General features: G+C 39.0%; 10 protein-coding genes and 1 pseudogene across 12 annotated transcripts in view; 4 read left to right on the top strand and 7 right to left on the bottom strand.

Moving 5' to 3' along the window:
* Positions 1-9875: 9875 nt before the first annotated feature.
* Positions 9876-12101, top strand: LOC121769772 (probable methyltransferase TCM_000336). The gene is made up of 4 exons (XM_042166529.1): positions 9876-10018; positions 10110-10514; positions 11209-11481; positions 11611-12101. The coding sequence occupies exons 1-4, from the start codon at positions 9944-9946 to the stop codon at positions 11953-11955; spliced, it is 1098 nt and encodes a 365-aa protein (XP_042022463.1). The 5' UTR covers positions 9876-9943; the 3' UTR covers positions 11956-12101.
* Positions 12102-13564: 1463 nt separating this feature from the next.
* Positions 13565-14224, bottom strand: LOC121770311. Its single transcript, XM_042167061.1, has one exon. The coding sequence runs from the start codon at positions 14222-14224 to the stop codon at positions 13565-13567; it is 660 nt and encodes a 219-aa protein (XP_042022995.1).
* Positions 14225-27116: 12892 nt separating this feature from the next.
* Positions 27117-29006, top strand: LOC121771251 (lipid phosphate phosphatase epsilon 2, chloroplastic-like). Its single transcript, XM_042168031.1, has 4 exons — positions 27117-27503; positions 28170-28395; positions 28538-28611; positions 28700-29006. Exons 1-4 carry the CDS (start codon positions 27207-27209, stop codon positions 28922-28924), a joined length of 822 nt encoding a protein of 273 aa, XP_042023965.1. The 5' UTR covers positions 27117-27206; the 3' UTR covers positions 28925-29006.
* A 30-nt stretch (positions 29007-29036) lies between these two features.
* On the bottom strand, positions 29037-31614 carry LOC121771250 (putative pentatricopeptide repeat-containing protein At3g47840). Its single transcript, XM_042168030.1, has one exon. The coding sequence runs from the start codon at positions 31461-31463 to the stop codon at positions 29340-29342; it is 2124 nt and encodes a 707-aa protein (XP_042023964.1). The 5' UTR covers positions 31464-31614; the 3' UTR covers positions 29037-29339.
* Positions 31615-32143: 529 nt separating this feature from the next.
* Positions 32144-34045, bottom strand: LOC121772611 (mannan endo-1,4-beta-mannosidase 7). Its single transcript, XM_042169783.1, has 4 exons — positions 33666-34045; positions 33355-33549; positions 32927-33252; positions 32144-32841 (listed from the first exon to the last, which is right to left on the bottom strand). Exons 1-4 carry the CDS (start codon positions 33978-33980, stop codon positions 32439-32441), a joined length of 1239 nt encoding a protein of 412 aa, XP_042025717.1. The 5' UTR covers positions 33981-34045; the 3' UTR covers positions 32144-32438.
* Positions 34046-34665: 620 nt separating this feature from the next.
* Positions 34666-38590, bottom strand: LOC121771822 (GTPase ERA-like, chloroplastic). The gene is made up of 8 exons (XM_042168715.1): positions 37927-38590; positions 37630-37770; positions 37438-37551; positions 37011-37136; positions 36698-36796; positions 36495-36596; positions 35210-35290; positions 34666-35127 (listed from the first exon to the last, which is right to left on the bottom strand). Exons 1-8 carry the CDS (start codon positions 38452-38454, stop codon positions 35041-35043), a joined length of 1278 nt encoding a protein of 425 aa, XP_042024649.1. The 5' UTR covers positions 38455-38590; the 3' UTR covers positions 34666-35040.
* An 82-nt stretch (positions 38591-38672) lies between these two features.
* LOC121771824 (26S proteasome non-ATPase regulatory subunit 11 homolog) lies at positions 38673-40838 on the top strand. Its single transcript, XM_042168716.1, has 2 exons — positions 38673-38820; positions 39370-40838. The coding sequence occupies exon 2, from the start codon at positions 39394-39396 to the stop codon at positions 40660-40662; it is 1269 nt and encodes a 422-aa protein (XP_042024650.1). The 5' UTR covers positions 38673-38820; positions 39370-39393; the 3' UTR covers positions 40663-40838.
* Positions 40839-45152: 4314 nt separating this feature from the next.
* On the top strand, positions 45153-52140 carry LOC121770310 (annotated as a pseudogene).
* LOC121771441 (gamma carbonic anhydrase 1, mitochondrial-like) lies at positions 51945-54979 on the bottom strand. Its single transcript, XM_042168227.1, has 5 exons — positions 54733-54979; positions 53800-53943; positions 52945-53070; positions 52704-52855; positions 51945-52423 (listed from the first exon to the last, which is right to left on the bottom strand). Exons 1-5 carry the CDS (start codon positions 54845-54847, stop codon positions 52208-52210), a joined length of 753 nt encoding a protein of 250 aa, XP_042024161.1. The 5' UTR covers positions 54848-54979; the 3' UTR covers positions 51945-52207.
* A 10852-nt stretch (positions 54980-65831) lies between these two features.
* On the bottom strand, positions 65832-68171 carry LOC121772394 (soluble inorganic pyrophosphatase 4-like). 3 transcript variants are annotated; one of them, XM_042169481.1, is made up of 9 exons: positions 68037-68171; positions 67416-67530; positions 67205-67233; positions 66976-67041; positions 66624-66731; positions 66480-66545; positions 66290-66410; positions 66125-66206; positions 65832-66020 (listed from the first exon to the last, which is right to left on the bottom strand). In XM_042169481.1, exons 2-9 carry the CDS (start codon positions 67525-67527, stop codon positions 65978-65980), a joined length of 627 nt encoding a protein of 208 aa, XP_042025415.1. In that variant the 5' UTR covers positions 67528-67530; positions 68037-68171; the 3' UTR covers positions 65832-65977. The 3 variants fall into 3 exon arrangements, with proteins under 3 accessions (XP_042025415.1, XP_042025414.1, XP_042025416.1); XM_042169480.1 differs by having other exon boundaries at positions 67912-68051; XM_042169482.1 differs by lacking the exon at positions 68037-68171 and adding an exon at positions 67813-67915.
* A 703-nt stretch (positions 68172-68874) lies between these two features.
* Positions 68875-69531, bottom strand: part of LOC121769953 (protein BONZAI 3) — a 5165-nt gene continuing 4508 nt past the window's right edge. Inside the window, exons 14-16 of the mRNA XM_042166733.1 lie at positions 69461-69531; positions 69276-69372; positions 68875-69191 (exon numbers count right to left, since the gene is read on the bottom strand). The exon at positions 69461-69531 is cut by the window's right edge and continues 43 nt beyond it. Of these exons, the coding sequence (XP_042022667.1) occupies positions 69085-69191; positions 69276-69372; positions 69461-69531 (275 nt within the window). The 3' untranslated portion in view covers positions 68875-69084. The remainder of the gene's footprint in view (positions 69192-69275; positions 69373-69460) is intronic.

The raw sequence follows: 69531 nt of genomic DNA, 5'->3' as shown, positions 1-69531 counted from the left end.
TTGAACTCTTTTCTTGGGATTCCAACCCTAGCTATAAATACTATTTTGTAAGATGATAAAACTAATTTCATACATTGGTTAAAGGGTAAAATTCATGTGTTTGCAGGGTCTAACGCATATTTTAAGCCAGGTGTGTAGAAGGAAAGCCAGATCCAGGAAAGAAGAGGACAATTACATGGTCCAAGGAACTGGCGAATAAGTGAGCAATTTGGAGGGAAAACGACTAGACGGAGGAGATAACGAAGCTGAAGGGTAGAATGCAGATTTCTATGAAGGCTTCTAGAAGATCAACTCTGCACCTATATAAGGAGGAGAGCATGCAAAAAAACTTCAGAGGGTGGAGGACTTGTGACCAGATTGTGGCTCGTAGCTCACTCACTTTTACACACTTAGGGGGAAATGTTCGGGAGATCGTTGGGTAGTTTTCGGGTTACTTTGTGCTATTTCGTAGTTGGGCAACACCGTCCTCACAGAGGGCGAAGAAATAATTTAATCGCTTTCATTTTAATTTTCATCGTGAATTTCACCGAGCTTCGCTGTTCGAAGCTCGGCTTTGTTTTCTGTTGAATTTCTGTAGGTTTATGAAGTTTCTATTTCCGTATTTGAGTTACTGTTAATTTCGAGCAAGGATGCAATTGGTTTTAAGTTTGTCGAGGTACTTTGATTTTCGCACCATTCTACTGAGTTTGCGCAGAATTGTTGAAGGCTTGTGTTGATCGGGATAGATCGGTTGAATCAGGAGTTATGGAGTTGAATTTGTTGATTGATGGGTTCGGAATGCTTGGATTCGGAGTGGATTAAGCATCCGACGTTTGGATCTGAAACAGGGTGATCGGAGTTGATGCCGGATTTTCATGTTTTCATTTCATTCCGTCTAGCGTATGTAGATTTGTTTTATTTCCGGCTAATTGCAAGTTTCCGACGTCCACACTTTTACATTCTGTTTGAATCTTGGTTTGTGCTCTGTTTTCTACATGTTCGTATTTGATACAGGTAATGAGATGTGCGACAGTGTTGGTTAATCATTTAGTTGTTATTTGCAGCTTTAATACCGTACTTTCTGTTTGCGAAAAATAGTCTCCACCGTTTTCCTGCTTTCTGTCTAGTCAAATTAGGAAGTTGATTGTTCAGTCTAAGAAGTTAGTTTAATGTCTCGCAGTTATGAGAAAGTTTAATGTCAGCATGATGTTTTCAGTTTCCTAGGTCCGGTGTTTACTTCGTTCCTAGGTCTAGTAGTAGTTACACCTCAACCCAAATTTGCGTGGCAGCAGCCGCTTTCTAATCCAGAATCTTCTAAATGTTTTCTGACACATCCATCTTCGTGGGATCGACCCCTTGCTTCTCTATACTAGTCTATAGTATAACTGGTTGAGGGATCTTTGAAACGCGAGAGTTGTGTGTCCAACGACCGAGTCTTCTATATTCCCCTGAGTTCCTAGACCGAGTGATCTAGTGGGTTCATTGGACTTAGTAGCTCGACCTAGAACAGTAGAACACCCACACACTCTACTCCCGCACACTCTACTCCCGCTCCTTGACCTGGGAACCTGGCGTTTCAAAATCACACTTTATGGGAAAGCGTACGGTTGCTGACCTCATGCCTGCAATCGCCTGCTGCAACCGTTCCCATCTAATACCTATTTTCCCTCCTTATTCTTTATTTCTCAAACTAAACACACTCTCTCACTCTAAAAAATCCTCAAAATCTTCTCTCGCATTAACCCTAATCGGAAATTTTTCTTCCAAGTTTTTGTGTGATTTTCAGAATCAGATCATGGAGAACAAACCAAGTGCAGGGAGCCCCTCCGCATCTGCCGGCGCGGCGACGTTCATGGCAGAATTAATGCAGAAGTTCGGCGGTTCAGAAGAAGCGATGAAAGCCTTCGCTATGTTCACGACGATGATGGAAGGGGCAAAACCTGCCGCGTCGACAACCACCGCACCACCACCGCCGCCGATTCCGGAGGATTCGACAGCCCAACCTTTTGACGTACAAGCTGCAGCCGAACCGTCTACCAGCGCACCCGTGAAAGACGCCACGGTAGGTGTCGAGAAGGGACATGAGGCAGATCTGGGTGCGGGGTTGGAGCAGAGGACGGGTATTGAGGGGGAAGCCCTAGTTACCGTTGAAGGTGTGTCGGAGGGGGAAACCCCTGTTTTACCTGTGAGAATTTCAGAGGGGGGGACCCCTGTTTTTTCTGAAAGAGTTGTTGAGGGGGAGACCCCTGTGAAGATGGTGGGCGGTGAAGCCCAAGAGGAGAAACTTTTAGAGGAGGGGGAATCCCCTATTTACATTGAGGGGACAACTCCTGGATTGTCTGAGGAGGCGGTGGCCCCCGTTATTGAAGAATCATTGGAGCCCGTTGATGGTGGGGTGAATCTGGTGGTAGATCTGACAGAAGTCCCGGAAGAGACGGGTTCACCGATAGATACACGGGAAGCTAGGCGGCAGGCTCGACGAAGCCTGTTGGAGGAGATTGATGATACAGCCCAACCTACTGAAAGAGAAGTACTGGATCCAGCGGCTATGGAAATAGGGAAGGCAGATTCTCGTGGATCTAGCAATAAGGAGGAGCGCCGCCAGGCAGCGGAGAGGAAAGGGAAGGGTAAACATGCAGCTACTTCCTTGGTTAAGAAATCGAAGAAGCCCGCTGAGGGCAAGTCTGTCGAAACCTCACTTTCTGCACCCGCGAAAGTACCGTACGCGGAGGAGCCACTTAACCCTGCTGGGTCCAGTGACTCTGAAGAGGTCGAGATAGAAGAGCCAGAGAAGTGTTTAAATTTTGAGCCTGCAGAAGTCTGGATCACCAAAGGACTGCTAGACGCAATGAAAAAGTTCGATGATCCCAAGCGAGCGGCAACATACAAGGAACGGTGTAGCACGGGTAAGCTTGCAAAATCTGGAAAGCGATATTTGGGGGAAGAATTGGAAGAAATAGACTCCGACGAGGAGTTTCGTCAATACATCAGCACGATCGGGTTTGACTGGCTCTTGAAGCATAGTGGGGCTGAGGTGCCAGCTGCGTTGGCCCGAGTGTTCTTTTCCATGTTTCACCTGAAGTCCACCACAGATCTAGACGCGGATTCCATTACTTTCCGCCTTTTTACTGAAGAACATGACATGAGTCTTAGAGAATGGTCCCTCCGGATGGGCTTGTTCATGCGTGCTGAGGATGACTATGGCATATGGAATGAGAGGATGGTAGGAGCCCCAAGGAACACACCCGGGTTCACACCACAGTCCGCTTGGGAGTTCGTCACGCACCCGAAGGTTGGACAGTTTAAGACTAGTTACTCAAAGGCGTTCAATATCGACAACCGGATCCTGAGGTTTGCTCAGACATTTATCAGTTACAACTTGATAGGGACCGCAAACTCAGCCTTGACCACAGTCGACTTATACTTCACATGGTGCATGGCCAAATGAGTGAAAGTGCATCTGGGCTATTGGTTAGCCCAGGCCTGCCATCAGATGGCCGCAAACCCTTCCCGACATATGTACACCTGTCATCTCTTAGGTGCCTACCTCCAGCGAAACTCTATAATGAAGATTGCCAAATCTGCGCCGGAGATAGTAATGTGCGAGCCTCCAGAGCTTTTCAGTGTGGATTATTTCTTCAACAAAGGCTTGTTATACATGTCGGGGAATGATGTGTGCTTCTACGAGGTCGGCAGGTTGGAGCCCCAGGTGAAGCCCGAGCAGTGCAGAATTGAAGCAGTCGCCAGTGTTGGGTACGAGGAGATGAAAACGGACGTGGGAATAATGCACAAGGAACTGGGTGCAGTTCGACAGGAAATGAGTGTAATGCATACGGAGCTCAGTGCTATTCGGAAGGAAATGACTGAGATGCGGAAAGAGTTTGGCGGAGTCAGGGAGGAGATGCAGGCCCTCAAGGGGCGCGTCACTGTCTTGGTGGGAAAGTCATCTACACAGAACGATCGTATAGCGGAAGCCGTCAGCTTAATGATGATGATGACAAAGTGGCTGAGGGAGAAATTTCCCGAGCCTCAAATGACATTGCCTGCTAGACCTAGCAGTGTGCCCACGCAGTCAGGGCAAGGAAGTTCTGCCCTCCAGTTGCCCCACCAGCCTCCAAGCCCTTGACAACCCCGTCCGCATTAAAGCCCGTGTCAGTAAGAAAACCAGTGTCTACGAGAAGTGCGAAAGAGGAGGATAAGCCGGAGTCACCGGCGAGGAAGAAAGCAAAAGTCACCCGATCCTACGTTCCACCGCAGCTTGGCTCCCGCGGGAGCCAAGCCCCTAATTGAGTTCCCCCTTTGACCAAGTAACTTTACTTTCGGTTTTTCTTATGTTTTGTGTTAGTTCTTTTTCCAAGCATGCCTTGTGATATCTGGTAGTCTGCATTTTTTTATGTCTTCTCCCACTTAGCTCGTTGCACGGACTAAGTGTGAGAAGTTTGTGTTGTTCTTGATATGTTTTGTTTTTTGTCTGTTGTCATTTCTGCCACTTAGCCCGTTGCTCGGTCTAAGTGTGAGAAGTTTGTTTTTGTTAAGTGCTTCTGTGTTTTGTTGGGATCTGTTATTACTTCCTTGTTTCCCCCCTTCACTAGGATAGCTTGGGGACAAGCTTGAGTGAAGTGGGAGGGGGAGTGAGTAGTACAGTTTGTGCCTAAGTTTGATAGTTTTTTAGGTTTAAGTGTTTATGTGTGTCGCATGAGCTAGTGAATATAATACTGCAAGATCCCCTTAGTAAGAGCAATTGATGATAGGATGCATGTCAACTTTGAGGCTTTTTTTCCTTAATAAGCTGAAGTCAGTTTGAATGAAGTAAGGACGATAGAGGATGCTCTAGATAACCTAGTTGTGAAACCCTTCTATAAAAGTGAGTTATAAGCCTATACACTTTGAGCTAACTTGTATAAAAAGGGTATCGCCACTTGATGCTTAGAGAGTAGAGTCAGAAGGAGAAAATAAAAAAATAAGAAGAAGAGGAAATAAAAAAATATAGGTTCTGGAGGTATAAGCTGGACGAAGTCCAGGAAAATGAGGTATAAGCTGGACGAAGTCCAGGAAAAAAGAGGTATAAGCTGGACGAAGTCCAGGGAAAAATTTAAAAAATATATATCCTAAGGGCAAGGAGCAATAGTACCCTGACCCAGGAAATAAAAAGAGACGATAAGAAGGAGAAACTCTCATAACCCGATGCATCAGTGGTATAACTTGGACTTAAGAGTGATTCGATCCTAACATCCCTGGTGAGGAATGAGTGATCGAGTGAATCCAACAATTGGGGAGTCAAAGGACTATCTTGACGAACTGACAGACCAATTAGGTAGAAGAGGAAAAGGGGAGGATTTGGAGACTGTAGAAGAATCAGATAGATCTTAAGCTTGTGGGGACGGTTGCCTAAAAGTTGAAGCCAGGTCATGCCTTTGTTTTTTTTTCTTCGTGTTTTTCCTTAAGTGTTTATTTTCACTTTGTTAGTCTCGTAGTGTGACTAGGTCTAGGAGTTTGTGTTTTTTGCTTTTGTAGAGTCGGTCTGAGGACAATCATGCATTGAAATTCGCCTAATTTCTTTTTCTTGTCTTTATACTTGAGGACAATTATGGTTAAAGTGTGAGCAGTTTGATAAGACTAATTTCATGCATTGGTTAAAGGGTAAAATTCATGTGTTTGCGGGGTCTAACGCATATTTTAAGCCAGGTGTGTAGAAGGTTTTTGCCAGATCCAGGAAAGAAGATGACAATTACATGGTCCAAGGAACTGGCGAATAAGTGAGCAATTTGGAGGGAAAACGACTAGACGGAGGAGATAACGAAGCTGAAGGGTAGAATGGAGATTTCTACGAAGGTTTCTAGAAGATCAACTCCGCACCTATATAAGGAGGAGAGCATGCAAAAAAAACTTTGGAGGGTGGAGGACTTGTGACCAGATTGTGGCTCGTAGCTAACTCACTTTTACACACTTGGGGGGAAATGTTCGGGAGATCGTAGGGTAGTTTTCGGGTTACTTTGTGCTATTTCGTAGTTGGGAACACCGTCCTCACAGAGGGCGAAGAAACAATTTAATCGCTTTCATTTTAAATTCCGTCGTGAATTTCACCGAGCTTCGCTGTTCGAAGCTCGACTTTGTTTTCCGTTGAATTTCTGTTGGTTTATAAAGTTTCTGTTTCCGTTAGGGCTGGCAAATCGTGCGGATTGGGTCGTTATCGGGTCAACCTGATAATGACCCAACCCAATAAGGCCTAACCTGAACCCGACCTGTTAAGGAAACTATAAATCCGAACACGAACCCGACCTGCTACCTTCAAATCCGAACACGACCCGCACCCAACACAAACCCGTTATCGACACGATATAATATGGGTTGACACGACACGATAACAACCCGAACCTGATATTACATGATTAAAACCTAATATTACATGATTAAACCTTAATTTTTAACCTAATTTACCCAATTAAAATTTGTTTTATACTATTTAAACCTAATTTATAAGAAATTAAAAAATTAAAGTAATATATATATTTTTAAATAATAATAAAAATAATAATATTATTTCTTAATGGGTTACATGTATCCGACCCGCATCCGACCCGAACCCAACCTAAAATTATCGGGTTCTTAATGGGTCAACCCGATAAGGACACGAATCCAATAAGACTTGACCCCAACCCAATAATTTCATGCGGATTCGTGTCAGATTATCATGTCGTGTCGAAAATTGCCAGCCCTAGTTTCCGTATTTGAGTTACTGTTAATTTCGAGCATGGATGTAATTGGTTTTAAGTTTGTCGAGGCACTTTGATTTTCGCGCCGTTCTACTGAGTTTGCGCAAAATTGTTGAAGGCTTGTGTTGATCGGGATAGATCGGTTGAATCATGAGTTATGGAGTTGAATTTGTTGATTGATGGGTTCGGAATGCTTGGATCCGGAGTGGATTAAGCATCCGACATTTGGATCTGAAACAGGGTGATCGGAGTTGATGCCGGATTTTCGTGTTTTCATTTCATTCCGTCTAGCGTATGTAGATCTGTTTTATTTCCGGCTAATTGCAAGTTTCTGACGTCCACACTTTTACATTATGTTTGAATCTGGGTTTGTGCTCTGTTTTCTACATGTTCGCATTTGATACATGTAATGAGATGTGCGACAGTGTTGGTTAATCCTTTAGTTGTTGTTTGCAGCTTTAATACCGTACTTTCTGCTTACAGAAAATAGTCTCCACCGTTTTCCTGCTTTCTGTCTAGTCAAATTAGGAAGTTGATTGCTCAGTCTAAGAAGTTAGTTTAATGTCTCGCAGTTATGAGAAAGTTTAATGTCGGCATGATGTTTTCCGTTTCCTAGGTCCGGTGTTTACTTCGTTCCTAGGTCTAGTAGTAGTTACACCTCAACCCAAATTTGCGTGGCAGCAGCCGCTTTCTAATCCAGAATCTTCTAAATGCTTTCTTACGCATCCATTTTCGTGGGATCGACCCCTTGCTTCTCTATACTAGTCTGTAGTATAACGGGTTGAGGGATCTTTGAAACGCGAGAGTTGTGTGTCCAACGACCGAGTCTTCTATATTCCCCTGAGTTCCTAGACCGAGTGATCTAGTGGGTTCATTGGACTTAGTAGCTCGACCTAGAAGTCGAACTCGAGACCTCCAAGATGGCGCGGTATCCTTGCCACCCTACTCAATCACTTGAGCTAGGGGGCTTGGATATCTAATATTTTTTTTGTTATTACTGGAGAGTTTACTTATTTTGTTATTAAAGATCATATATGGATGATTATAAACAGAAACATCTACCAAAGACAATATATGGATTATTATAAACAGAGGCATCTAATAATCTTGTATGCATGTCAAATCCATCAAAGATGATAATCCTTCCTACAAGTAGAGGGATTTAATTTGGCGACCATTTTAATTAGTTGTTTTGCAACTCTAATCGAATCAAACCCTCTATTCAAATGGAAGATGACGTGTCATGAATTCCATACAATTATTCTTTTAATCTTATTCGTGGCTTAACATTTTTTTCCAATATTTCATCATTACATCTCATCATTAGTTACATGCTCTTCCAAATAATCATTACCATTTACACACTTGAACCGATTCTTTCTTGCACTATATATATAGTACTTGCCTCTTTTTTGCACTATATAGTTAACATGCATAAAAAATTTAACTATGCTTTTTTTTGTTTAGAGGGTCATTAATATGTTCGTTGATTATGACACTTCAGTCATTAATTCTCTATTATGCGTTTTCATTTCCTAAAAGAATTGTTTAGTGTTCTTTCTTGGGCTATATATGACATGCCTGGTGCCAAATAGATCCACATGGGGTCAAGTTAGCTACATCAATTTTAAATTTAGGCTGGGAATATTTTCCTTGGAAAATAGCAAATTCCGACTAAAGTTTATAATTTTTTCGAACATTATCCATTATAATAAATGCATGTCTAGCTCTTGAAGATTTTTTTTGTCTAGTATACACCTTTTTCTGAACGTAAAAAATTTCAATATTAAAGAAATATTGCTCGCTAATATCATAACTATGGTAAAATTTTGGATTTTCCATGAAGTTAAAACTTGGGCATAATAATCATGAAATTTGATCGAGTTTGGAGGCGAAGAATGGTAGTTAAAATAGTGTTAGTGGATAATGAGATCCACATTATTATTAGTGTTTAAAGATGGGATGTAGTGATATTAAATGGTAAATAAATTAATGTATATGGGTAATGAGTTTAGAGAACTTTCAAAAAATGAAAATGTGATATTTTTATGGGACGGACAAAAAATGTAAGTGTCCTTATTATATGGGACGGAGGGAATATTTTTAAAGGATTTCACAGCATATACTATTTGGACATTTTCAAGTTCAAGACTTTTGTAAAATGAGCTGTTGAGACATGAATAATATTTACCTTTGTAGATAACAAGAGACGATCAAATGGGAACACCAAAACCCTGATCGGATCCAATCACTAAAGAAAACAAAATAAATATAATGAAACAATTTATATTAAATACGAATAAATTTTTATAAAAAAAAACGTTAGAATCAGTAACGGCCACATATGATTTATTTTGTTGGAAATTTCAAATGCAAATAAAGTTTATAGTATATGAATTTTTTACAATCAAATTCTATGTTTATGAGAAAATCATATAATTTGTAGTATCAATAACTAGGGGTGTGATCAATTTCTAATTTCTTAAGTTGCTAACTCTGCCAACTCATAAACGCAGTGTATTAAAAATTGTCAACACAATGACATTAAAATGTCAGTACATAATTTTGTTGATATTTCAATATACTGTGTTGACATTATGTGTCGATATTTTAATGTCATGGTACTGAAATTTTTAACACACTGCGTTGATGAGTTAGCAGCGTTAGCAACTTAAAAAGTTAGCAATATAACGCACCTTAAATAACCAATAGTCCTATATAAAAATATTTACTAATAATTTACAAAGTAAAATTACTATACACCGATAATCTCAAAGCATGTATACAAATTAAAAGAGTGATAGTCTCGGTTTAACAATCTTTTTCCAAATGGCAAAGATAAGTCTAATATTCCTCCCACTATAAGTAACTCTTTGATAAATCTTGTAAAATTTATTCACCTACAGACCACAACTCTTCAACAAAATAATGCAGTCATCCACAAGTACAACTCTAGTAAAATTTCCCTTTTTCTTTGAAATGGCAACGAAATATGTCAACCATAGCTCCCACTAAAGATATACACATGGATAAACCTTTTAATAAAACAAGTATCCTAATTAAAAAAAATTGATGATTTAGCTTTAACAATTTTTTCCTTAGTTTTGAAGTGGCAATGACAAGTATTTCATCCCACTATAAAACCCAACTCACATGTCACATCATCATCAACATCATCTCGTTTATGCTACGTACACTTTAATTATTTCCTATAAATTCTTCTCATCATTCAAAAACCTCTCAATTTCACCATGGATCTTGAAAAGGCTTTCCACATGAAGGGTGGCCTCGACGAAACCAGCTATCCCAAAAATTCTGCATTGCAGGTCTCTCTCTTTCTATGATTTTTTTTATTTTTATTTTTATTTTATGGTTATTAAATCAAATTATTTAGCAATTGATTATTTGATTAAGCAGAAAAAGGGGGCTGAAACGGTGAAGCATATAACCCTAGAAAGCATAGAGAAATTGATCATGGAAACAAGGCCCAAGAGCATGGGGATTGCGGATATGGGCTGCTCTTCAGGGCCCAACACGCTGTCAAACGTTAAGGAGATCGTCGCCGCCGTGGAGGAGACCTGCCGGAAAATCGGGGAGGCGGCGCCGGAGTTTCGCTTCTACCTCAACGATCTGCCTACTAACGATTTCAACACAATTTTCCAGGCCTTGCCGGAATTCTACCGGGAGCTCAACGCCGGGAAGGAACACGGGGGACGCCCGGTTTATGTCGCCGGCTTTCCCGGCACGTTCTACGGCAGGATCTTCCCTGACAACTGCTTGCATTTGGTCTATTCCTCCTATAGTCTCCACTGGCTCTCCAGGGTTAGTTGTTCGCTTTTTATTTTCGGACAAGTTGTCAGAAAAAAACATCAAGTTTGGTCATAGTTAATTTCAATATTACAGTAGCTAATTTTATTATAATTTTGATTTTTTTTTTCAATTGTCGCATTGATTTAGATTTTGTGAAAAACTATGTACTCCCTCCGTCTCGTCAAGTGATGGAATTTTTTTGGACACGTGATTTAAGAAAATGATATATTGAATTAAAGTTGACATAATAAAGTATGAGAGGAAAAAAAGTAAGAGAATGCGAATAAAGTAAGAGAAGGTTAAAGTTTTGTTTTTAGCTAAAAAATGAAATTGATCAATTGTGATGGGAAAATCCAAAATGGAAAGTTGATAACTTGTGATAGGACGGTCAGAGTATAATTTTAGAAGCCAAAATTCATAATACATATATCTATCTCAAAAATTATTGGTTTTAGTGTGAAAAGTACTGTTGTAGAATTAAATTAGAGTAAAGTATTTTGGCTCTAAATCATTAGTAAATAGTTTTACCTCTAATTTGAATCAATGGGACAATGGAGAAAATGTTACATTTAGGATATAATTGGTTATTTTTTAAAGTTGCGAGATTAATTAGAATTTGATCAACCGTTTATGATTTTTGTTGCAATTTATCCTTTATTTAATCAATTGGAATAGAGTGTCACATTGATTATATGGTTGGATTCAGGTTCCTTTAGGAATTTATGACGAGCAAAACATGTCGATGAATAGAAAGAGTATTTATATATCTACAAGGAGCGAAAATGGAGTGTGTGAAGCATATTACAAGCAATTTCAAGAGGACTTTTCATTGTACCTTAAATCGAGGTGTGAAGAGGTTGTGAATGGTGGGAAAATGGTGCTAATATTGCTGGGGAGAGAGGGGCCTTGTCATGTGGATAGGGGCATTTCTTTGTTATGGGAACTTCTCTACCAATCTCTAGCCACCCTCGTTGACCAGGTAATTAATTAAAATGCAAGCTCTATATATTGTACAATGTCAACACATTGTAAAAATTCAAGTTGTGTATATATCTGTATATGTATATGTATATGTATATGTATATGTATATTCATGATCACGGTGTAGGGTGAAGTTGAGGTGGAGAGATTGGAATCTTATGAGGTGAACTTCTATGCACCATCAATGGAAGAGTTGGAAGATGAAGTTAGGAAACAAGGGGGTTTCAAGATTGAGGTGATTCACAAGTTCCAAATGGATAGAGATGCTGCAGCATCAAATTCAATTAGCTATGGAAATGCAATGGCAAAGGCAGTCAGATCCATACAAGAACCAATGATTGCTCATCACTTCGGACATGGAATCTTGGACAAGTTATTCCAACTTTTTGGGAAATTAGTGGACCAAGAGACGGCCAAGGATCATGTAACCTCTACTTCTATTGTCTTAGTTCTCACTAACTTGTACAATTAATTGCCTGCATGTGTGATTTAACGTTGCCTTCACATATGTATTTGTTTCATTGTACACACATCCATGTGTGCTTGAGGTAGTAATATAGTACTATTCGAGTGTAATAAAATATCTCATACTTTGATTATATCTAATCATTTCACAGAGTTGTTATCTACCAATTGAAAAATAAGTTCGTTAAATTACATGCACGGGAGTTATTTTATCTGAGCACATATGATCCTTAATTAAGAATTTTATACATATATATTAATACTAATAAGTAATGGTGTTATCAATGTATATACACATTTTTGCAATTCTTCCTTTCTTCAAAAAAGAGCGCACAACTAACATTATTGAGCAGAAAAAGAGGAATTTATATTTAGAAAGGGGCACTTGATTTTGAATTTATACTCCCTCTGTTTCATAGTAATCGAGTCATTTTGTCATTTTGGTACATAACATAGTAGTAGAGTTATTTCCTTTTTAGTAAAAGTCAACACATTTCTCCACACCTACTTTACTCTCTCTTCATCTCTCTACCTTTTCCATTTTTCACTTTATTCTTCCTTTACTTAACTCACCTAACACAATTTTCTTAATCTCCGTGCCGAAAAGAAACGTCTCCATTAGTATGGAACGGGGGGAGTATAATCTTCTATTTCTGTTTCTGCAGGGCCAAAGGTTTGACAAATTTTTGGTGTGTCTCACTTTATATTTTTAAGCTTATTTTAGTGCTTGGTGATAAGTTAAATTAATTGTGAAAAGACCCCAATCTTTTATCAAAGTGGAATGCTAATGATGATGCTTCACAAATTGAACGAGGAAAATGAAAAACAATGGAAAAAGAGGGGCAGAAAAGAAGGCAACAAAGTTGAATTCAGGAAGAATCTAATCTCTATTTTCCAAAAGTTAAAGCCACTTTTGCTCAAAGATAATGCGGTAAATCAGTAATTATACTATCTTTTTACTTGTATTATTACATGTGGAATCATTTCTTTTCGAAATGGTTATCAAAATAACGATAATGAGCCTTTATCAGTTTGTTACAATTCATTGCAGAAACGACTTTCTGTTATAATTTTGTTTTTCTAAATGATGATTAGCCACTCATTATCAGATGTTACACCTTACAATACCTATTTTTTAAATTTTAATTTTTAAATTTTAATACTATATAAATTAATTTTGGTCCACAAATTGAATGTAAGGGGGGAGAATTTTAACATTAATCATTATGGCTAGAGGTAGTGATAAAATACAAACTTTAAATATTATATAAATTTTAAATTATGATCTGTACCGTTAGAAAATGTCAACAATGAATAATAGCAACAGAAAATGTCAACACAGTTTCAACATAATGTTAACACAACATCAGCCGTTGACACTATATGGATATTTTTTGTTGCTGTTATTTTGTCATCTGTTGACATTTTCTAACTGTCCAGATCATAGTTAAAAGTTTGCATTTTGATTGCATTCCTATTTTATTGTTAGATACTCCATGTTTTAACAATTTTAAGATAATCAAAAAATTATTGATACTCATGAGTGAGTATTTAAAAATCACAATGTACTATAAAATTAGGGGAAAAATAAGATAATTAACTTGTTAATTACTAAATCAGTTGCATCCATGAAGCACAATGGTGAGTTTCTCATCTTGATGAAACTTAATCTGCTTAGCAATAAATGCTTCAATCGCTCTCTGAAAATCCTCATTACTCAATTTATCCACCACCGCCGCCGCCGCCTTCTTCTCCTCCACTCTCCTCCGCAATTCCGTCTCCGACCGCCGCAGCTGCCTCTCGCAATTACCACCGCTTCTCTCTCTCCTGAAATTCGCCGATCGGCTCCTCCGGTGAGCCCTAACTCTAGTGACCTCGAAAATCGTCTGCTTGTCCTCGTACACGATCTCCTCCGATCCGGAGAAATCGGCGCCGCTGGTGACGAAATCCTGGCCGAAATCAACGTGGATTTCGCGATGATCGTGAAATCCGTGGTGCAGGAAGAGGCTGCGCGATTTGTAAAAGAGGATCAGGACGATTGCATTGCTGAGGAAGAAGATGAAGAGATGGCTGACGACGATGTTCACGAGCCACCGGATATACTCGCCGGAGATCCTGACGGCGAAGGGAAGCCGAGTTAATGTCCAGGTCAGCAGGATCAATACGGTTAAGATCTCGGCAATGCGGAACAGCTTTTTAATTTGACCGACGCCGCAAATTATAGCCGGAAAACCGTTGGATTTGACGGAATTACCCTCAAAATTAAAGGCCTCCATCATAGTGTGTATATATGTCTATATTTTTAGGCGGATCAGAGTGTGTTTGGTGATTATCAGAATAGGCATTGGCAGATAAGTTAAATTGAGGAGAAAAAGAGGATGGATTTTTGTAGAAACGAATCACATTGCGAGTGCTGGTAGCGATGCCATTTTTATAGAGTTTTTTTTCTATATATGTATTTTTTTTTTGGGTAGTGTTGAGACAAATATTGAATAGATTAATTATGGGCGAACCCACATTTCCATTATGATTGGTATGATTAAAGAAGTAATTATGACATTTCGGTGCAATTCAGATCATGATCATATCTCAATCACGATACTAAGCTAGAATTGCTATATGTGGGGGGCGGATGTAAAAAAATATTACTACTAGTAATTTTTTAATAAATGTCTTAGTGTAAGAGAAAATGCTTAAAATACGAAAAAGTTTCATGAGAGCGAACAACGTTTTTACCTATAAAAAATCAACAACAAAGGAAGGAAAAGAAAAAACTCCCTTAAAGTCCTATAAACTGATGTTCATTTTGAATAAAATCAAAAACTAAAGCAAGAACACTTTCTTTTTTGTTTGCCTCAATCAAGATGACTCATTATTAAAAATAGAAACACGTTTATCTCTATTTTATTCTTCTTCTTTTACTTTATTCTCTGCATTAATACACAAAATAAAATTGTACTCCCTCTGTCCCAATAAATATGAAACGTTTGCTTTTCGGCACGGAATTTATGGAGTTTTGTTTTGTGAGTTAAAAGCGAGAGAGTAAACTAAGAGAGAAGGAAAAGTAGAGACAAAGTTATTTCTATTTTAGGAAACATTTCATTTTTAATGGGACAACTCAAAAAGGAAAATATTTTATTTTTAATGGGACAGAGGGAGTATAAAATTTTGTGCTGCTCAAAGAATGGGTTATTTTACTCTTTTTACTTGGAACGGGGGGAGTAAGAGCATCCACAATGGCGCCTAGCGCACCGCCTAGCTGAGCCCCGGCGCTAGGCGGTGCGCTCGGCGAACCACTGTAACCGCCGAGCCGGTTTCTGAAAAAAAAATCGCCTAGCGCTAGGCGATGTTTGGGCGCTGGGCGATCCGCTCGGCGCCATTGCAGGCTCCGGATCGCCGAGCGCATCGCCCTGCGGATTTTTTATTTTTTATTTTTTAATTTTTGAAACACTATTTATACGCGCTTTGCACTTCATTTTCATTCGCACCACTTGTTTTAACGAGTTTTCTCTCTATCTTAATTTCTGTACAAGAGCAACAACGCTAAATGAGTAACGCGGGTGGTAGTGGGGGGATGCTGAGGAGTACGAACGTCGAATGGCCGAAGCGTTGGAGGCCTATACGACCCGCGAGATAAACCAATGGATGCAAAGAGCCTTGCAGCCGGCGGTACCTCGACCTCGCCCAGTTGTCCACCGCCGAGAAGTGATTGATCGTGATCACGTAGCTACACATCAGCGCATATACGAAGACTACTTCGCAGAGGAGCCGCAGTTCAACGCCAACCTTTTTAGGCGACGCTTTAGGATGAGCAGGGCCCTATTTATGCGTATTGTTAATTCTTTGGAGCATCGATATCTGTATTTCCGCTTCAGGCACAATGCGGCTGGCAAACCCGGCCACACACCTATTCAAAAGTGCACTGCGGCAATCCGGCAGTTGGCCTACGGAGGCTCGGCAGACATGTGGGACGAGTACCTCCACATCGGTGAGACGACTGCCCTGGAATGTATGAAGTTTTTCTGTCAGGGCTGATTGAAATATTCAGTAATCAGTGCCTTCGAAGCCCTACCCCCGAAGACTGCCAGGATCTGATGCAGATGCACGGGGAGAAGCATTCCCGGGAATGTTAGGCGGCATAGATTGTATGCATTGGGAGTGGAAGAACTGTCCCGCTTCCTGAAAGGGGTTCTACACGACCGGCTACAAGGGAAAGAATCCCACGATGATCCTCGAAGTCGTAGCTGATTACCGGCTGTGGATTTGGTATGCGTATTTTGGGGTAGCCGGTTCGAACAACGACCTCAATGTCCTCAACTCGTCGCCCCTTTTCAACGAGCAGTGCCAGGGCGTCGGTCCGGCCATCAGTTTTGTCGCCAACGGCAACCGACATGATATGAGCTACTACTTGGCGCATGGGATATACCCTAGGTGGCCCGTCTTTGTGAAGACGATCCGATCCGCATCAGATGAGAGGAAGGCCTACTTTGATGCACGACATGAGTCGGCGCGCAAGGACGTGGAGGTGGCATTTGGTGTGCTCCAGTCTCGATGGGCGGCAGTTAGGCGTCCAACGCGTTTGTGGCATGTCGAATGCATTGCTGATATAATGTACGCCTGTATTATCATGCACAACATGATTGTCGACGACGAAGGTGTACAACTGACTAGTTTGGTCAACGACGATAATGAAGCCGGTTCAAGCCACGGCGTGGCCGCCCCCAACGTACGGAGTGGGGTACCTCACGATGAAGCCGACCTCCTCCAAGCACATGCCGACATGCGCCAAACGGATGCTCATATTCGACTCCAAAAGGATTTAATTGAAGAGTTATGGGCGCGAAGGACTGCATGGAGTTAGTTTTTTTTTTTAATTATGTAATTTTTTTAAATGTATTTTTTTTAATTTAAATAAAATTATTGCAGTTTCCCGTATCTGTGGCGTAAATTTAATTCCGTATTTTGTGTGATTGATAATTATTTGTTTTATATAATTTTGAGTAATGTGGCTAGGCTATTGCTGGGCTATTTGCTTGTCTTGATGATGTGGCAGGAGGATTTTTAGTGCTGATGATGTGGCAGGAGGAGTTTGTAGCTAGGATATGGCTGAGCGAAAATCATCGTGGATGGTCTAATACTTATTCGTCCCAAAAACTATATCAGATTAGATGGTTGCACGTTTAAAAATAAACTATAATTGATAAATATAGTTCGAGTGGGTAAAAGATACTGAGGGTTCCATTACTATGTAACAAAATTTGGGTTTTTAAGTGATAAGCAGATTAAAGCTTAATTATTTATTAAAAAAAATATTTGTATATCGAGTACATTAATAATCTACATTTCGTCAAAAACATTTATAGTATTAAAGTCGGTTCAGCTATTATAGAAACCCTTTTCAATTTCACCTCTAAACTTTTTTTTTAAGGAGGATCGACGATGGTTCCCCATCTACCCCTCGAAGTGACTCGGACCCCCAGCCTAACGGTCGGAGGTGAAGCGTCTTACCACCGAGCTGCGCTTCGTTGTCGGGGGTACCAAGTTAACCTATCTCCCCCTCGTTGTTGGGGGTACCAAGTTAACCTATCTCCCCCAGCGCCTGGATCGAGGCCAGGACTCAAGAAGTCTCCAGGGGAAATTAATCCCCAAGTTGGGCCTCCCAGAGGTCGAACTCGTGACCTCTAGGATGGCGCGGTATCCTTGCCTCCCTCCTCAACTACTTGAGCTAGAGTTGCGCTTCCCAGGGGTCGAACATTTATATTAAAGTCGGTTCAGCTATTATAGAAACCCTTTTCAATTTCACCTCTAAACTTTATATATTAAGAGTATATAATTACCTTTTACGTCTGTTTTATTTTGCATAAGTGCACACGTGAGAGAGCGCCATTAAGTTCAGCCGGTACAACAATTAACGAAAGATTAATCAAGGATAAACACTTCAACACAATTAAATACTGGTACTATTATTAATTAGGTACAAACAGGCACATATCTTATTTAATTAGGTTAATTGCCAACAATTACACTAACTTTGATCCCAAATTCGTATATGCCACATCTTAATGATAAAATATTAAACAATAACCTCCGTTTTTATAATTTGTAGCTAGCTAGTAACATAGTCACATAGAGATACATGCACACGTGTCTATTAATTATGTAAATCATGTCTAAACTCAAGTTAGTGATTTTTTCAAAGTTAAAATTAAATTATAATTGGAAAATGAAGTGCATATAATTGAGTTAGTCTACTTTCATGTCAAACTATCTATCTAGGTTTCTTTCTGACAAAAAGAGTCCGGTTTAAAAAAAACAGTATGCAGTAAAAAAAGAAATATTCTATCCCTAAATTTAGGGCAGCTATAGTAATTTGTAACATGCAAATCTGTTACATGTCAATTGCTGAACAATCCGACCCCCACCATGCATGCATGTGGGTTTTCCTCGTAGGGAGTAGCATACTATTCTACTAATTCAAATTAATTCTCCAAGCTCATGAATTTAATTTTATACTATGCACATCTATATATATGAATAATGATAATAACATATATATGTGCTGATAATTAGTATACTCTTATTGAATTTTGGACCTAACTCTTCACCAAAAAAATGTATTGGTCATATATGAGTAATTCATTGAAAATTTTGCCAAACATAACAATTATTTATTGGGTGGTACAAGCGATATAGGTGTAGGCCTGCCTGAAGAGATATAAATATAATATGATCTGATGAATTCAGTAGTGGAGGTGTGTTGTGTCTATTAATTTGAACTTTGACTGTCTCCATTTCACTTACTTATTTTCTCAACTACTATCAGTACCTGATGGAGTGTCAATCTTATCTTATGATGGATGCTTGTGGTACCATTCTTATTCTATGGTATTATGGTAGCTTAGTTTATGTAATTTTAAGGAAGATTAATTACATTTAGAGCATTCACAATAGGCGGCAAGGCCGGACGCAGAAAAAAATTGCCATAGAGCCGAAGTATATGTATGTATACATTTTTTCCATTCTTGTTAAGGGCTCAATATTGATTTTTGAAATTTTTTAAAAAATTGCAGTAGAGTAAAAGGAAAAAAAATTTGGGTAAGTGCTTAAGAGCATCTCCAATGGCGGACGTCCGGTCGGATATCTGCGACGGGCGACCGGGACGTCCGCCATTGGGGCGTGGCAACTCGGATACGGACGTCCCGTAAGGACGTCGGATGTCCTCGGACGTGTGGGCGACGGGCGGGCGGACGTCCGCCATTGTGGCGTGGGTCGGACGTCCGGTATTTATTTATTTATTATTTTTTTTTAAAACTGTATATATACGGCTCGTTGAACTTCATTTCATTCGCACCACTATGTAATTTTTTTTTCGAATCATGTATGTTTTTTTAATGAAGTTCTTAATTTTTCCCGTTCGTATGCGTGTTGAAATTTTATTTCCGTAAACGTAAACGTAAATTGCTTTATTTGTGAATTTGTGATTTTTTTTTATTGCGGGAAGTCCTAGTGGGAAGGGCGATGGGAAGAGCGGATTATGCAGGGGAAGTCCTAGTGACGTGGCAGTGGGATGGGAAGTCCTAATGACGTGGCATGAGGTGTTTTTGGGAAGTACTAGTGGACACAGTGGAGATGCTCTAAGCCCTACTCTTTCTCCATGTGTGTCCGCCTATGATGGGCGGATTCTTATTAACTAGCCCGTCTTATATTAATTTATAGTCCTCCACGTCAGTATTTTATTATCCTACATCTTCACCTGGGGTGGACGGACTATAGAGTGCTCTATCTTTTAACAACCATTTTGTATTTATTTTAATTTTTTTATTTTTATATATAATAAAATAATGAAATATACATAAATTTAAGACCATGATATGAAAATCTTTGTTTTACAAAAACGCCAAAAAATACAATGCAAAATACTAAAAAAAACTACAATTTCAATGGTTATGTGACCAAATTTCTTTGATGAGAAGTGAATTGGGAAAATATATGGGAAAACGTGAGAAATGAAGATAAAATCTATTGTATTTATATAGTGAAAAATAGGATAAAAATAAAAAATAAAAATTAGAAAACCATAGTTTGAGCTATAGTCACCGGGTGCCCGCAGTGAGCGGACTATAGCCCGAGCTATAGTCCAGACTATACATAGGGCGCGACCTTGAGGCGAGGCTTAGGGTGGCCATCTGCAGTGGAGGAATGGTATAGCCCGGACGACGCTATAGTCCAAGCTATAGTCCGCCTATTATCGGATGCTCTTACAAACATGGATATTCAAATTTATTCAAGAATCCAGAATGAGAAAGAAAAGGAAAATTTGTGGAATGGGCCGTGTAATTCAAGGGGAAGTGAAAGGTTATTGTTTAACATGGATATTAAATTTTATACTATTAAAAAGTTAAATTTTGTACGTCGAGAATATATTTATTAATTACTCACTCCGTCCACGAAAAATAAGACACATTGTGAATGACACGGGTTTTAATATGGAATTAGTAAAGTAAGATGGAAGGGAAAAAGTAAGAGATAAGTAGTGTTAGTGGAATGTAGGGTTCATATTATTAGTACGAGAGAAGGGAAAAAGTAAGAGAGAAGTTGTTGAAAACTTTCCTTTTTAGATGTGCTCTATTTTTCGTGGACAATAAAAAATGATAAATGTGCTTTATTTTTCGTGGACGGAAGGAGTATTGTTTATTGCACTTATGGGTTGGTTTTAGGGGAAAATAAATGAGACTTGGTGATGTAAAGTAAAGGACACAAACATGATGCGGTGATGTGAAATTGTAAGTGAAACTCAATATTTTAATTTAAAGATAGGACATGCATGCAGGGGTGGCTAAAAATGAAAATAAATTTAAGATTTAAAAAAAATACTAAAATTGATTGATGGTGCTGAAATTTTCCAGTGTAAATTCCACATCATTTATCTTTCTTTCAAGCTATATTTAGGGAATTTGAATGTATATGATTTCTCAATCATGAAATGTTGTTTAGTTTTATAATACCATATTAGACAAACTATAGCAAAAAAGTGGTAGCTTTAATGACTTGATAAGATTATCTTTAAAAGCCAAGAGTGGAAAAACATAAAAATGGGAAAAAGAAAAAAGAAGCTCAACAAAGTTCCAAGAGAGAATCTCAAGTCATCAGTGATAAGTGGAAAAAAGCTAATGTTAATTTGATTCCAAGTAATAGCTTTTTGGATGGCCGTAGTGCTTGTTTGTAAGCAACTTTTAAAAAAGAATATATATTACGTCTAAATGACAAAGAGTTTAGTCAAATTATTCTATATCGACTTATAACTTTTTTGCTGAATGACTTTAATCTCTAAACAAAATTATTCATTATTTTTTAAAATTAACTCAATTTAATTAGTATATATCAGTAATTCTTTTTTTTTTTGGAATTTTCCAAATTAAAGTTCACGCTAGAAATACAAAGTGTACTTAGTATTTTATGCAATTTTAATAAAACTCCAAATATTTCGTACAATAATCTTGAAATTTATTACCAATGCATGCACTTGGTCGATTTCCATAACGACTTAAATTAACATTTTAAGAAAGAAAAAAAATTCTAAGGCGTCAAGTGGATAGTATCGAATATCAGTGAATCACGTTCTTAAATTATTGGTTGATAATTTTCTGATCAAACAAATTTAAGAAATAGAGGAAAACGAGGTTTTTAATGTGGGCCTCACTTACAATAATGGTATTCGGCTTCTTATTGGGCTTTATATTGACATTCACAAAACTACCCGCATTTCTACCCAATCAAATTTGGACAAAATAAATTACTGAATCTTAAAAAAAGATGATATTTTTTTTGAGAAATCGAATATTTGGACATATATACTTTTCCAAGAGTTAATGTTATTCATAATAAATATTGAAGGATGCTAGTGCAGCCCGACACCTGCAGACTGATTCGCTAAATTTATAGGATTAGGGTCGTAAATTTTACACCTCCCTATCGAATTATGCATCATTGTCTACTCCAGAACTCAGTATGTTATCATGTACTTATAAGCAAAAACTACACTTTGGATGAGAAGTCTCTTACCAGAGTATTTCATTTCTCTCTTCTTTATTTTATTATTTTTTCATCTCTCTTACTACTATTAAACATGCACACATCAAATTGAAGAACAAGAACTTTAATTGACATATTTAAAAAATAAATATTAAACGGAAAATTATAAATATTTTTTAAATGAAAATTTCAGCAAGATTTATTATCATGTCTACATAATGCAAAAACGGCACACACATGGGTTACAATTAATTTATTAAACGGATCTACTTTTATGTCTTGGGAGAGATATGAGTGGAAGCTGCGAATTTGAAAATGAAAGCATTATTTTTATTAGTACTATTCCATCCGTGCGCTATTAGTAGGCCAATTTGAGTTCATTACAATTTTTTTAGAAGTATAAAGAAAAGTGAATGAAAAAGATAGTGGAATGTGAGATTTATTTTAATATAGTATTAATTTTATAATGAAATGTGAATGAAATGGGTTAGTGGAAAGTAAAGTGAAAATGAACAGGGACTCCTAATGGAGGACTGGCTCAAATGGTTAACCGGGACTTTTAATGACAGACGGGGGAGTACTATTTTTATTTTTCTAGAAAAATTTATAATTTTTTTTCAATTAATAATTTTATAGATTGCAACAACTGACATATGACAAGTTCAAAGATATTAACTCCAATTTTCTTTCGATTTGAAATGAGTGTAAACATATTTGATCTATCTTTTTCTCACACACACTATGAAGAGAAAATTTGTGAATGTGAAGTCAAGTTACTATTGTCATGTCTATTTAGTTGGGTTGCCAAATTACATTTATTTAGGTGGTCATGTCATTCCATTAACTCTTCTTCGATAACCAATTGTTTAGTGATTTCTTCTTACCAACTTTCACATTTTCTTTTTCCTTTATTTCCGTCAGAAATGCAATATTGTTATTTGACTCTTATGCCCCCACAGTCTTACTTATGCATTTTCGACCCTAATAATTTGTCATCATTTGACCTGACACGAATTTTAAGAATGTGATAAAAAGTTGGTTTAAAAAGTAAGTGGTACATGTAGGACTGACTTAATATACCGAAATACCACACTTATCGTACCGAAAAATACCTAATTTGAGGTATACCGCAAGTTGCAGTACGGTATGATACCTTACCGATAGATTTCGGTACGGTAAAGGTATAGATTTTCCTATACTGCGGTATACCGCAATATACCGCATTTACTATATTTGCCAAAAATTCGATATATATGTTGTATTTAAAATTTATATAAAAAATAGTTAATATGTTAAAATCCTTAACCCATACTTTCATATTTTAGTTCAGCCACCCCCAATCCCAAACACGCTCACACAGAGATGGTGGCAAAGGAAAACTTCTAAGTTTAAGAGTGAGTGATGAAGATTCTATTAAAATGAAGAAAGATTAAATAAAATGATCCTACATGCTATCCTGGAGTAAATATTTGATAGTTTATTGCAATGTAATATTCGAACTTTTGAGTAAGAGCATCCGCAGCGGTGGCGGTCGTCGCCACCGCCGTCCGTGCCAGCGGCAAGGAGAAGGGTCGCCGCCGCTGCGCTCGCGCCGCTGGCACGGCGCTGCTCGATGTATCGAGCACGTCCGTGCCAGCGGACGCACACGTGGCAGCACGGGATTGGGCAACGGCGTAGCCGTTGCATTCAAATTTTTTTTAAAAAAAAATCGGTATTTAATTATAAATAATGCTAAAAAATAAAAAAAAATATTTTCCAAATCCCAAAAATATGGCCGTTTTTTCCCGTTTTTTCTGATTTTTTTTTATTTTTTTTTCCCAAAATCATCTATAAATACACACATTCATCACTCATTTATCACATCAATTCATCTCTCATTCATCTCTCATTCATAATTCTTATACAAACTATCAACACATTCAACCTTCACTCAAAACATCAAATGGATTTCACTCATCTCATGGCGGAAGCGGAGCGCGAAGAAGAAGAATACTACGAACAACATCGTGCCGCTTACGAAGCATATGTCGCGGCGAATACCCCCGCTCATCCTCCTCAACGCACTAGATCAAATCGCCGCTACATCCATCGTGACCGGGAGGGAGCCCACGAAAGGCTCGTTGCCGACTACTTTGCCGACCATCCGCGGTTTCCGGCAGATTACTTCAGGCGCCGTTTTCGCATGTCAAAGCGCTTGTTCATGCGAATTGTCAACACATTGTCCGCACGTGTTGAATACTTTCAAACATGTGTAGATGCAGCCGGCCGGCAAAGTATCACGGCGTTGCAGAAGTGTACGTGTGCCATCCGACAACTCGCTACTGGGCAAACGGCCGACATCTTCGACGAGTATTTGCATATCGGTGAGTCCACTGGAATCCTTTGTTTAAAGAATTTTTGCGAGGGCGTTCGTTCTGCTTTTGGGATGAATTCCTTCGGGCACCCACAACCGACGATTGCCAACGGTTGCTTCGTCTTCACGAATCAGTCCATGGCTTTCCCGGAATGCTTGGCAGCATTGACTGCATGCATTGGAGGTGGAAGAATTGCCCGACTGCTTGGAGGGGGCAACACTTAAGCGGTCACAAAGGCGGCGGCCCAACACTTATCCTTGAGGCGGTTGCCGACTATCGCCTATGGATTTGGCATGCATATTTGGGCGTTGCCGGATCCAACAACGACTTGAACGTGCTCTATTCTTCACCACTCTTCAATGATGTGATGAATGTTGTAGCACCGGCGATCGACTTCACCATCAACGGAAATAAATACCGAATGGGTTACTATCTCGCCGATGGTATCTACCCAAGGTGGTCGACGTTCGTGAAGACGCTCCACAACCCGCACGACCCGAGACGGGTTCTTTTTGCGCAGCGTCAAGAGTCAGCGCGGAAGGACGTCGAAAGAGCCTTCGGGGTCCTTCAAGCTCGATTCAACATTGTGAAGGCCCCGGCTCGGCTGTGGTACGTGAATAATATCGCCGACATCATGTTCACGTGTATTATATTACACAACATGATTATAGCCGACGAAGGGCCGAGGGCGGCTAGCTTCTACGACGAGGACGAAGCCGGAAGCTCAACAGCGAGGTCTCCCCCACGCCGAGGCGAGCATACGACGGTTGGCCAGAGGATCGAGACAAGACACACAATGCGCGATACTCGAATCCACAATCAACTACAAGAAGACCTAATCAACCACATGTGGACGAAATTCGGCAACGAGTAGTGGTTTTTTTAATTTTTAGGATTTTAATTATGTAATGTTTAATTTTATTTATCATTTGTAATATTTATTGTGGTTTTTAAATGAATTTTAATATTATGGAAATGTTATTGTTTAATTGAATTTTAAATTAATTGTGCTCGTCCTTGCGGAAGAGCACAGTTGTGGGTGTTGTGCTCTTGCCAGAGAGCAGGCATGAATAGTACCGCCCGGGCCCACAACCGTGCCGCTGGCAAGAGCACGGTTGTGGATGCTCTAAGGATAATTGGCTAGAAGATTTGACACCGAGTGGAGTGACGCGAGTAGTAGCAGAAAAAAAATCAACATAAAAATATACTCCCTCAGTTCCACTATAATTAATTTACTTCTTTCTCTTTTTCTCTCTCTCACCTTGTACTCTCTTTCCATGTTATCTTTCTAAGAGCATCCGCAACGGAGGACGTCCCAGCGGACGTCGAACCGGCGTGTCGGACATCCGCGCAGGACGTCTGCCATTAGGCATGCGAGGGGCGGACGCGGACGTCGGTTGCGGACGCCGCAGATCTGCGGCTTTCCAACGACATCCGTCGGGACGTCCGTCGTGACGCCCGCCATTGCGGTGCCACGACGGACGTCTCGATTTTTAATTTTTTTAAAAAAAACTCTATATACACGGCTCGTTGCAAAATCTATATATACGGCTCGTTGCAAACTCTATATATACGATTTTTTAAAAAACTCTAACTCATGTATTATCGTCCGAAATGAAGGCCTAAAACAAAAACATATCATACCACGTTCGGCTAGTAGCAACTATAGGGATTCAAGGCATAACATGTACTTTGTTTGAATCGTTTTTTGGTTTGGGATGAGTTTTTTTTGGTGAACTATGTACTTTTTTTAATATAAATATGTATGCTTTTTTTTAAAAATAAAATCGTTGCATTTTCCCCGTATTCGTGTCAAAATTTTAATTCCGTAAATGACATATTTGTGAATTTGTGAATTTTTATTATTGTGGATGTCCGCCATTGTGCATTGGGATGTCCTTATGACGTTGCAGTGCAGTGGAAGGTCTTTATTACGTGACATGAGGTGTTTTTGGGAAGTCCGCCGGGACATCCATACCATTGCGGATGCTCTAAAATGAGTGTAAAAAATAAGTGACTTAGTTATAGTGGATCCCAGAAAAAATCATTGATGCGTAATAATATTCCTATAATATATTTATCCGATTTGATGTATCAAACTGTATTCTAAAACTAAATATTAAATTTATTAATTAAATATTAGTTTTTAGAAATCAATCTTATAAGTTTATTGGGAACAAGCATCTTAGAAATATCCCAACCTAAGTTAGTACATGAGAGGAAATATATTTTTTGTTTAATTTTATACTAATATATGGAGTACTATTTTTATATTGAGATATATAATTGAGCTATGCAAATATTGCAGTTGGAATATGTGGGGATGAATTAGGCGAATCTCATATTTTAGGCTCAAAATTAGTGCACAGAATACAGATGCCATATTTGTTCTTTTAATACTCCCTGATCTCTTCGTTTCATGTTAATTGTATTTTTTCATTTTGACTCGTCACAAACTATATACACTATTTATAATTGAAGTTAGAATTAATGTATTTAATTAATATGTTAGATTAAGTTAAGAGCTTACACTTCAAATTCAAATTTAATTAAACTAAAAAACTAATATTAAATTTACGGACTAAAATGAAAAATTCAAGTAACATGGGACGAAGGGAGTATTTTTACTATTAAAAGTTCGGCAGTACTCTTTTGTCTATCTATAATTAAAATCGTTTCTCTTCTTTATTCTTTACTATAATTAATGTCGTCAAATCTGACCTGTTATTTAACATCCACCTAACTACATTTATTACTGATTTTCAAAATAAATCACCAAAATTACTTGAATTTGAATAACTTCAAAATTTGTTGGTGCTGTGCTCTAGCAAGAAACCGAAACCCCACCAAAATCAAAGTAAAGAAGGTCAGAATGTTTGCGAGTTTGACGCCCATTTCAGCTTCTGCTTACTCTTTTCCTGAATTGAGAAATTCTCGAGGCCCCACCACTAGTTTCTCAAAAAGATTGGGGTTTTCAGGGGAATTCAGCTGCAGAAAGCCTGTTTGTAGCGATATTAGGAGAATAAGTCTCTGTAAAATGAGGGGTTCAAGGTGGGGCCGTGCGAGTACAACCGATGATGGCGTTCCTGCTTTTGAACAGGAAGAAGCCTTTGTGAATGAGTCTTTGACTTTTGAAGACGGTGGAGTTGAAGCTACTATCAACAATTTGGTTGGTGTCTCCCTCAAATTTCTTGTTTATCATCTGAATTTGGAGTGTTAATTGTAGTTAATTTATGTGCTATGTTGTTATAAGGCATGATATGTAGATGAAGAATTTGAAATTAGATGCTTTTTTTTTGTGGAAAATGTATGTGATTTTGTTGCTTATCTGCGTAGGTATGTGCTCATGCTGATTAATGTAAGCATTAATGAGAATGGAATATGATGATTCAATAAATAGGAGCTGTAGATTTTGTAGATATAGCAGTTAATGTTGTTGACATTTTCTAAGGGTATTCTTCATCATAATCTACTATTTGATGTTAAGTAATAATGATGTGTTTGAGGCATTGATTTGGTGACATGATTTTCTCTGGAAGGTAGATGATTTTTAATGGTAAGCATTAAATGTGGCTGCACAAAGCAAAGCTATGATATAGTACTAATTAGCATGTAATTTTTGTTCTTGAGCATTGTTTTCTCCTCTTGAATTCTTCACTTATCCTTTTATACACCCGAAGCTAGAAAAAGGTGCATCTTGATTGCCAGATTTATGATGTATATGCACATGAATCATGTTGGAAGCAACCATTTTCCTGAAATTGATTGGGCTCGATGAACATTTTCATGTCTTTAAGAATTTACTAATTTCATTGGCTTCGTAAACTTGATTCAGAGCAAGTGGCTCATCTCGGCGATTCTTATTGTATTCCTTCTCTGGATGCATGATGCACTAGCTTTATGGGCTTCTGTGGGGTCTGCACTCAACGCTACGCTCTCAGTTGTACTTAAGCATTTACTAAACCATGAAAGGCCGGTTTCGGGACTAAGATCAGACCCGGGGATGCCTTCTTCTCATGCGCAGTCTATAGGTTATACCATCACATTTCTCGCTGTTTCATGTAAGTATTATGACATTCTTTCTGTAATAAATATGGTTGAAATTACGTGAAATAAGGATGCAAATTATACGAGTTTTAAGCACACATTCCTCTGCGCTGCATATGATCATTTTGGATATCTGATGTGTATCCTTCTCTGTAGTGGTGGAGATGTTCGGAGTCAATGCTTTTACAGTCACACTGAGTGGTGTTTTTGCTGTAATCGGCTCTTATTTTGTAAGTATACAACAGCTGCGCGCAGAGTTGCTAGTTAAATTTTGATAGAATTAATTTGTTATTGTGTTTTGAAACATTGCTGTTGTAGGCGTGGCTTCGGGTCTCCCAGCGTCTTCATACAGTTAGCCAAGTGGTCGTGGGAGCAGTCGTTGGATTCACGTTCGGGTTCCTCTGGTTCTGGTCATGGAATAGTTTTGTGCTCAACTTGTTCACATCCTTCTTGTGGGCAAAAATTGTGATCAGTTTGGGTTCCTTTGTATTTGTTGTTTCTTTTGTTTTTCACAGTTACCAGTCCTGGCTTAATGATGCATAGAAAATTCAGATGAACTGTCTTTAACATTATTGTTGAACGTGATGCTCATAATAAATGAAATTCATAGTAGCATTTGTTATTATTTCCACAAGATTTTAAACTTTTATCCTTAATGCATTGAAAGAAACTATGAAGAAGAAGAAGAAGAAGAAAACAAACAATAGAACTTTTGTACTATAAATCAAGAAATCTTTCATCAGAGCATTGATCCATGAGATTTTTAGCCCCAACTAGCGCGATTCTTCCTTAAAAGTAAAGTTATTTTTTCGAAGCTCAGTGACTCGACGCTGACGTGGGCATTATGCTTGGTGCTGGAAGAACTGATGGCATGTTTCTTTCTGGTGCCAGTTTCCATTCTTGATCGAAAGAAGCTGACCTTTCTCATAGATAGTTTCTTGAAGGAGTCCAATATTTGCTAACTAACCTCTGTAAAAGATAGGATTGAAGCAAGTTCTTGTAGGGTGAGATCATCTTTTGAAGCTATCAACTTCAAAATGCAGTGTATATCTTCATACAGTGGATTATTTTTGTCACCGGCAGCAAATGCAGAAACCTGATCCTTGATTTTGATCCAAGACCAGCCAGTTTCCTTGATGACACCTTTTGATTTCATCAGTTTCCTCACCTCTGCTGCTTCGCTCCATTTGCCTCTCGAGGCATAGATATTAGCCAGTGTGATATGCGTCCCTGCACAATCTGGATCCCGTTGGAGCAGCTGCTCTGCTGCAGTCCTTGCACGCTCAACATCACCGTGTTCTCTGCTGGCTCTAAGGAGAGTTGACCAAACAACATCATCCCTTTCCACAGGCATGCTTCTGATCATATTCTCAGCTTCCTGCAGTCTTCCAGCCCGGCATAGGAGGTCGATCATGCAACCGTAGTGCTCTTTTGAAGGAGCTATGTTGTACTCTTTTGTCAATGAATCAAAGTAGTGAAAGCCGAGATCAAGAAGTCCCACATGGCTACAAGCGCTAAGAACGCCAATGAGTGTAACGGGGTCTGGCCTAAAACCAAAATGACGAAGCTTCTCAAACAGATCAATGGCTTCTCGGCTGCGCCCATGTTCAGCATAGCCATTGATCATGGCTGTCCATGACACTATATCGTCGTTCTGTGACAGAGAGAAAGTCATCTCAGCATCTTGTAAGCTCCCACATTTCGAATACATACTTATTAAAGCACTTCGTATAAGCGCTGTTTGATCCAAACCAACAGTCAGAGCATAAGCATGAAGCTGTCTACCCTGTTCAAGAATGGCCATACTTCCACAGGCACTCAGTACACTAGAAACAGCGAATTCAGTCGGTTTCGGCCCTTCCCTCCTCATCCATGAAAGAAGCTCAAGGGCCTGCTCTCCATCACCCCCTTGTGCATGACCTGCAATAATAGTACTCCAAGAAATTACATCTCTTCTTCCCATTTCGCAAAATATTGCTGAAGCTGAACTCGCCTGCCCACATTTTGAGTACATTGTCATGAGCGAATTCGCTACAGATAACGAATCTGCAAGACCACGCTGCAGAACAAGGGCGTGCAACTGTCGTCCCCAAATAATTCGTGCAACATTTGCAACGCTAGAAATCACTGCAGCATAAGTGTACTCATTAGGACACACACCACACTCTCTCATTCTCACGAAAGCCTTGATTCCCTGACGATCATTCCCTGCCTGAACATACGTATTTATCACAGACGTCCAGGAAACCACATCAGGTTCACTCATGTTCTCAAACAGATGCAAACCGTAAGCTAGTTTCCCACACTTGTTATACATTGAGGCAAGGCTATTGACCACATACGAGGGCGTATTCACACCATCCTTTATCGTCCTAGCATGAATCTCCATCCCATGTTTCAAGAGCTGCAAATCAGCGCAGGCCTTCAACGCAATGGCAAACGTGTACGTATCATGCTCGATACCATCCCTCCACATATCCGTGAAATAGGAAAGCCCCTGCAAGCCACAACCACCACGAACAAGCCCTGTGATGATGGCGGTCCAAGATACTACATTTCTCAACGGCATCTCATCAAACACTCTACAACCCTCCAAAACTCTACCATTCTTCATGTACATATCAAGAACCGCGCTCCCTACAAAAACAGAGTTCAAGAAACCAGCTTTGACCGAATAGCCGTGCAAAATCTCCCCAAAATTCACGTTCACATTCAGCCCACACGCCTTGAGAGCGAGGCTGAGGACGAAGTTGTCCATTCGGGTATTCGGGGCGACCCACATTTTGGAAAACAGAGACAACGCTTGAGATGAATCTGAGGCACTCACATAGCCCGAGATCATAGTCGTCCAGGATATCTCATCTCTCTGAGGCAATCCGTCAAACATGTGGCGGGCTCTTCTCAAGTCGCCGGCTTTTACGAGTTCCTTCAGCTGGGAATTGAGCTGCAGTATGTTCGTTTCCATGCCATCTTCCCGAAAACAAATTTGTGTGGAATCAGCGTAGGCTAAGCATGATGTCGTATATAATCTTCTTCTAACAAGAGACCTCAACTGTAACACCATGTTTAAAAATAGACACATCAATATAATTAATTTGCTAATATGAGAAGAATGTCAATTTGCTATTCAAAATGTATCCTAGATTCTTGAACAGTTAATAAAGAAAATGTAGTAAGCAATTTAGTTCCAATAAAGTACTTAGTTTGTTTATTTAGTTATAATAATTGAGTAGGAAAATAAATTGAAATTCTACAATATGATTCTAAATTTAATTTTTCCTCCATTTTTTATGCTTTTCACACTCAAGCTTCCGCGACCATTTATATTAAACACAAACTCATTTTTGTATAAATGTTATTAATACTTCCTACTTTTCCTAAAACTAGAAACTTTGAAAATGACACGGATTTAACGAAAAATGGTATAAAAAAAAGAGAGGTGAAGAGAAAAAAATAGATAATGTAAGAGAGAGGAAGAAAAAAAAATAGAGGAATTAGTGTTAGTGGATTATGAGGCCCATTTTATAAAATAGAGAGTTTCTATTTTAATTAAACGGACTAAAAACTATTTTTAGGAAACAAATGATTTTACTCCAATCATATACACTAAACTGAGGAAGTATATTTTTTTATTTTATTTTAGTGTAAATCTGAAAAAGATGTATATTTTTTACTCAAAACCAAAAATTTGATTGATTTTGGAGTAATATTAGAGCTTACTGTCTACCTCATTTTAGGTTTTAATGTTCCATTCATTCGATATTGTGAATATAAGTTTTGTGATTAGTCAAATATTTGCATTGCAATACATGTCTTATTATACATTGTCAAGAGCTCATAGTAGCTTTAGCTATGAAGGATGGATACATTAAAAATATCACACATTCATCTTGAACTCACTCAAACATCATACTACTATATAATTCTACAGCTGCATCCAAATCTTATAGTAAATCTCTCTCTTGTTTCTTGCTTAACATACTCTCCTGGATGAACACCATCCTCCATGATCCATCCCAAAGAAAGAGAGACAAGACAAGAGATAGAGAGTCAGTAATCAGTTGTGGATGTGTCTCCCTTTGATGCTCCTCCAAAACCACTTTCTGATCTGGTACAGCTTATGAGCCTGCTGTGCTATCAGGTTTGCGGTCGAGCTCTGCCTCTCGTCGCTCAGGATGATCTCGTACCCGTCTCCGAAGCTGTCCATGCCCGGGGCCAGCAGCTGCCAGAAGAGACCCCCACCAGCAGCTCCACCGCGCTTGGCAGACGCGTAGATCTTCAAATACACTGCGCTGAACAGCACGTCCCTCTCGTACGTGCTGAACCCCCTGTCTCTCCGCGATTTCCCAAACTCTGCTATCAGTATAGGCTTCCGCAGGACGCGCTCAGCATCTTGAATGTGTATGTCAAGCCATTTGCTCATGAAAGACACCTGATTCTGATCATTTGTGTTTGATAGCCTTTTTTACTCACACAAAACAACAAAATGTCACAAACTCTGCATATTCATTTTTAACAAGTGAGTTTCGAGTAGTAGTAACGTACCATTGGTCGGGATAGGAATGCACGGTTGCAAAATCAACCGCGGGAACCATGTTGTTTGCTATGAAGTCTGTCCCGATGTTGGAGACCGGATTCAATCTGCTTCTCTGAGGCGATGATGGGCCGTAGAAGCCTTCCAAGCCGGCTTCGACCAAATGGTTTCTGTCTATGGACTTCACATAAGAAGCCATCTCCATTATCCATGCCTGAATAGTTCTGCCTGAGAGATCAGAGGTGCATCTAGGCTCATTCATGAGTTCCCAAGCCATGATTGTTGGATCATTTTTGTAGATCACTCCAGTGAATGTGTTGTATCTGTTCACAACACTCTGCAAAACAAAAAAACACACACACACACACACACAAATCATGACAAAATCTTGATTTGAGTTTTTTGCTAGAAACAAGAAGTGATGAGTGTGTTAATATACCCTTATGTGATTCTTGTAGAAGCCTTTAACCATAGAGTTTGTGAAGAAATTATCATCAGAAGTGAGATACTGCCCTCTGCTTCTACCCCAATTCACATACTGCTTCTTCCCACCAAAACTCTCATAATTATTAGCCAAACTCAATATCAGCCTAATCCCATATCTCCTTGCTTCTGCCACTACAAAATCCAGCCCCTTCAAAAACAATTAAAAATCAACAATTTAAAGAGACTGACTCAAACTTAAAGTAACCACCAGTCACTATGCCAACACAAAACACACAAAAACTTTTTTTTTTTTTTTAGAGAGACCTTGAACATTTGCTCATTGTAGGATCCGGGATACTGCTGCAGGGGGCGGTAGCCGCCATCGCTGAAGGCCCAGGTTCGTGCGACGGTGAGGCCGTGGGAGGAGGCCTGGCGGAAGGCGGCCGAGACTTTGGGGCGCTGAGAAGGGTCGGAGGCTTGGTACATGAGCCAGTAGGCGTTGAAGCCGTTGGCGTAGAAAGGGGCGCCGTTGAGCATGAAATGGACTCCTCTGCTTCTTATGAACATGTCTGCATTTGCATGGAGCCATTTTTGTTGGAGATGAAGAAGGAAAACGAACACACACAAATGCTGCTTCATTTTCTGAACAAGACAAAGGAAAACTGAAATATTTATAAAAGAGGATGGATTGGTTGGGGAAGTTAATATTTTGCAGTTATGTCTATGTGTACCGGAATTAACGGGAAATCTAGTTTTTTTTTTAAATATAAATATAGAGATTTCAAATTTGTAATTTTATTAATATGGTGGGTCACTGGTATTTATTACACGGCACCGACGTAACAAATGAAGGAACTTGGAGCACTAAAGCAATCTTCTTTGGCTCCTTGCATTGCTTTATTTATCTTTTTACCTTTTTCGTAGTTGAAAATATGACTATTTTCTTCCAAGTTAAAAACAAAAGAAACATAAAAGGAACATTGAATGGGGCTATGTATTAATTGAGGCGTGATGAGTGGCACCTAATATGTAAAGACATGTATCGTGGTGTCTCCTACCTATCATGTGACAAACCCTCACTCTCACTCACTCCACACACACTAACTTGTGATGAAGATTTCATCACTCCTTTTGTTTTAAAAAAGAATTTAGAACCCAAAGGTATGGTCGAGTGGCATGAGACTTGTCAATCCTTCCATTTGGATCGATCCCTGCCTTTAGGTGTGGAGTAGCCTTAAATCCTTGGGTCAGTTGTCTCACCCATTGAGATGCCTACAAATCAGCTTGAGAAATAGTCACTAGGCCCGGCGGTGGATACTCTTGGTAATTACCAAAAAAAAAAAGAATTGAGGATTAAATTCCCTACATTTTTTTGCAAAATAATAAATGATACAATTAAGCTAGAAAACAAAACACGAATGGACAAAAATCAACAAGTATTTCAAAATGCAAGAGACTTGACTCTCCCCTATGATATATTATATCAGACTTCTAAGTTCAAATACCACGGCCACCTTCCTTGGGAGGCAAACGATGAGCCAACACTCAATGAGCACCGTTGGCTTTACCTTCCTTTCAGCATGATGGCAACTGATCTTCCAATAGTATTCCTCAATTTCTTGTCCCAAATATGTGCACACCAAAACTTGGCCATGAGCAAAACTCGCGGCATATGTACGAATCGAAGGTCATATGTGTGTCACAAAGCTTGTATTTGACCACCATATCCATAGAATTTGAGCAGTCCTTCGTTCTGTCGCCAGTTTTCTTTTATCTTCACTTCTATCTGCACAGGTTATTTTGTTGGTTCAAATTTCAAAAGGATATTCTTGAGAAGGACGTGATTGCCCGATTGGGGAAGTTCATACCTCAAGGAAAACTTTCTTCTGCAAGAAATCTTCTATATCTAGCCGTGCTGCTGTTGCTAGTACCTTCAATGCTTTTCCTTCCTAATTACAGTTGCCAATGGATTTAGTTGCTAGCAATTTCAATATTATGCAGTTCAGCTTTTCTTTTTATGGTATAGATAATAGTATAAGGAACCAAGCCATTGTCATGGGAAGAAGGAAGTGAGAGTAAAAAGAGAATCATAAGATCATTATGTAGGCTAACCACCTATACTGAAAAGAAAAGTGAAGATTGAGGAATACAAACCTACATATTCCTTCTGATTGCTAGTCTTAATTTTCCTTTCTATCAATATTGACATTTTGGCCTCAAACCATGTTTCAATAAAAGGATCCTAAAGTTTTCAGTTTACTTATTTGCGATATTTATAGTATGTAGGGCTGTCAAAATGGATAACGGGTATTGGATACCCAATATCCGAACCCGAAAAATCGGGTAATTGGATACCCGATATCCGATTTTTCGGGTTTCGGATCGGGATCGGGTATTGAGATTTTTGGATGATGGGGTATCGGCCCGAATTACCTGATTTATTTAATTTTTTTTAAATTTTTATAAATTATTTAGTTATTCTGATTTTTTAAAATTTAGATAATTAAATGTTTTTTAACTCTTGACTATGTCTCAATTAGGGTTAGAGTACCCCAAAAATCAATGTATTTTTACTGTGTTAGTGTGTTGTATGTTTATGTATATACAGCAATATATACATGGTGTATGCGTTAGGGTGTGTATGTTTAGGTATATACAGTACTGCATGGTTTATATGTTACTGTGTTAGTGTTATTTTCCTATTTGGGAATACTTGGTATATGTGTATGTATATAGTAATAGATTAGTAGTACAGTACCTTGTTCTTGTGCAATTTTTTGCATTTCCAAATATGATCATTACTAGTATATAATAGTGAAGATATGTATACAACAGTGCAGTACATTGTAGTTAATTTTCCATTAAAAAAAATTCAAAAATCGGGACTGGATACCCGAGTCGAGTATTCGGGTATCCGATTTTAGTTTCGGATCGGGTATTGGATACCTTTTTTTTGGAAATTCGGGATCGGGTATCCGCGGGTACCCGATTTGACAGCCCTAATAGCATGTGATCAACAACAAGATTATTAAGAATATGAATCCTTAAGAGGGATCATTTATTGCTTCTCTATCTAACTTCTAACCGAAATCAAAACAACCAGAGATATAAAGAGTGCAGGAGATCATGTGTATTCATCGATAGAAAGATTACCTTTCCAATAAGGATAATTTTCTGTGAGTTCTTCTCCACAACAATCTCTACTTGGATAAAATCTTTTGCGTTAGGCCTACTTTTATAGCTAATAACATTAACCTGTCCGGTTGTACAAAATGTCACAGTAAACAAATAAGACAATATCATCGACAATTTTATGGATATCTTGAATTTCTTTAACAATTTCAAGTGTAGGTTACCTGACAAGCATAAGGGACTTCGTTTCGGTACTGCATAAAGATTTTTTCTCTGACAATTTCAGCCACAAAAAATCTCTCGGGGTGCTCACTAGTAATATCCTGAAGACAAGTAATAACTTGATGATCTCAAATGTAGATCCTTTACCTTCTGAAAGGATTAACCAAACAATTGGTCATGGCTCGAACCCGTGTACTATTAAATAGATTTCTGATTAAAGAGATAAAAGCCAATCATTCCAAAGCCACAATTACACCTTCTGGAAATCTTTTTTTAAAAAAATTCAGAAATATATTGGAAACATAATATACACACCTTAGGATAATAAGCTGGTCCCTTTGGAAGTTTAGATAGAATCCATTCCTTGACATCATCCACTCCGTGGCCAAACTTGGCACTCACAGGTATGACCTCATCAACATCCGCAAACTTCTCATACCACTGCAAGAGAAGTGATAGTTAACCATGTTTGTATTTACACGAACGTACTTGAAGCATGGATGCCTGTACTGGTTTTGAGGAAGAAAACTACATCTTGCAGGTTAAACTGTGAATATCGAGACCCGAAATCTTGGGCAACATAATGTGACACAACCACAGCATATATCTAGCACTCTGCACTCACTAACGTCACTAGGCCCAACCATGCTTTCATTAACAGAATATCATCGGGGACTTGTGACAATATTGATCAACTTCTTTAAATCTTTCAGGATACCAACATAAAAAGAGCAATATATACCTCGATTTTCTTTGCAATTTCCCCAGGTTTGATCAGATCCTTCTTGTTCAAAACAAGCAAGGTGGGTAACTTACTCGTCCGATCTCCAACTCCTTGTTCCAACACTTCATCAATCTGATAACAGATAAATATTTCAACTCAAAGAAGACATAAAACTGAAACTCTCTTCCAAAAATGAAAAAACAATAGTACCTTTTCAGGCGCCCTACAAGCATCAACAACAATGACAATACAGTCTGCATTAATGGCAGCACTCCGCACATTCTTCATCATCATAGAATCCAACTTATGCATTCTCTTCTCGATAACACCCGGTGTATCATACAGAATCATCTACGCAGAATCCCCAAAATTACATCAATTTATTAACAACGGTAGATAACACCATAAAAAAACAAGAAACACAATCAATCATCAATTCCATCAACTGTTAGAAGAACTAAGCATGATTCAAATAAAATCTTCATCAAAACAAGAGAAAAAGCTAACCTGATAATCCGAGCTAGAGCATATTCCAAGGATACGATGTCTAGTTGTTTGAGGCTTGTCAGTGACGATTGACAGCTTCTGACCGACCATTTGATTCGACAGAGTGCTCTTCCCGACGTTTGGCTTTCCGACCACCGCCACGTAGCCGCTCCGGTGATTGGGGTCGTCGGAGACGTAATCCATCTCTTCCATCTCGTAATCGTCCAGCAAAGCAATGTTCCTGTCAGGCTTTATGCTCAATGACAGGAGCATCGACGACGAAGTCGCTTCATCTCCATCTTCATCCTCTTCTACTTCCTCTTCCTCATCTTTGCTCTGCACGTAATACCTACTGCTGCGCAATCCATCTTCAATTCCTTCGACTTGTAGAGGTTTGCTCGATTTTCTCCGGCTGCCAGCGGCGGCAGAGCTGTAATTTACACGCCTATTCCCAGTGGACTGAAATTGGGGAAAATTTCTCCGTTGGAAAATTCCTAGTTTTGTGGTGGAAGAGAGGGGAATGCTGTACTGCAGAGCTAATTCCTTCATTTTAGGCTTTCTTCAAGTTCACAGGCAAAATTCGATACACATCTCCGCCGTATCTGCCGCCTCCAACCGCCGTCGCTGTTTTTTCAAGCGTGGGGAAAGCTTGCAAACTCCATAGCTAAAAAAACTGAACGTTATCTGTTCGACTGTGTCATGTCGACGTCGTTTGATGAAGGGCGTTTCCGGTATTTCATTAGGCCCATCAGCCTTCTCTGTTTATGGGCTCAAAGACTCCACGGCCCAAATTGAGGAGTTGCCCCTCTCATCAAGAAATGGTTTAATTTATTTCGAATCTATCAGTTTTCTTGCTTCCTATTTTTCTCTCTCTTCGCATCGGCGCCGGCGGTGGATTTGCTCTGGCATTTACTTGTAAGCTTTCCTCGTTTAGGATTTTGAGTATGCGATTATTGTATTGCTTTATGCTATTTATTTATCTGTCTAATTTGCGTGTGTTATGGATTCATGATTTTCAGTTTCGTTTTCGTTCCCCTTACCCTAATTGACTACTTCGACATTGTGGTATTTTATATGCTTGATTGATATATTTGGAGGAAGTATTTGTGAAATTGAAGTTTGATTGCTTGAAGCAGTAGGCTCCAGTGCTATTCATAACTTCAGCTGAAATTTTGATCTCGAAAGGAAAAATGGGATCTATAGGAAAGAGTGATGGAAAATTTGAGGAACTGTGAGAGAGTGCTCTACCGTCTTTATATTGGTTTTTTAATTGATTTCCTGTTGAACACGATTGTAATTGGCTCAGATTTTGGTTTTATTTACTCTGTTGCCTTTTGAATTTCAGAGCTGAAGTCTCATGGAACAATGAATTTACGGATCAGTTTAATTTGTCTTGCTTGTTCCGCTTGTGATTTGTGACATTGTTGTAGATTTTGTTAGTAACTATGAATTAAAATCTGGCAGAACCTCCTTCTGAAAGTGGTAGTTATGTCGTCCCAACGTGTTCCTGCTACTGAGGATTCGATTGGTGCTGCTAAAGAGAAAACTGCGGCTGAGGCCATCCCTCTCCTTTATGGGATCCTTGAAGATCCTTCATCTTCTCCAGAAGCCTTAAAGATCAAAGAATTGGCTATTACTGACCTATCAGATCGTCTGAGGGAAGTTGGCCGAGCAGAAGAACTGCAGAGCCTACTTACTAAATTGCGGCCTTTCTTTTCCTTGATTCCTAAAGCAAAAACGGCAAAGCTTGTCCGTGGTATTATCGATTCAGTTGCTAAAATACCTGGGACCTCTGATCTCCAAATCTCTCTCTGCAAGGAGATTGTGCAATGGACAAGGGCTGAGAAGCGAACTTTTCTCCGTCAACGAATTGAGGCTAGGCTTGCTGCTCTTTTGATGGAAAGTAAGGAATATTCAGAAGCACTGAATCTCCTTTCGGGTCTCATTAAGGAGGTTAGAAGATTAGATGACAAGCTGCTGCTTGTGGAAATTGACTTGCTTGAGAGCAAACTCCATTTTGCCCTGAGAAACCTGCCCAAAGCCAAGGCTGCACTTACTGCTGCAAGAACAGCAGCAAATGCGGTGTATGTGCCCCCAGCGCAGCAGGGCACCATAGATTTGCAGAGTGGAATTCTACATGCTGAAGAGAAGGACTACAAAACGGCATACAGCTACTTCTTTGAAGCATTTGAAGCTTTCAACACCCTTGCAGATCCCCAGGCAATTTACGGCCTTAAGTATATGCTTCTGTGCAAAATTATGGTGAACCAGGCCGAGGACGTGGCAGGAATTATATCATCGCCCAAGGTTGGTTTGCAGTATAAAGGACCAGAACTAGATGCAATGAAGGCCATTGCTGATGCTCACTCAAAGCGCTCTCTGAAGCTCTTTGAGACTGCCCTGCAGAATTTCAAGAATGAGTTGGACGAGGATCCAATTGTCCACAGGCACCTTTCCGCCCTCTATGACACACTACAGGAGCAGAATCTTTGCAGGTTGATCGAGCCATTCTCAAGAGTCGAGATTGCCCACATTGCTGAGTTAATCGAGTTGCCATCCCACCAAGTTGAGAAGAAACTATCTCAGATGATTCTGGATAAGAAGTTTGCAGGGACTCTAGACCAGGGTGCCGGATGCCTGATCATATTCGATGATCCCAAGACTGACGCGATCTACCCAGCGACTTTGGAGACCATATCAAACATGGAGAAGGTTGTGGACAGCCTCTATGCAAGGTCAGCCAAAATAATGGCATGAGGATCACATGGCAGCATAGAACTTTTCTTCTCAGCGATTTATGTTCCGTGAATTAAGACAGCTATTACTTTCTTGATGTTCATCTAATCTTTGTAACCTTCTTTTGTCGGGCAGTGTCACATTTGAGCACTTGGTTGATGCATCTTATTTGAATTTCTGGCCTTTTATGTGCTCTATATTTGCATGGTACCTTTTTTAGTATATAGACTATTTCTAGGTTCATTTTTGCTTGTGGACTGTTTCTGTATTGAATGAAATGATTTTTTTTTTTTGTGTACATCTGGAAATTAACAAGATTGACCCATGAAGATATTCTTGGTTTTATAGCAGCCATCTTGGGCATTGTCTGAATTGAGCTAAGCTTCAAAATATTTAAGAAAAACCATCATATTTATCAGTAAGAATCAAAAATTTGCTAAAGAATTTGGCATGTAACGAGCCAATCTTTTACATCAAGCTCTACGTGAAGTGTAGACTCTCTCTATTGGAAAAAACACAAAAAGATTCATATGTTGGCATTTAATTGCCTCTGTATAGTAGCTACTCAGTTGGTATTCACAAGATGTGGTGTTTAACCCCTTGTTTTTCTATTATTATGACTATTGTTCCTACAGTATGGCTGTGGCCTCGACTACACTATCGTTCACTTGTTTGGGCCACGGTTGGTCTCTGAAGCTTGTGCTGAGCTTTGGGAAGACGATCCGTTATCACCGTGTAAGTAAGAGTACAATAAGATGCCCGAACCTATCATCGATGTGGCAGAAATCGAACAATCTCCATCTTCTTTTCCCGAGTCGCCTTGCTGTTTCTGCAAAAGTTCGGGAGAGGAGAGGAGAGGAGAGGAGAGGAGAGATGAGATGAGAGTGTCACTAATATCAACGTCGAAAAGAGAAAATAGAAGAAAATAATGAAGATGAAATTGAATCTAATGTTGAAGGAAGATGAGCGTGCTCTTACCAATAGGTGACATTATTATGAATCGATAACCAGCCAATGGCACACGTACTTGAAATGAATCTAGCAAACACTGTTTTAGCTAATGTTCTTCTAGGCAATAAATATAGGTAAAAATCTAAGCTTGTAGTACTAAAAAGAATGGCTTCAGACACTCACCTATGACTTCCTATCCCACAAGCGACCACAATTTCAATGATAAATAAAGTATAGGTATAGGTATTCTGGAACGACATAATTATAAAAATAATATAAAATTAAATTATATCCAAAATTAGTCGTTCATGATCGATTGGGAAATTTTTGAAGCCTTCAAATTTTATAACTAATAAATGTAAAATAAAAGTAATATAAAAATCGAATAAACAATGTGTCAAGTTTCGATTTTCTGACTTTTTTACAATTTTAATTTACAAGCATCCTCGCAGTACATTAATTAAGCGCCTAGAGCTCTTGAGTTCCGGTCAACGAAATACTTAACGTGTGAAAATGCAATTAGCCCAGCAAAATGGTCGGTTGTATTTATTTCCCTTTTTCAATTTCAATTCAACTCCAATTTGACAATAGTGCTAGTGAAAAAAATGAAATTATGTTAAAGTGAATTATATCATTCTTCGTAATTAAAATATTCTGATTTAAAATTTTAAGGTCAGTAACTATTTATAGAAAAATAAAGTGGGAAAATTTTGAAATAACCGTAGTAAAATAGCTTATCAAATCTCATCATGTTTGATTCTTCCCTTACCAAAGAAAATGATTGATAACCATCCTTAAAAAGTCTTAAATCTTGAAAATATGCGACCACAAAAAGTCCAAAAAAACAACAATCAAGAAAAAAAGGGTGTAGTGAGCTTAATTAAGCAATAATCATTGTTGCAATATTAATCACCTCCAAAAATTCGAAATACAATTAATATTACATAACCCATGTGATTGCACTCTTAAACATATATCCCAAAGCTAATTAAAAAACATTAGTAGTTTTTCATTTATAATACATAACAGGCTTATTTGCAGCCATGTCCCATGCCCCTCCTTCCTTGAGATACTCCAAATACCGGGAAAACTCCGGCTTCATCGTCGCCTTCTTCCTCCGTTTCGTCTCAAACATACTAAAAAAGGGGTGAACTTTGCTTGCCTTGTTGGCTTCTTGCGCCGCGGTGGGCACCCTTTTTGGGGAATTCATCACTTTTGTAGGCACACTTGTTGTTCGGCTCAGCTTTGGCATCAAAGAGGCTGATGGCGACGGCTCGTCTCCTTCGCCTAGCTGCTCGTAGCCCTGCCTCCGTACGCTCAGAGCTCTAAACATGGATGATTTTGATCTGAAAGATAGAGAGAGAGGTGTTGTTTAATTTGTTGTGTTGATGAAGAAAAAATGAGTAGGTTTTATTGGTAAGGTAGTGTGTGATGAGGAGGTTTCTAATTCTATATATGGTGTCATGTTATGAGTATTTTTTATGTTACATATAGTTGTGATGTTTTGACTATTTCTTTGGGTTGAAAAAAAAATTATTATGATAATGTATAGAGACTGATTCTTGGTAGTTATTTAATCTACTCATATCCATTCTTTAATTAAATCTTAATTATTGCTTTGGCCCGAATTATACACGTCCAAATTGCATATTCTAAACAAAGGGTCGAGTTTTAATTAAGGATATCGGTTCCTGATATAATGAAACTTTTAAAAAATTTGTTGATATTAAGAACTTTATCCGTGATCATTATTTCCCAGCGCGACGGATTTCGGCTACATTAAAATAACATGGATGTTGAGTTGGGTTCGTGATTCAGGATTCACAATTTCAATAATATAGATGTGTAAGAACTCAGCATCCATGTCAAATTGAAGTTTAAAGAAAAAAATAAGTTTATAAAATTTTCATGTATTAGGGGCCAATATCCCTTTTATACTATATATATATTGGACTATTTAATCTTATGGCATCATATATGTTGTATCTTATATATTCAACGGATGATTCTAATCCAGCATGTCTTGCTGAATTTATAATTAATTAAGAATTGTTAATAAATGTGATTGAATAGGGATGGTGTACAATAATGGAATGAATAATAAAAAAGGAGTTGTGAACATGATTGATTTTGGTAGATGAGATTTGTTGACTTATTGGTGGTGTGCCATTCTCTGGAATAGTTCATACTAGCCTTTTAAAAAATGATTGAACATTTGGAATTCGATCGCATGAACCAAAACAATATGTTGAGTATAGACTGTGAACAAAATTCTTAATTTAAATTAATCTAATAGTATCAATGATGATTTGAGTTGCATTAATATTAAAGTTGAAAATAAGAGTGACAGTGAGGATTATTTAATTATATTCTATCCTGCAGTATTTCAATTGTATCAGTATTTAGACTTAATCCAGTTAAATCATGAACTGATGACTTCCTTAATTTGATCTGATATTCAAACATTGGTCCATACCATTACTTAGGACCAACATGTTGACTCTTTAGGCATAATTGGAATCACAAAGAACTTAAGACATGCTCAAAAGAGGAAATCATGCGAAATGTGATCAGTTCCTAATAAATTCGGTTCTCGTGAAAAGAAAAGGAAAAAATTACTTCCTCCATTTTAAAAAAATAGACAAACTTGTATGTGACACGGGTTTTAACTTTTAAAGTGTAATTGGTAAAAAATAGAGATTGAAAAAAGTAAGTAAATGAGAGGAAAAAAGTAGTTGAAGTAGTGTTAATGGATTGTGGAGTCTACCTTATTAGTGATGTGTTGATTAAAAACTTTCTATATTTAGACTTAGTTTAATTTGGAGGACAGTCCAAAATGATAAAAATAGTCCATTTTTTTGGGACGAAGAGAGTATATCGTAAAAATTACTGTATTTGTAAGATACTCCCTCCGTCCCACAAAGATTGTCTCATTTTTCCATTTTCGTCTGTCCTATAAAATTTGTCTCATTCACTTTTTATCATTTTTGGTAGTGCACCTCATATTCTACTAACTCATTCCTACTCACATTTTATTATAAAATTAATACTCCCTCCGTCCCTTAAAATTTGTCACCATTTGACCCGACATGGGTTTTAAGAAATGTAAGAGAAAGTGAGTTGAAAAAGTTAGTGGCATGTGGGTCCTACTTTTTTATATTAGTTTTAAAATAAAATATGAGTGAGAATGAGTTAGTGGAATGTGGGGTCCACTATCAAAAATGGTAAAAGTGAAAGGTGGCAAATTTTTAGTGATGGGCGAAACAGAAAATAAATGACAAATTTTTAGGGACGGAGGGAGTATATAAAAGTAGAACCCACATTCCATTAAACTTTTCGACTTACTTTTCATTACATTTCTTAAAACCCGTGTCCGGTCAAAGTGAGACAATCTTTGTGGGCCGGAGGGAGTACTACTAAAGTTTAACCAACAAAACTAGCCAAATTGGGAGCATGAATAGTAAGTAACGTCACTTGGTTGTACAACCAACTATGTGGATTGGCACATATGGACTTTTATAAATAATCAAACAACATCCAACGGAAACCATATTCTAAAAATGCCACATGCAACCACCACGCCACCGGCCCCTAAATCCACCACGATGTGTGACCGGAGCGTCCGGCTTCATCGGATCGTGGATTGTCATGAGACTCCTAGAACGTGGCTACATTGTTCGCGCAACCGTCCGTGATCAAGGTATAGCTAGTCATCACAATAACTATACTATAGTAGTGTTCGATTTCCTAGATAATCTAAAATTGAGTTGTAAGATTATTTTAGTTGGAGGGAGTTGACTATGACTAATTATCACATGATTATCCATATAGGATTAAGTCGTGAGATTCAATCTGATGAACCAAACAATACATTTTTTTAATCATGAGATATAATCTTGCAAACTAAAAAGTATCCGCTCAGTAACAATATAATTGTGCAGGAAACATGAAGAAGGTAAAACCCCTACTAGAATTGGCAAGAGCAGAAACCAATTTGACACTGTGGAAAGCAGACCTGAACATAGAAGGAAGCTATGATGCGGCAGTCCAAGGCTGTGAAGGGGTGTTTCACATGGCCACTCACATAGAAGGTAAGACTGTTGAAAGATACATTTCCATGTGTATAGATTGGTTTGGACATTGAAATGATGGAAATGGTGTAAAAGAATGAAGTGATCAAGCCTACAATTGATGGGATGCTGAGCATAATGAGGTCATGTGCCAAGGCCAAAACTGTCAGGAAAGTAATACTCACAAACTCAGCTGGGACAGTGGATGTTGAAGAGCATCAGAAACCAGCCTATGATGAAACAAATTGGAGTGATCTGGAATTCATATACTCCAAGAAAATGACTGGATGGGTTATTCTTCTTTTACTCTTTCTTTTTATCAGCTGTTGGTGGGAACTATTAAATGATTTTCTTCTTTGCTGCAGATGTACTTTGTGTCTAAAATCTTGGCTGAGAAAGCAGCCATGGAAGCAGCTAAAGAGAGTAACATAAACTTCATCAGCATCATACCACCAGTGGTGGTTGGACCCTTATACCTACATTCCCACCAAGCTTACTCACAGCCCTCTCCCCTATTACAGGTGAATATCATGTATCTGGTGGCTGTCTAGAGTTAAGTCCATTTTCAACTAATGTTTCCTCAATTTAAACTAGGGGAAGAAGCTCACTACTCCATCATAAAGCAAGGACAGTTTGTGTTAAGAACAGAATTGAAAGGAAAACAATTGTAGAAATTCTTTATTCAATCGGCAGTGCCGCCCAAGCCCCAGGCTTTTCCTTGATACAATATATGTCCCTTTCAATCATAATCTCCTAAACTATTAATAGGGAAATAATCATAATAACCGACTTTCCCCCCCCCCCCCAAACAGGCGCATCATAACCGCCCCTTATTCTATTTACAAGATACACACTCCTATTTACAAAATACACACTATTTACAATATTTATACTAATTACACAGCCCACGAATGTAGACTCAATCCCGATCCTCACGCTTCTTCCTCCTTTGATACACTATCAAGGGCTTTCCCTGGTTATCACCCTTTCGCTTCATATCAATTCCATCCCCCTTAGAATCGACCTTGTCCTCAAGGTCAAAATCTGGAAATTGCCCCATAAAATGTTGCAAGTCGATCCAAGTAGCCCCATCTTCACCCTCACCTTTCCATTTCACCAATAGTTGCTCAACTTCACGTTCCCCCATTGGAATCACCCGCAATGCCAAGATTTGTTCTGGCTCGAGCATTGGCAAGACCGGCAGTTCTATAGATTCCGGAAATTCAGTTGTAACTTCATGATTTCCCACCACCTTCTTTAGTTGAGAGATATGAAACACCGGATGTACCTTGCTGCCTTCCGGAAGGCGCAGCTTGTATGCTCTGCTCCCAACCCGAGCAAGAATTTCGAAAGGCCCATAAAACTTAGCCGACAGCTTATGATCCTTACCATCCCGCAACGAGGCTCGCCGAAACGGTCGGACCTTCAGAAACACCTTATCACCAATCATAAACTCTACGTCTCAACGGTGCTTGTTGGCCTGAATGCTCATCTCCTGCTGTGCTTGCATTAGATTTCCCCGAAGTCGCTGCAAAACTTCATCTCGGCTGGCCAAAGTTTCAACCACTGCCGGCATTTTACACTCCCCGGGCAGAAAACGGCGAAGAGTTGGAGCCGGCCGACCATATACCACCTCGAAGGGAGTCATTCGCGCCGCGGTTTGGTATGAAGTATTGTACCAAAATTCTGCCCATGCTAACCATCTCACCCATTGCTTGGGCTGCTCGCTAGTGAAACAACGGAGGTATGTCTCCAACACCCGATTCGTCACCTCCGTTTGACCATCCGTTTCAGGATGGTAGGCTGTAGAGAACTTGAGGCGAGTACCGGACTGCGCGAATAATTCTTTCCAAAAAACACTTATGAACATGGAATCACGATCGCTAACAATGGAGTTGGGAATTCCATGCAAGCGGACCACTTCTTTCATGAAGATTTCCGCCACCGAGCGAGCAGTGATCGGAGGCTTTAATGGTAAGAAATGAGCATACTTAGATAACCTATCAACCACCACCAATATCACAGAAAATCCTTTCGACTTAGGCAAGCATGTGATGAAATCCATAGAAATATCTTCCCAAATTTGTTGCGGAATAGGCAACGGCTGTAGCAACCCGGCTGGCGACATTGCCTCGTATTTCATCTTTTGACAAATCAAACATTTAGCAACATATTCTTTAACAGTACGGAACATACCTTTCCAATAAACGTTGGTTGCGATCCGTCGATATGTTCGCAATACTCCTGCGTGTCCCCCAGACGGGGTATCATGGAACTCATGAAGAAGTTCGGGAATCCATCGCGATGCTGCCGGTAGCGTGATGCGATCGTGAAAGAATAATTTCGTTCCCACCAACCGAAAACCCGGTCTACTGTCCGGCTGCCGCTGAATTGATTCGATGATGGCCTTGAGATACTCGTCACTCCGTTGCTCGCTCTCGATCCCCTCGAAGCCCAGCCACTCCGCCTTACTTAATGCTGACAACTCGGCATCACCGTCCCGTCGTGATAGAGCGTCCGCCGCAGCATTAGAAATTCCAGTTTTATACTCAATATCAAAGTCATATCCCATCAACTTAGCAATCCAAACTTGCTGCGCGGGAGTAACAATCTTCTGATATAGCAAATGCTTCAAGCTCCGGTGATCGGTTCGCACCACAAACTTCCTTCCCAGTAGATAAGGTCGCCAATGCTGAACGGCTAAAGCGAGGCCCATCATTTCCCGTTCATACGCCGATTTTGTCAAGGTACGATCAGCCAAAGATTTGCTGAAATAGGCAATCGGTCGACGCTCCTGCATTAGTACCGCCCTTATGCCCGTTCCGGAAGCATCGCATTCGATAACAAAGGGGCGATCAAATTGGGGCAATGCCAACACCGGTGCCTCCGTAAGAGCCCTCTTTAAGCGACAGAAGTCCTCTTCCGCTTTAACAGTCCACTCAAAGCCTTTGGGAGCGTCTTTCTTTAATAACATCGTTAATGGCCTCGCAATTAAGCCATACTCCCTGACAAAACGGCGGTAGTACCCAGTCAAACCCAAGAATCCTCGTACCTCGCGTATACTCGAAGGTCTCGGCCACTCTAGCACAGCCTTAATTTTATCCGGATCCATTGCTACTCCATCCTTCGAAATTATGTGACCCAAGTATTCGACTTGCCGACAACCAAATGTACACTTCTTGTGATTTGCCAAAAACTGATTTTCTTGTAAAATCCAAAGCACAGTTTCCAAGTGCACTCGATGCTGCTCCCACGAACGGCTGTAGATGAGTATGTCGTCGAAGAAAACTAACACAAACTTACGCAAATAGGGCCTGAACATGTCATTCATAGTGGATTGGAAAGTCGCCGGTGCATTCGTGAGGCCGAAGGGCATGACCAAGAATTCATAGTGACCACTGTGAGTTCGGAATGCGGTTTTGGGTACGTCCTCGGATGCAACTCGGATTTGGTGATATCCGGATCGAAGATCAATTTTGGAGAAAACGACCGCCCCAGCCAGCTCGTCAAGCATCTCTTGAATCACCGGAATGGGGTATTTATCCGGTACCGTCACCTTATTTAATTCTCGATAATCGACACAAAATCGCCAACTCCCGTCTTTCTTTTTAACCAACAATACTGGGCTTGAGAAGGCGCTCGAACTCGGTCTTATAATCCCTGCCAATAACATGTCCTTCACCAATCGTTCAATCTCGTCCTTCTGGTGATGCCCATATTCTTTAACAGTACGGAAGCACAGCCCTTTAGCCTTTAATTCCGCCAATTCTTGCGAAGAGATCCTCGTAAAACGAGGTCGTTGTGGATGCTGCATCGCTTCACTGGCCCTTGACATAGAAGATTTCTCACCCGGACGTGAGTTACTACTAGTGAAATTCTGACTTGGCCTTCCTATCGAGTCAGTCCAAGCCATTGAACCGCTTCGACTCCAGCCGCTTCTCCTTGGCGTCGAATTATTCCAATTCAAACTTGTACGTCCTCCCCCACGGATCGCAACCAAATTATCTTCTACATCACGTGCTAATTCCATTGCCGATTCCAGTTCAGTCGGCCTGAATAGGCGTAGGAATCCTCGTATTGGATCCTTAAGACCCTTCATGAAGTAGCCGAGATAATGAGCGTCGGTTAAGCCCGGTACTTGACTTGAGAGTTGAACAAACAAATTGACGTAATCCTCGACTCCCTTAATTTGTTTAATATCATCCAATCTCTCAAATGCGTCCCCTTGGAAACGAGTATCGAACCGAGAAACCAATGCTTCCGAAAATTCCTTCCATGTGAGGGAGGGCTTACGAGAACGCAGCCAAGTCATCCAATACAAAGCCGGTCCCTCCATTGCCACCACCGCCGCTGCAACTCGGGATTCCGTCGCAGTTCCGGTTATCTCGAACTGTTGGTTGGCACGGGCTAGCCAACCGATGGGGTCCATTCCGTCGAACGACGGCAATTGCAAACCCCCTTTGTTCTTCCCCTGGTCGGGTTTCTCGCCCGTGTCGCTACCTTCCTCTGATTTGTTACCATCGTCGTTGTTGGACCCTCCTCCGCCGGAGTGAGATTCCGACTTAGTTTTGACGGCGACCGATAATTCGGTGAGGGTAGCAGTAATTATCTCCAGACTTTCTTTCATCGCTCTCTGATCTTCTCGAATCCCTTGCTGCTCTTTTTCCAACGCTTCCATCCTTTCCGTTTGCGATCTCGTCATTTTCAAGTGAGGACGGGATCCGACAGGTCGGACCAATTGTTAAGAACAGAATTGAAAGGAAAACAATTGTAGAAATTCTTTATTCAATCGGCAGTGCCGCCCAAGCCCCAGGCTTTTCCTTGATACAATATATGTCCCTTTCAATCATAATCTCCTAAACTATTAATAGGGAAATAATCATAATAACCGACTTTCCCCCCCCAAACAGGCGCATCATAACCGCCCCTTATTCTATTTACAAGATACACACTCCTATTTACAAAATACACACTATTTACAATATTTATACTAATTACACAGCCCACGAATGTAGACTCAATCCCGATCCTCACGCTTCTTCCTCCTTTGATACACTATCAAGGGCTTTCCCTGGTTGTCACCCTTTCGCTTCATATCAATTTGTCCATGTAGATGATCTATGTGAGGCTCATATATTCTTGTTCGAGCACCCTAAAGCTGAGGGAAGATATATGTGCTCCTCACACAATGCAACTATCTACGACATAGCAAATTTGATCAGAGAAAAGTGGCCTGAATACAGCATCCCGACTGAGTAAGCCTAGTCTCGGATTTGGCCGGCCCCTAAATTTTATGACTAAGTTACAGAACAAAAATGTTATGTTTTCATGGACAGGTTTGAAGGCATTGACAAGAACATACCTGTGGTGAGCTTCTCCTCCAAGAAACTGGAAGGAATGGGGTTCTCGTTCAAGTACACGTTAGAGGAAATGTTTAGAGGAGCCATTGACAGCTGCAGAGAGAAGGGATTGCTGCCGTTATCCACTCAGTCCCACAGCAATGGAGAAAACAAAGAATCCACTTTGAATTCTCAGAAAAAGCATATTACCATTGACAATCAAGATGATTTGCATTCTGTAACTAAGGAAAAACAGATGGAATCAGGTGCGAACGGAAAATGTGAAAGAATTTAGCATGTGCACAACATTGTGAAGATTTGTTGGTCTACTGTTTCCAAATAAGTTGGCTGTTGTTCTGTTGAATCTCACTCACATTCCCCATCACCATTCTACAAGAGTTAAATAAGTCTATCTTGCAGTGTGATAATGTTATCTTTTAGGCCACTTGAGCTTTCAATATCAGTGAGTACCAAATGTCAAGATGGTGTTAGATCCACAGTGTAATATCAACTCCAATTAGAAAATCACAGCAATTATGTAATTCAATCAATGCCACTTTTAAGATAGAACAGCTCTTTTTGTGATATATGAAGTTTATTAGCAAAAGCTTCAACGGTAAATATTGCAACAATTTAAGAGTTGAGAGAAATGAATAGAGGCAGAAGCAACACATACCCAGAAAGGGGCACAAGTTTAATGCATATTTGTGCTAAGAAAATGCTACCACAGTGCCAAATTTCTCAAGGTTTCAACAAAAAACAACAGAACTATGCCTCCCATTATTGGTGAAAGAATACAGCATTTTCATGGCCTACTCATGGTAAATATGAATATCCTTGTAGCTCAATATCAAATTCTTAGACATGACAACTCAGCTTCCTGAAGCCTTCCCCTAGATATATCAAAAGAAAGGGCATCTAATAAAGTCGAAACAGATAATCATGGAAGGAGCAAGCAATATCTAAGTCTTTCATCAATGGAAGATGAAGAGGGCGTGCATAAGAATTACTTTCTACCAGGATTGATCCTTTGAAATTTCAGCCTGGCCCCAGAATTTATTGGAAGAGATAGCAAAACTCAGGCATCTTTTTGAAATCCATCGGAAACAGAAAAAAAAAAGAAAAAAAAAAACATAAAGCTGGTACATGTTCCATATTAGGAAACTCTTAAGATTCGTTGTGCTGAAGTTATGGTGACGCTGACGCCTAACCAACAACACCCGATTTTAAGTCATATTCTCCGTCCTGCCCAGTAAATTTCTTCTGAAGAACCTTCTCAAGCTCTGACTTGTCAAAGTCCTTGGCATTTTCAGCAGCATGAGCTTCCGCTAGGTTTGCATAATTGGTAGCAGACTGAGATATGAAAGCGATTTCATCATCTTTGAGTTTCCTCAGGAATTTGGCTGGATTCCCTCCCCATATCTGGTATTGAAAAATCACAAATTCAGAAACGACCCTTCAATTGCCACCTTAAACGCCTCTTTCTCTAAGGTTAATTAGTCCCTAATTAGATATTTAAGTCACTGATTTGAAGCCAACATGAAAAGATGTTTAAGGCCCGAATGAAGATGGTTTAAGTAGCTATTGAGAATCTTAAGATGAGTTCCAGAACGACAGAGCTTCACACAGCTAGTGGCACTTCTATGCATATAAAACTTCACAAGGCAAGACAATAGACAGCTCATCAACGTGTCTTACTAACCTCTCCAGAGGGTATTCTTGTATTCTGTCTGACAAGAGCTCCAGCAGCAACCATTGCATGTTTCTCAACAACCACCCCGTCAAGCAATGTGGCACCCATACCAATAAATGCTTCATCCTCTACAGTACAGCTGTGCAAGACAGCACTATGCCCTATAGAGCCCAATGTAAAAATTATTACTCGGGATCAAGAAATTCCGAGCAGGAAATATAATCTGAGAATGTCATCTGATGATACTAACCAACAGTGACATTGTCACCAATATGGATGGGCAAGACTTTCCCAGAAATATTAGATTTAGCTACGTGAATAAGAGAGTTATCCTGTATGTTGGTTCCAGCTCCTATACTAACGCTGTTCACATCACCTGCACAGAGACCATTTCAACTTGAAAAAATACTATCACACAAGAAAACCGTGCCTAAAGACTATGATTGAACCAGTAGTGATGACATAAACAACCAATGTCAATCCATCTCCATGAACATAATATTACTAAACAAAAGAGGTGACGCAAACCTCAAAAATCAAAATGGTAACAAAAAGAATAACTAAGACCATCATTGTAAAAAACTACTACATGTGAAAAGGAACCATAAGCAATTCAGATACATCATAATGAAATATAGAGCAATGGTCCATCAGATGGATTGTATAGTGACCTTAATCCCACAATGATGGTTATAGTTGGGTCATGGGTGACTGGGTCTGAAATAGCTCAGGGTATCAGGGTATATGCTAAGACTTCAAGAAAGAACAGTGTCAAAAGAGACTATTAGAGAATGCATGAATGACTCTGCATGAAGAACACTCTACAGTAAATGCAAAATATGCTATTTTAAATGACTAAATCATGCACACTCTACAGTACATGTAAAATATGCTATTTTGCATGTGCTATTTTACATGACTAAATATTGGTTAAATTCTCTTGTTATAAGTTATGCTACTTAGAAGAGGTTAGTTGCAGACCAAAAGACATTTTCTAGAGCACAAAATTCATAGTGGAGTAGTAATTTATATATCGGTATATCAATGAAATTCAATTATAACATGGCAAGAAAAGAAACTATATTTAATTCAGCGAAGACCATACCTCTGACAACACATCCATACCAAATGGAGGAGCTTGGTCCAACATAAACCTCCCCAGTCAGTGACGCATTAGGGGCTACAAAGGCATTCTTAGCAACCGAGGGGGCTTTGTCAAATAAGTTCATAAGTGTTCTATGCCTTGACACTGGAAATAAATTGTTGTGTCAAATATATCCGAAGAATGTACAAATAAGATATACTACAAAACAAATGGAACAGACACAAATGTTATGAATCGCCATCCAATTATCCATACATGTGTACAGAGAAAACGATATACATTGTGGATTTTATGATAAATCACCATGACATTCCCTCCACTGAGACACAAAGGAAATTGAAAAAGAAACTATAGTTGTGTGGTTCCGTCATCCATGCCACACCTGCGTCAACATCCTTTCCATCCATCTCCTCCAAACGGTCAGCACATTTCAATAAGTAAGAGAAAAAGTGACTGGTCTGTTAGAATTCAGTATCAGATGAAATAATACTGATTCAACAACACCAAATGGTTGGCAAGATGGGGAGCTAAAGATACAAGAAATATACATAGAGCAAATGCTCATTAACCTAGCAATTACAAAGATAAGGTATGGGTGAGTCCCTCTTCCAAAACCCCATCTTCTAAATTAAACAATCTTCTAAATTAAACAGAAAGAAAGGGGGATTAGAAAATGTCGCACTCCATTCCATCATTTAGACCCAATCCTTCTCCGCCTTACACTTTCCCTAGATCAAATGTTTCTCTCACACAGCTAAATCGTAACCTCACGAAAACATACATCGCAGCGCCAACCTCGATTCACAAATTAAAAACCGAGTCTTGAAAACCCCGACCTCAAATTACGGCGAAACTAGATAAATAAAGAAATGCAGGCACCAGAGCTAAAAAAGATCTAGCAGGTAAAGCGAAAGAGGGAAATTGCATGATTACATTGTTCTTGGAAAAGGTAGTTTCCCTGGAGGCGGGAGCCGAGGCGATCGAGGGCTTGGCCGGTTTCCCTAATCCAGAATCCGACGGTGTAGAAAGCTCTTCCCATAGTGCCCATCTCTTGTTGATTTCTTCACGGAATTGGGAGTTTGCGGTCTAGGGTTGTGAGATTTGGGGCGAATTGCAGAGCGAAATGGCAAGTTTGATTACGCTGAATAAATGAATATGGCCCAGTGAGTTCAGCTGAGTGCACTTCCGAGTTTACTCAACTTTATTCCTTTTCTTATTTTTCTTTTATATTGTTTAATTAGAATTTAGCTCAACCGATTGATTTCTTTTTAACTATTGTTTTGCAAATATGATAATAAACAGTTAAATTAAAGAGAAAGTAACTTATGAGATATAATAATATAAAAGAGAGTCGTATCTATATTATTTTCTTACCTACTTTACTTTATGTATTTATCATTTTCTCAAAACACGTGCCGAAAAAATAATTAATTACTTAAGATGGGATGGAGGGAGTATGTAGTAGTAGTAGTTTTATTTTGTGTATTAAATGAATTGAATAACATAAAAGTAAATGTATTTCTACTTTTTGTAATTGGTTATTTATTTTCAACGAGACAAAAGAGAATATTTAGTAATAGTAACATAATTTTAAAATTTTTGTGTTCTTTCCAGTTAAATCTTCTTTCCTCACAGTTAAGTTCTGCAGTTTCATTTTTCGGTTTGTTTTTATATAAAAATGAAAATTCGAAAAAATAGAGAAGAATCTTCTTATCAAATGTGATTTACATAGTAAGAGTACTTGTGATGTTAAATAAATGTTCCCTCCGTTCCAAAATAGACCCTTCGTCCAAGAAAGTTTATCACATTTTTCTATTTTCTTTCGTCCCACAAAATTTATCAGTGTTCTTTTTTTTTTATTATTTTTGGTAATAGACCCCATACTCCACTAACTCATTCTCACTCACATTTTATTCTTATAAAACTAATATACAATAAAGTAGAACTTACATTTTACTAACTTTTTTAACTCACTTTCCATTATACTCCCTTCGTCCCAACTTAATTGTCACTTTTAGAGTGGGCACGATTATTAAGAAATGTAAAGAAAAGTTGGTTGGAAAAATTAGTGGAATGTGGACCCATTTTTTATAGAGTGAACTATATAAAAAGTCTCTGACGTTTCCAAAAGTTTCGCTCTAGACCCCTAACAAAAAAAATATCCCCAGAAGTGCCTAACCTTCAACCTAATCACGAATGAGATATTCGTAGCCATTTTTCGGACCAAAAGGCCCTTTTGCCTTGAAGGGCATTTAAGACAATTCCATTCCCTGTCGCAGCAGTCCTGCTCTGCGTTGATAATTTACTTTTGCAGACAACAGTGGTCAACTCAATGTTGATGTGCACAGACTACCGTGTTCCTTTGTCTATAGTTAAGAGTGTAGTGTGAAATAATTTCTCATCTTCCTTCTCTCTCTTCACTTCCTTCTCGCAAAAAGGGTTCAACAAGGGATTCATTCGTCGTTTGAACTCCACCATATAACCATCAGTTGTAAGAGCCCAATTTATGTAATTTATTCTGCCGCACTGAAATTCCTCCGTGGGTTGGTGATTTTTATTGGGCTGTTATTGCAACGGAATTTGGGTGTATTCAAATTAGGGTTTATGGTTGTTTGGCTGGGTGGAGGTTTGTTTTGGGGATTTTATTTGTCTGTGAGATGGCGATGTTTGTTGTAGTCCGATCAATTTTGGCTTATTTTGTTGCTGAATGTGGCTGGATTTCGTAGCTGACGCTGTGCGTTTTTAATTTAGGGGTTATGTGTGGGGTTATGTTTGGTCGGCTGGCTGTGGGGTCCATTTTTATTTGTGAAATTACTTTCATAAATAATGACATATAAATTAACTTGAATATGTTTGGGTTTGAATTTCCAATTCAGGTCGCTCTTGCAATGTCTTCTTCAAGTACGGAATCGTTCGGTTCAAGTTTCAATTGGGATTGGCCTCGTCCACCGGTTGTTCTCTGTAGTCACGATGTCGCGGCCGAGTTGGTGACGTCTAGGACGTCGGCTAATCCAGGTCGACGTTACTATCGGTGTCCATTCTGGAAGGAAGACGATTGCAGATTCTTCCGTTGGTTTGATGCTGGTCTATCGCCAAGCCAAGACACTTACTTTCAACGAATGAAGCTCGAACGAGACAGGTTTGAAGAACAACTCCGATCGAAGAGTATTGTGCATGGTGATCTTGAAGCCAAATTTCGCATCAAAAGTGATGAATGTGCAGATCTGAAGGCAAAATTGACCATGATGACTGACGAGTGTGCAGGTATTACTTCAGAACTTCTTAGAACCAAAAAAACGCCCCGAATGCTGAAAATTGTAATCTTACTTTTGTGCTTTGTAATTTTTTTCTTAATTTAATGGTACCACTTTTTTTTCCGCTGGTAATAAGAATTTGAAGTTCCGCTGGTAATAAGAATTTGAAGTTCCGCTGGCGAAATCTGATTCGAGAATATGGTTTTTGGAACACTGTCGTATGAACTAACACCTTGCAGTTTTTAGTTTATAATCACTTCCGAAGTACGCATCTTCTGTTGAAATAACACCCGACTTACAGAACTTTGTGTGATGTAGGTTATGGGCACTTGTGATACAGAATACACCAAAGTCATACCAAAAGTTTTCCAAAAAAACAGGCATTAAGTTTGACAAAAGCATAGTTAAAATACGCTATTGTTTACGACACACAAAATGCATAGTTAATACAAGTGTCTTCTAATGATGATCCCTACCGATCACCGAAGGTTATATCCGAATAATGTTTGACAAAAAGGGTTCGCATTCACCATTGTCTACGAGACACAAAAAATAAACCAACACAATTGCCTCCTGGCTGAGTCCCATACTACGCAAGCGCGGGTATTCAATCACGATCCCCTCGAAGGCCACAACGTTGAGGATGCGTCCTGGTCCGACGAGTGCTAGTGCTTGGAGGAAGATTGTTATTATCCTACAAATATCACAAAAAATTGTGATTGTTAACTGGATTTTATAGAAAGTAAAAGTGCAACAAGGGTGTTGAAAACTACCTGGCTCGACCGTGTAGACCGACGAGTGCTGGGACGTGAATCAGTGGGATTAGTCTACAAAAAACAACCCCGGTCAAATTGAGTTTCAATGTTTATCAAAACGAAAGGTGATGGTGGTCATTACCTCCTGGCTTGACCGCGTAGCCCGACGAGTGTTGGGCCTTGGAACAGTGGGTGGCTCACTAGGATCACTGGGCTGTGAACTTGAACTCTGTCCAACTTCGGTCCGGGCATCTATACGAGGATCATTAGTGCATGTTCTTCTGTTATGCCCATCTTGTCCACACCGACGACACCTGAGTATAAAGGTTGGGCGCAAAGACTCAGAACCATTTGCATGCTGACGAACCTGTGGATCTTCACGCCTCAGTTTTTTTGGCCATCCACGTTGCCGCTTTGTCCTAGGAGGTGCCAGTTCAAATCCAACTTCTGAGTTCTTCGGCCAATTATCCATCCCGTTGATTGGGTAGAGGACATTCTCGTACAATAGCGTCATGGTGGACTGCAAATAATAGCGGGAGACATAGTCAGATACATCCTTACCATTCTTGTTGATTGTAGCCAGGCATGCACAAGGGTCACGAACCGCCGGTTCCGGTTCATGAACCGGCGGTTCACGGTTCAAGAAACGCTTGAACCAGAACCGGCCCGCCTACCTCCCGGCGGTTCCGGTTCCGGTTCAAAAAACCGCCGGTTCACCAGGCGGTTCAAAACCGCCGGTTTTTTTACTGAACCGCCGGTTCCGGTTCATGAACCGGCGGTTCAACCGAAATTAAAAAAAATATATTTTTTATTTATAAAAATTGATTTTTATATTTAAAATCAATTTTTACAAACAAATGAATACAATAAATTCGTAATAGCCCATATATATTTGATGGGCTTGCGAATTTAAGAAACCATTCTTGGTTGTTTCTCTTTTATAGAGACATCCTTGAATGTTTTATGTTCCACTTTCGATGTGGGACAAACTCATTCTTGGTTGTTTCTCTTTTATAGAGACATCCTTGAATGTTTTATGTTCCACTTTCGATGTGGGACAAACTCATTCTTTGTTGTTTCACTTTTATAGAGACATCCTTGAATGTTTTATGTTCCACTTTCGATGTGGGACAAACTCATTCTTGGTTGTTTCACTTTTATAGAGACATCCTTGAATGTTTTATGTTCCACTTTCGATGTGGGACAAACTCATTCTTGGTTGTTTCTCTTTTATAGAAACATCCTTGAATGTTTTATGTTCCACTTTCGATGTGGGACAAAATCATTCTTGGTTGTTTCTTTTTTATAGAAACATCCTTGAATGTTTTATGTTCCACTTTCGATGTGGGACAAACTCATTCTTGGTTGTTTCACTTTTATAGAGACATCCTTGAATGTTTTATGTTCCACTTTCGATGTGGGACAAACTCATTCTTGGTTGTTTCTCTTTTATAGAAACATCCTTGAATGTTTTATGTTCCACTTTCGATTTGGGACAAAATCATTCTTGGTTGTTTCTTTTTTATAGAGACATCCTTGAAAGTTTTATGTTCCACTTTCGATGTGGTACAAAATCATTCTTGGATGTTTCTCTTTTATAGAGACTTCCTTGAATGTTTTATGTTTCTCTTTTGATGTAGGACAAAATATGTTGAAGTATTTTCTTTTATAACTACATATTTAGAGCATTCATTCATCTTTTTCCAATGTGGGATACAAAACTTTCTTTTGTCTTCTATTTTTCTTGATTGATAAAAATAATGAATTATCGAGAAATATGATTTGTATATAGAAAATATTTATTTGTATAATAATTATGGTTAGGTTTATACAATTTGTATAAAAATTATTTTTTTAATGTGTATAATATTATTTATTAGTTAACATATACCTAGATTTATAAACATAAGCAAATCATTAATGATAAATAACTAATGAATAATAGTTTATGTAATAATATTTGTTATTATTACATAAACTATTATGTCCAATATTAAGTATTGATATTTTATAAATATATACATAAATAACTAATGAAATAGAATAATTTGCTTTGATCATAAATACATAAATTTATTATAGAATATTATTGGACATAATAGTTTATAAATACATAAATAATATTGGACATAAACTATTATGTCCAATATTATTATCAATACTTAAAAAAATATCAATACTTAATAGGACATAATAGTTTATGTAATAATAACAAATATTATTACATAAACTATTATTCATTAGTTATTTATCATTAATGATTTGCTTATGTTTATAAATTTATGTATATGTTAACTAATAAATAATATTATACACATTGAAAGAATAATTCTTATACAAATTGTATAAACCTAACAATAATTATTATACAAATAAATATTTTCTATATACAAATCATATTTCTCAATAATTCTTTATTTTTATCAATCAAAAATATATTTGAACAATAATTTTGTTTATATATATCATACAAAACATGAAGAAAAGTAGAAGACAAAAGAAAGTTTTGTATCCCACATTGGAAAATGATGAATGAATGCTCTAAACATGTAGTTATAAAAGAAAGTACTTCAACATATTTTGTCCCACATCGAAAGTGGAACATAAAACATTCAAGGATGTCTCTATAAAATAGAAACAACCAAGAATGAGTTTGTCCCACATCGAAAGTGGAACATAAAACATTCAAGGATGTCTCTATAAAAGAGAAACAACCAAGAATGAGTTTGTCTCATATCGAAGGTGGAACATAAAACATTCAAGGATGTCTCTATAAAAGAGAAACAAACAAGAATGAGTTTGTCCCATATCGAAGGTGGAACATAAAACATTCAAGGATGTCTCTATAAAAGAGAAACAACCAAGAATGATTTTGTCCCACATCGAAAGTGGAACATAAAACATTCAAGGATGTTTCTATAAAAGAGAAATAACCAAGAATGGTTTCATAAATTCGTAAGCCCATCAAATATATATGGGCTATTACGAATTTCTTGTATTCATTTGTTTGTAAAAATTGATTTTAAATATAAAAATCAATTTTTATAAATATATTTTTTTTAAAATTCGGTTGAACTGGCGGTTCAAACCGCCGAACCGCCAGTTTTGAACCGCCGGTTCACGGTTCACAATTCGCCGACCCTGAACCTGCCCGTGTTAACTGGCAACCCTCCGGACGGTTCAAACCGCCGGTTCCGGTTCCGGTTCATGAACCGGCGGGCCCGAACCGGCGGTTAACCGCCGGGCCGGTTCGGTTTGTGCATGTCTAATTGTAGCGATGGCGTGAGTGCACGGGATTCCATTCAGCTGCCAAAGTCTGCAAGAACAAGTAAATTCCCGCATGTTTACTACGTACTGACCTGACGGTCCAGAGACTTGGTAAGAATCTTGTCCGTTCCATGTGGGTCTCCATGAAGAAGCCCTCGCCAAATACTTATCAACAATCTCTTTGATAACAGGCGGCAGGGCATGATCATACGTCTTGATCCACTGGCCCCTGATCTGTATCCTCTCCATTTGACTTGTCCTGATCTCCTCCAACATGGTGACAATGGCCAACTCACGAGCAATTGCTATCTTCGAATTTAAGGTCTCGCAGATATTATTGAGGATAACATCAAAGCAAACATGCAGAGAGAAATAAGCCTTCACCCATTTTTCCTTGGGAGCTACGCCGAGTAGGTATTGATGTGCTTGTGGATATATAATCCGCAGTGCATTCATCCGCTCAACATATTCTTCCTGGGTTGTACTCACCGCCAGCTCCCACAAAATCTCCTTAAAATTCTCTCCGATGAAACGCTTCTTAAAGTTGTTGTATATGTGCTGCACACAGAAGCGATGCTCGCTCTGTGGAAACTCCTCAAGGATTACCTTTGCAAGACCCTATTAAATTTCACCACAAATTGTTACATGTACACAACCACTGACACAGAATACAACAATATTATAATCACACTCCGAATACAACAATATTTTAAAAATCACAATTGAAGTATGTCAAAAGAAATCACAAACAACGTATACACCTTTTAATGAAATCACATTACACATACCTTTTGCTGGTCAGAGATGAAGACAAATCTGGGGGCATTTTCATGTATGAGGAGGGTCCTCTGCCAGATAGCCTAAAAACCATTTCCACTGTTCGTAGCTTTCGGCCTCAGTCACCGCCCATGCAATAGGCCACCAACCATTATTTGGATCAATTCCTATGGCCGTCATAAGTTGGCCTCTGTACATACCACGCAAGAAACATGAATCCAAGAAGATAATCGGACGACAAAAATGCATCCAACCCTTTTTCAACGGCCCGAGACAAGTATAAAACCTCAAGAATCGCGGGCCCACAACTTCAGGATTCCTGAAGTTCTCGTAGTGAATGTGCACACTAGAGTCAGCGTGTGTCCGTTCCAGTTCAGCTTTGTAATCGAAAAGTCTTCGATACTGGAGTCTCGCCTTGCCAAAAATACCTTCCAATGCACTGTCTCTTGCTCGGTACGCCTTCATCCTGCCATCTCGGAGTCCGAACTCCTCATCCACACACTGCCTTATGGCTGCCAATGGGATATGGGGATTCGCTTTTATCTTCTGCATGTATCGCTCAGCTAGCCATTTTGACGTCAGCCATCTCTGATCCAACACTTGAGAGCATGTGTGTGCATGGTCTCTCTGCATATTCAGTACAACAAAATCGGTATCGTTGTGGGCTTCGACCCGTCTTGCATATACATACCATTCACAAGACTTTCCTCTACAAATAGCACGAAGTCTTTTGCCATCATTTTGCTTCACATGTACCGGGCGTCTCGTCATTATTGCGTACTGTCGAATAACCTTGAAAAAAAAATTCTCTATCCTTAAAAAAATCACCAGGCTTCCAATTTGGTAAATCATTTGTCAGCTTGAATGGGGTGTACTTGATACCCTTTCTACTTAAACCTTCCAAATCCTCTAGGTCCTCGAGATCTTGCAGCTCATCGACCGTCTCTTGCTCGAACAGAGGGTTTGAGTCTGCCGAGTTCCTTTTCTCAACAACAGGGGAGTACTTTCGCCTTTTCTTGGACCCGCCGCTGCCTTGGCCAGACCCTTCTGCTTCGCCTGATGGCTCCTCAATTCCGTCTTGTCCCGCCACCTCCTCCGGCTGTTGTTCCCGACGTAACGACTCGTAATACGAGGTAAACATTTGTTCATCACGACACATGTTGGCCAACGAGATAAAGTGGCCAACATCATTATCATCATCTTTGTCGGTACTGCCCTCGTTATGAAGATGACATCCGTCGGGAACATAATCGGCTAACGGACAAAAAACACTTTCATCAGCTTGTTGGGGTACATCTCCTACCACCGGTACGGGTTCTGCACACGCTGCTTCAGCTGGAGCTGGCTCTTGCACTTGGGTGTGAGCTTCGTGCATGAACAATTCATGAGTAATGTCCTCAATGATCGGCTGACTACCATCATCCAATACCGGTCGGTACACATCTTCTTGTACAAATGCTCCTGGCCCAACCGAAGATGGTTGGTGAACTACAGATTCAGACTCAGTCGCCTGTTCAGCGACATCGACAATCGGATTGGAATGGTCAACAGATGAAGCTGTAGCTACATTCTGCAAAATGCAGTACCACAAATGCTTACAAACAATAACTAAATCACAAATTAGGTACTAAATCAATATGAAAATCACACCAATTCATTACCTCTGCTACTTGTGCATGGGAATCGACAATCGGATTGGAATGGTCAACAGATGAAGCTGTAGCTACATCCTACAAAATGCAGTACCACAAATGCAGGACTAAATTACAAACAAGAACTAAATCACAAATAATGTACTAAATCAATATGTAAATCACACAAGTCGTTACCTCTTGTACGTGTGCATGGGAGTCTCCACCTCCAGCTTCTGCTTCTCCAACATAGTCAACTACACATATTTTTTCTGCTACAAAGTCAGAGACCGGAGCTTCATGGGACACGGCTTCAAATGCTTTTGCCAAATTTTGCCTGGCTACCTCCTCAGCCCTCTTCCTCTGAGCACGATCATCTTCTAAACTTTTTGTAAGATATTCCTCAAACTCAACATCCCTATCATACCAGCCAATCATTAAAGGCTCCTGTCGTTGCCCTTCAAACTGAGACCGTTGCTTCCTCTTCGGTCTAGGCTTTTGCCTTGGCACATTCGGTGTGGCTTCTTCAATCTCTTCAATAATGACTCCTGGGGGTTTAGACGCCTTGAAACTAAGAAGCTCTTGCGCTTCTTCCTTCATTATTTTCAGTATGGCTTGAGCCCGGGTTATCTCCACAACGTAGATGTGAACTAACTTTGTCGTTGTAGACGCTACTTTGAGGAAATCCTTCAGATGTGTATCCTAAACAATGGGCAACAACGGGCCTCCGATTAAAACCCATGCGCAGTCATGACTGTACTTTGGATCACAGTAGTAGAACTCACATATCATCTTCCTATCATACTTCAACCTTAATATCATGCTCGATAGGTCTATAAGCTGGAATTTGTCTATGTTACAGAAATCGAAGTATGTCAAATGCCCACCAACATACTTTTTCGCATCATTCGTAGAGAAGAATGAACCTCCATGATGGAAAGCAACTGAAAACTTTCTAGGTGCATCCCCTAGGAAGGAAGACAATAAACGTACATTTAAAACTCAAACCAAACAGTAAACCAAAATTCACAACAAAATCAATTTATGGAGCCTCAATCACAAAATCAATATCCGACTGATCAAATATATATTCACAAAAAATCAATTTCGTACACCCTAAATCACAAACCGAGGTTTAAAGGTTAACTTACTATATTCATCATCTGGGACGAAAAAATCGAGATCAGGATCTCGGATATCCCAGGTTTCTTCTTCCACATCAATGACCATAGGTGGATGTCTCGGTGGTGGTCGGTGTGGTGGCGATCGCGGGGGTATTGGTTCCCTTTTACGGCGAGAGTTTCGTGATGTGGAAGCACCTGAGGACCCAGCTCGCTTCCTCTTAGGAGCCATTCATGCAATGGAGAGCAGGGAGAATGAAGAAATGAAAACAATGGTTTGCAGTTTTAAGGAGGTAAACTCCCCTTTTTGTTATAACTTTAGGCGGGAGTGAAAATAAGCCGGCAATAATGCTGATTAGAGCCGGAAACTGTATGTAATTTTTGAAACTTGTTTTGTTAAATCACGTAGGAAGTCTTCAACACGTGTTGCAATTGTATGGGTAGTCCACTGAACAGCCGCTGACGCCCCTGACGGCTGACGTGCGCTGTCACATCATTGCAGAGTGGCCACTGCAGATTAATTGTGCTTTGACTGAAATGCCCTTTTAGGGCCGAAGGGTATTTTCGTCTGAAAAAACCCCATTCGTGATTAGGTTGAAGGTTAGGCACTTCTGGGGATATTTTTTTTGTTAAGGGTTTAGAGCGAAACTTTTGGAAACGTCAGGGACTTTTTATGTAGTTCACTCTTTTTTATATTAGTTTTATAATAAAACTGAGTAGAGTGAGTTAATAGAATGTGAGACCTGCTTACTATTTATGGTCAAAATGAAGTGTGACAATTAAGTTGGGACGGACCGAAACAGAAAAGAGTGACAATTAAGTTGAGACAGGGGGAGTATGTTTTAAAATCTGTGCCCGATCAAAGTGTAATAAAACTTATGGGACGGAATGAATAACTAGGGGTGTTCGGTTTGAAAGATTGCATCACAGAATTAAATGTGTAATGTATTTGGTCTATGAGATTCAATCCCATAACTCAATCCTTGATGGATAATCGTGAAATAATTAGTCATAGCTAACCTCCTTGATTAAAATAATCTCACAACTCAATCATAGATTATATCTTGGTACTATTTTATTTAGCCACCTGACAAATTAGATGAATTTGAGGTTCATGATTCATGTCGTAGCTCGGTTAAGCCGTGCCGACGTTGATGAGGGGGGAGGTTCATGATTCATGCGTTGACTATACAGTTGAGTAACAAAAAGTGGAGTGCAGCATTATTGTTACCGAAAATGTAGCTGTTGACTTTATTTAGACAAGGGATGGAATACAAATAGTTTTCCCCTTGCATGAAGCATAATTAAGTTAAACACTTAAATTACATGATATAATCATATAAATTATAAAAGAGTTGGGTGAATTAAGCAAATCACTGCCTCAAGTTCTCCACAATGTAGGAGGCATAAAGATCCCTGCAACACACACATAATTAAGTTAACATTCTTTATTTTTCAAGATGATTCATTTCCACAATTTAAAAAAGTAGAGTACTATTAGTATTAATTGTGTGACTCACATTGAGTATTTGATAGCATCAATTGCTGTTTCAGCAGGGAGGAAGTCTTCCACTGCAACAGACTTGTTCTCATTCTTTTTATCTGTTTCAATACCAACTCAAGGAAACAAATCCTAATTAACTAGTTTCACCACTTACTACATTTGGTAAAAGGATAAAGGATACAGTCCTCGAAGAAGCGCCTTATTTCAGCTAGACGGTGAGGGGGGAGCTCGGTGATGTCCTGATAATGCCGGAACTCAGGGTCGTCAGCGCATACTGCAATGATTTTGTCGTCCCTCTCGCCCTGTGGGGTGATTCTTCCAACATGAGGAGTTCCGATACTGAAAGAGAGAGCAACGCTTACTCTTCTTACCTGATCTATCATAGGCATCAATCCAATGGCACGAGCACGGAGGTAGGTACCAGGAAGAACAGGCTCCTGTGCAGGCAGGAAAGAAACAAGTGTCACAACTAGCTTGCACATTCAAAATAGCAAAAGAATAAAGCTCGAACGAACCTGCATCAGCACCAAAACATCGATGGGGTCGTTGTCTTCACAAAGGGTTCGTGGGACAAAGCCATAGTTGTGTGGATATACAACGGATGAGTAAAGAACTCTATCCACCTGTCAAAAATCATGAGTTGTATCCCAAATTCAGAATTCAAGAAGCAACGGGAGTAAACATAATACATTTCCTACTTCTCTTTGATGTTGTTTTCGACACAAATATGTCGTTTAAAGGAATGTATAAATCAATACTTGATGAAGAGAGCTTTAATGAGAAAATTGAAACCAGAAGGAAACTAGCAGCAGATCATGATTAAGTAAAAAATGTATCATTAATTAGAAAAGGGAATGAATTTCTCACTTTGATAAGGCCACTGGTTTTGTCAAGCTCATATTTAACTTTGCTGCCTTTTCCAATTTCAATCACCTGCCAAATTGCTTCCACTGATTAGATATTCAACTTAATCAAAGTAGAACTAACATTAAAAGCTTTCAAAGTAGAATTTGGTGCATTTCCTAAAAGGAAGTCTCTTTTTTGGTGCAGTCACGAAATACAAGAGGTGTATATGCAATTAGAAGAAACCACTCACACAATTGAATACTGCTGGGGCTCCTGGCCCTACATATACATCAAACCAAGTATCAAAAACACGTAAAATTAACGGAAAAGGTATAGAGCAAGAAGCACTGAATTTGGAGTCTTAAACAGCATAAGCATCATCCGTTTTTAAAAAAATGATACTTGGATTAGCTCTACGAAAACAAACAACAGTAACTGATGAAGCTTATGAAAAATCAAACCAATTTCCAAATCATGCCAAGGATGAGCAGCAACCGATCTCCTTGACATAGAGGAAAGAATCCTCTCATTGAGAGCAATGCGACGAGCCCCCGGACCACTCTTGTCAGCCATATTCTACAAAAACAAAACTCGGCTATTTTCATTCCCTTCCTCTCATTATCATAATTGTGTTCACTTTTCACTTTGTTTAATTTGAACTTCTTAATAATCCTATTACTTAAAACAGCCTACTCTTGAGATTATTGAAACCAGATACTATACCCAATCAATATCAAGAAAACGAAGCCTCAAACTTCAATTTCCAACTACCCAATTTGAGAACAGACTATCAAGTAATAAGGATTGAAGGAAAATAAACAAAAAAAAAATCAAATTCAAGCAAACACTGATTGTCACCTTAGAATAGTCCTAAGAAGATAAAAATCACATCTTTAATATTAGAAACCTCACAACTCAAAGGCCAAATCAAACAAAGACAATGGAAGCTCTGCATACCCATGAAAGCAATTTCACTAAGCAGGCAGCCCACTTGCTCAAAAGCAAGAGCAAGCGCATAATGCTTTTCAAGAATTACTAATCTACTTCAAAACAAAGAATAAATGCACATTTGTGTGACTTACAGTTTGATTTGTGGCAAGCTAACAAGATTTCCCAACTGGTGTTAATGCAGTTGGTTTGCGGGAGAGAGTCGGAACAAGTATTTTGTATTACATGGGCAACGAAAGGAAAGCTAACTGGGGGCCACGTGGCACTACTTTGGGAAATATACAATGCACTAATCCAATTTTATTTATTCATCTTGATTTTTAAAATTTTTACTTTCTCCGTCCATAAAAATAAGGATATTTTTATTTTGGAATGTATCATAAAAATATCATTTTCAAATTTTAGTAATTTCTTTATTTCTAATAAGATAAGCCTCATTCTCCAATAACAATATTCCCTCGTTCCATGAAAAATGGCCTCATTTTGCCATTTTTGAATGTACATAAAAAATAATCAATTTCTAAAAATAGAAAGTTTTTATTTCATACTTTACTCACTTTTTCTCATCTATCATACTTTATCCACCTTTTCTCCCCTCTCTTATATTTTGTCTACTTTTTCTTCATATCTCTATTACTTTATCTACTTTTTCTTTCTCTCTTATTTTATAATTTTATCACTAAAACATGTGTCGTATGAAAATATTTTTTTAGATGAAGAGAGTACATACAATTACTTTTTCTTTCCATCTCTCTTATTTTACTAATTCTGCATTAATTCTTGCGCCATCTTAAATGTACATATCTCTGTGGGATGGATTTGAGTATTAGAGAATAGAGAGAATTATTTAATTTTAATTTCGTTTTCTCTCTTTTGACGACATTAGGTTAGGTGAATATGGGGTACGATTGGGATAAAATGCCTCAACTTTCTGAAAATGAAAAGTAAAAGCACTATCTAGAATGAAGGGTGTAAAGCAAAAGTGTGAAGCATCTGCCATTAACAAGATTCCTTATGCCTTTCTCATGCAACTTGATCGTCTTGAGATAATATCACTCTTTGACAATATAAATGAAAATATAGTTACTCCATATTAACTACAGCAACTCCATTTCAACAATAAAAATCAAAACAAATTGTGAAGTGCAACGTGATGTAGACTAGTTTGGTTTCGAATTTGATCTAAAACTGAGGAACATTGAGGGGCTTGAAATCTCTACAACGCATGTAGCTCAGAAACTGCGATGGCAGTTCTTCGAGAAGAGACTGAACCACGGAGATTTGCCCCGCTGCACGAAACCAACCACGGGTTAACAAAATCGAATCCGTTTCGTTTTCATGTTACGTCTTTCTAGAATTTAACATACACTCACCATGCACTTCGCGCATTGGAACGAACTGAACAATGTCACGCGTTGCCACCCTTCCGCTAGTGCTCTCTAGTCGCCGTCCGTTGTCAGCGTCAAGAATCTTAAGCAAGAAATTTGGAAATTGTAAGCATCCTTAATAATACTACAAGAAACCCCCATTAATTGTAAGGATGAGTTTTGAGACATACTTCCATATCCTTGAAATCTGCATCTCCGACTCCAACAATGAGGATAGATAGGGGCAAGTCAGATGCCTTCA

This window comes from Salvia splendens, chromosome 16 (assembly GCF_004379255.2).
Source record: "Salvia splendens isolate huo1 chromosome 16, SspV2, whole genome shotgun sequence".
Taxonomy (NCBI): Eukaryota; Viridiplantae; Streptophyta; class Magnoliopsida; order Lamiales; family Lamiaceae; genus Salvia; species Salvia splendens.
Note: the sequence above shows the minus strand (reverse complement) of the source record. Positions and strands in the feature narration are given on the sequence as shown.

Coding starts and splice junctions, on each gene's coding strand:
- LOC121771824 (XM_042168716.1), top strand. CDS start 39,394: ATGTCGTCCCAACGTGTTCCTGCTACTGAGGATTCGATTGGTGCTGCT.
- LOC121772394 (XM_042169480.1), bottom strand. CDS start 67,971: ATGCGCTTGCTCTTGCTTTTGAGCAAGTGGGCTGCCTGCTTAGTGAAA. Junction 66,411..66,479: donor TGATGCCTATGATAGATCAG/GTAAGAAGAGTA, acceptor ATCACCCCACAG/GGCGAGAGGGACGACAAAAT. Junction 66,207..66,289: donor AAGGCGCTTCTTCGAGGACT/GTATCCTTTATC, acceptor GTATTGAAACAG/ATAAAAAGAATGAGAACAAG.
- LOC121771822 (XM_042168715.1), bottom strand. CDS start 38,454: ATGAAGGAATTAGCTCTGCAGTACAGCATTCCCCTCTCTTCCACCACA. Junction 37,771..37,926: donor GCTCTAGCTCGGATTATCAG/GTTAGCTTTTTC, acceptor GATTCTGCGTAG/ATGATTCTGTATGATACACC. Junction 35,128..35,209: donor AGAAGAAAGTTTTCCTTGAG/GTATGAACTTCC, acceptor TAACCTGTGCAG/ATAGAAGTGAAGATAAAAGA.
- LOC121771441 (XM_042168227.1), bottom strand. CDS start 54,847: ATGGGCACTATGGGAAGAGCTTTCTACACCGTCGGATTCTGGATTAGG. Junction 53,944..54,732: donor CTACCTTTTCCAAGAACAAT/GTAATCATGCAA, acceptor ATTTATTTCCAG/TGTCAAGGCATAGAACACTT. Junction 52,424..52,703: donor CAAGAATACCCTCTGGAGAG/GTTAGTAAGACA, acceptor TTTCAATACCAG/ATATGGGGAGGGAATCCAGC.
- LOC121769772 (XM_042166529.1), top strand. CDS start 9,944: ATGGATCTTGAAAAGGCTTTCCACATGAAGGGTGGCCTCGACGAAACC. Junction 10,019..10,109: donor CCAAAAATTCTGCATTGCAG/GTCTCTCTCTTT, acceptor TTGATTAAGCAG/AAAAAGGGGGCTGAAACGGT. Junction 11,482..11,610: donor TAGCCACCCTCGTTGACCAG/GTAATTAATTAA, acceptor ATCACGGTGTAG/GGTGAAGTTGAGGTGGAGAG.
- LOC121772611 (XM_042169783.1), bottom strand. CDS start 33,980: ATGAAGCAGCATTTGTGTGTGTTCGTTTTCCTTCTTCATCTCCAACAA. Junction 33,253..33,354: donor TCTACAAGAATCACATAAGG/GTATATTAACAC, acceptor TTTGTTTTGCAG/AGTGTTGTGAACAGATACAA. Junction 32,842..32,926: donor CATTCCTATCCCGACCAATG/GTACGTTACTAC, acceptor TGAGTAAAAAAG/GCTATCAAACACAAATGATC.
- LOC121771251 (XM_042168031.1), top strand. CDS start 27,207: ATGTTTGCGAGTTTGACGCCCATTTCAGCTTCTGCTTACTCTTTTCCT. Junction 27,504..28,169: donor AAGCTACTATCAACAATTTG/GTTGGTGTCTCC, acceptor AACTTGATTCAG/AGCAAGTGGCTCATCTCGGC. Junction 28,396..28,537: donor CACATTTCTCGCTGTTTCAT/GTAAGTATTATG, acceptor CCTTCTCTGTAG/TGGTGGAGATGTTCGGAGTC.
- LOC121771250 (XM_042168030.1), bottom strand. CDS start 31,463: ATGTGTCTATTTTTAAACATGGTGTTACAGTTGAGGTCTCTTGTTAGA.
- LOC121770311 (XM_042167061.1), bottom strand. CDS start 14,224: ATGGAGGCCTTTAATTTTGAGGGTAATTCCGTCAAATCCAACGGTTTT.